The following is a 72089-nucleotide window of genomic DNA, read 5'->3' on the forward strand; positions in this document are numbered from 1 at the left end:
TTTGAATACTAATATTCATCTTTATGTGTGAAAGACTTGATGACTAAACCTCCTGAAAGCTGTCAGTCACTGTGATGATGCTTCGGGCTGGAACAAATACCAAAGGGTTACAGTGACTTACAGGGATTCTCTCATTTCACATATCCTCGCCTGTGGCTTTAAAGACATGAATGTGTGACACACTGTGTGTTTGTGCAGATGTTCCTGTTGCAGGTCGGGTTGAGCTGCTGCATGTCTCTCCCCATACTGCACTGCAACACTCTGATTCAAGGCGGGTTGCTGAGATATAACTGGAGGAGTCTCACTGTTCTATAGCTGAAATGAAACCCCAAAAAGAGTGTCTTCCATTCTGAATAAAACATCTGTTAAATCTGTGAGGACGCCGGGCGCGGGGGGGGGGGGGGGGGGGGGGGCTTTAATATTGCAGCTGCTGCAGGTGTGAGACGCAGCTATCGGGTTTTTTTTTAGAGAAGAAGCTATTTTCTCGTTCTGTTTTCTGATTCTAAGAAAACATGAAATAACGCAATACATTTGTGATGCGCTTTGCTTTGATGGGATTTCTGTTCTTCCTGAAGTATTTTCTCTTTCTGTGCAGAAAGGACAGTGCAGCATCTTTAATGTAGTAGCTGGAGATCAGTGGAATAATATATTGTATTATAAGAGAGCACATTATTACAGTCAGTCTGACCAACAGAATTAAGGTAATAACACTTTATAAACATTCAGAAAATCACGGTTACATACTGATTATTTTGGGGACTTTGTCTGTCTCTGTGAATCTCAGTGTAATAAGCTTGTTTTTTGTTAGCTTAAGTTCTTCTTCATCAAATTTATTTAACTTAAATTACCTGATGACATAAAACACAACATGTTTAACTTATAGCTCAAGAAGCACAGCTGTGGCCCATCTTAAGTTTGATGGCGTTTTGTTTTGTTAATGCTACAGTTTCATTTCCCTGCACTTCAGCATCTTGAACCGTAGAAGATTTTTCTAAAAATGTCCTGAAAGCCACGACAGTTTTCTGCAAGCTGGTAAATTTATACCTTGGACTGATAATGCAGAAATATTTGCTGTTCATTTGCTATTTTAGTCAGACAAGGTTTGCATTGACGCTTTCAGCATATCAGAAGTGGTGCAAGTGTATCGCAAGCTGTATTTGCAGAATTTTAAACTTGTTAACTTTGGTGAACCGAGTCAGTGACGGCCTGTGGTTATAATGAGGGACTGTTGAGGATGCTGATGAGGCAGATTCCCCCCCCCCCCCCTCAGCGATGCACACGCTGATTATCTTCTTTGCAGTTTGAACTGAATTTGCTTATTGAGATTGTTTCCATTTTAAGCACAAAAACTGTTAAAACACTTGTGTGTTGATTCTGAATACAAGTACCCAGGTCAGTAGCGGTACAAACCTGCAACACGACATATGTAGCATAAAACTGCCCTCAATTCGTGGAGGTTAGTGGTTTGTAGGAGGATGCTTAAACATCCCACACAGCCAAGACGGTTAAAGTGCACCAGATGTCTCAATATTTAAACTCACACAAGCTGCAGACTTTGAATCTTTATGTGACGATATCTGCTGTAAGAGGAAAGGACAAGATTCAAACTCACGTCTCCTGCATCTGGGCTTTTAGCGTCTTTTCCTATATTGCATCATAGCTAGTTATGAATTTCTCACATGGCTGCCTTCTTGTTACAGTTTAGATTCCATAGACTCAACGAACAATGGGCCTCAGGCAGAAGCCGTTCTTAAATAATCCATACGATCGATTTAGGAGAACTTTGCATTCAACAAGTGTTTCTGGCCTGTTGAGGGAGTCACGTCCGCTGCTACTCAGGTTTTTCAATATTCAGTAATTCAAATTATGACATAATTCTACATTTATTCATCCATCTCCTGCTTAGTGCTGCAAAATATGCATTTGGTATTCGTCTTGAGCAAATTCCCCTTTTTACTCTTTGATGCAATTTTCATGAATGTACAGGAGCAGAAGGAAGATAAGCGTTATATGATATTATATATGTGGCATTCATCAGGGATTTGCACGCCATATACACGCCTTTCTGAAGTTAGAAGCGTTTGTGGAATCTGACGTTTCATGATCGTACGAATGGCTCTTGCATGAGGCTCATTGTTAAACCATGAGGTCCTCGTTACCTCCGTTAGACCCCAGTTAAAGACTCTGTTCTGCTGTATAACTCATACATCACGTGCACCATGGATATGCCTATGGAATTACACAAGACCCCTGAGGGGAGAACACGTTTCAGCTCTACCCAGGACCTCATCCTTGGTGTTAAATGATGGCGTAGGAGGCTTTACAGGCTGCTGCACACACCGAGCAGTGATGGACTCCGAGCTCCCTATTTGGTGTTTTCTTGTGGTGAAGGGTGCAGAGAAGAGACTGAGTCCAGGGTGTGTGGCATCACTGCAACATCAGTGTCTGCCGAGCGAGGAGAGAGAGCAGCAGCAGCAGCAGTGGGAGGCAGTGGGCGGATATCAAAAGGTGAAATGCGGCCTCTGCTGCAAAGCAACTGCATGTGATTTTGTCTCAGTTGCGAGGTCTAACACTTATATAATGCTCGCTGCTGTCCCCGTGAGCATGAGCAAAACGATTCTACCCATTATGAGCCGTCTACACCTTTATTAACAGTCAGATGCTCTAGTTATTTCCTGCCAGTAAACATTCATTTGCTATTCAGCGTTACCTTTTTTCTTTTAAGAATATCAATTCAATTGTTGCCAGGAAATGTCAAATGTTACAGAGAGAAGCTGGGCAGGTGCAACGACACACTTTGACACCTTTTCCTGTCCAAGTGGATTAAGGTGTTTTAAGCCAAAGTATTTGTGAGAATACTAAAAAAAGAGTGTGGCCCAGAGGTGTCTCCATGTCACAGGTTTGGACTGAGGAAATGCATCTAGTACATCCAGGACACTGGGTCTCTGCTGTGCATACCCAGACTATTCCATTAAACTGCACCATAGCCAGGATACTCTACGGATGGGACATGGTTTTTCTGTTTTGAGCTAGACTCATCGAAGAGGCTTCATCAGCTCAGTCAGCTTTCTCACAAATTGTCTCTAAACTGTCTTTTGAGGTTTGGATATCACTGAGAAAGAGTATCAGTGTTGGAAGCCCGTCCAAAATCCTCCACCTGCCTCCCATCAAGAGCTGGGACCGGCTCCAGACTCCTGTGACCCTCACTCGCAATTAGCAGGCAATGAAAAATGAATGAACGCTGATTTTGTTTGAAAAAAAGAATAAAAAGAAACGGGGCGCTGAATGCAACCGACACTTTTCTCTTTTGGCAGGTAGCTGGAGACGTGGGTAGGACACCTCAGGTCGACAGGAATATACACTGCTCATTTTTATTTTGAGGCAACAAGGAAACAAAATCACAGGCGACGAAAAGCACATGTGATATCACGGGGAAGTGTCTCCGCTCAGCAGCCAAACCTGCCGACTCCCAGGGGGCGTTTATTTCAGGCTAAGAAGACTGGACCCCGGTGTGAATGAACCAGGAGCCAAAACTGCACTTCTAATGGTCACCTGGAAAAAGAGAGACGGCCTGTATAGAACTTTGCTCGAGTGCAAAAACACGACAATATCATACAACCAGGATCTTTGGTTCTGGTTTGTGGTTTTTCACAAAGTTGGTTTATTGCCTGTTTGGCATTTTCCTATTAAGTCATCACTCGGAAACACAGGCAGAGACGTTGACCTGTACTGAGCGAGACATCGAGTTCCCTTCTCGTCTCCGTATCGTCTCCAACCTTTCGAGAGATGTAATGTCATGACCGGCGTGTCTGATCATTTTGTAACTGACCTGATTGGATTTGTTTGGTCTGTGGCTCGACGCTGTTTCCGAGGTCAGTCTCCGAATGTCGAGGTCGGGCCCGAGGAACAATCAGCGAAAGTAATAAGGATTGATTAAGAGCGGATGTTTTTTCTTTTTGCTCGACGCCGATCGATAAATCATTTCAGGGGTGTTATATTTTTTTTTCTTCCGGCCAGTGTGATTCATGCTCTACAGTTTGGCTGCCTGTTGCTTCGGCGCTCCCCTGTGGCATCAGCTCGCTGTGCACTGGTGTGGAGGAGGAAGGTCTCATTTATTCCAAGTTATGCAACCATCTTGGGAAATGCTGGCCAGGCGCTGACTGTAGCACAGAGCTTAAACTTAGCTCACTGGTTTCCCAGAGAGCAGAGCGAGCAGAGAGGCTTCCCCCCCCCAGCCCCCCCCCCCTCCCCTCCCTCGCTTCCGCCTCTCTTCTTCCTTTTTTATATTTCCTCTTCCGCACAGGGCTCCAAATCCCCCCCCCCCCCCCCCCCCTTTCCCAGAGTGGCATCTTCTTCAGGAGAAGATGTGTTTTACAGGCGGCATCAAGTGCTGACAGAGGCACATTTAAGGAGAGGGAGGAAATCGTCTGTTGCTCATGCACCAGAATAGCTGTTGCATAAGCTGTGAAAGAGGAAAGCTCTCATCAATGTTTCATGGAGCTGCATTGTAAGCTCTTAAAGAGACAAGGGGGGGGGGGAGTATTTTAATTTTTTTTACAACCTATTGTCCTATTGAGGAGAAATCCCTTTCAGTCCCGACAGCTGAAGACATTTTATTCCAGCATTTATTGTCACCTTAATTCGATATATATTTGAAAAATCCTTTATTTTTTAGCCAGTGGTATATTGACTTGCAGAGTTTGATTTTACATTTTCCTCCATGGCTGCATGTAATCTCCTGAAATCTCCCCCTTCCTCCGAAAGTCGACACAAGGTTGCTTGCTTTTCTCAAAGAACCTTTCAGGAGCTTAATTCTCCTCCTTCTGACGTCTGTCAATCATCATCACAGGTTCTTCTTTCCTCTTTACTCCTGGTTCTTTCTCTCCTCTCATACCACGAGCTTGGGATCTGTTGCCAGTTAACTCTACACCACTTCTTCTGAGGCGCTCTAAAACCAGTACTTTCCAGTAGCAGTGTGGCACACTACTCTTTAGAGAGGTGCAGTTTAATGTGGGTGAAACTAAGGACGTGGTATCAGATCGGTTCATCCGGCAGTGTCAGAGTTATTTCAGATGCTGGTATTAATGGAATCGAAGCATCTCTTGTGCAGATCCGACCAGTTCAGTTCATTTCATTGAGCTTTTTCCAGGGATCTAAAGCTGGTGCTACTATATAAACACATGAGTGGTGCTGTCAAATGGAAGTCTGTTCCAGTAAGCACTTCTTGAAACAATTCAAGGTTCACCTCAGGCGAATGAGCTGCAGGCTAAAGGGGCTCTGTCCTTGCTCATGGTATGGAGAGTGGGAGGTAATGTCCAGGCAGAGCTGAGAACTCATCCTTTCTCTCTGCTTCTGGCTGCAGGCTATCCAGACTCGGCCCTATGACACAGGGAGCTCCTTTTTTCTTTTTTTTTTACGAGTTTGTTGAGCCTGCCGGCATCCCTGTCTTGATGTCACCTCCCCCACACACGGAGAACAGTGCACCGGCCACTATGTATTAGAGGAAGTTGCAGAGCAGTCTGCTGCAAAGGCTGGATGACACGAGCCGAGTCCGGCAGACAGTCAGTGTTTGTTGGTGCTGTCAGACCACACCAAGGTGTTACGTGATATTTGATATGAACTGCCATAACTTGACTACACCGCCTTTCACATCCTCGCCAGGGATCGGTGGCAGGTGTCACTGGACTCTTGCTCTGTTGGGAAATATGCTACAGGCCACGTCAGGTCAGGTCTTTGAGTTTAACCACAGCATTTTTATCCTTTTGGTTCTACACTTTGGAGACTTGGAACTACAGAGGAGTATTTCACCTCAACTCAGCCTCATTCACATTCACCTGAGGGACAGACACGCCCCCAGAGGAGAAAGTGATCCAGGTGCTGGGGAGGTTCTCATTCAGTCTGAAAGAGGTTGATTGAATATTTTAATATATTTAAACAATACAAAGCAACCCCCCCTAAAGGATAAGTGATAAAGATAATGCATGGAATGGAGAATTCTTTCAATTTAAGCGAATCAAAAAGTGGTCCCAATATGTGATATTAAAGATAAGCTATGCTACATTTGCGTTGTAGTGCTCCTGGAATAACTGTGTGTACTCATGGATCTAAGGGGAACTGGTAATTGTGGATAATTACACTGCATTCATAATCTAACTCTGCTTAATGATTGATTGATGAAGCAAAAAAAAACTTTCAGCACCTTCTTGGTACTTTATTTTTTAAATGAATTGTTTGATAGCTGGAGACTCGAATCTGGGTTAAAAGATTATACTTTAAAAAGCTGATTACAGAGCTAATCAAAGCACCTCACGAGAGTTCACATAATCACATCGGAGCCGTGACTGAGAGTTACACTGAAACTCTGTGAGTGTGAACAGATGCTTCCTGTTCTCTGAGTACTTTCATCGTTTCCTATCGCAGAGAGATGGAGGATTAGTTATTTTAAAGACTAGGAACATTTGCTGGACTATCTGCATTGTGTCTGAGTGGATACAATGCAGATATTGTGACTAATTAAACAGCTATGTACTGTGTCTTCTCTTTCCTTGTAGAGGATGACATGAAGGATAACATCCAAGTGCCATCAGGTCAGAGAACAGTGTAACTATTGGCTGTTTAGTTTAGAGGAGATAAGTAAACACAGAAGGAGGGACGGCAGCTGGACGACGGGGCGGGGCCACACCTTCTGAAGAACACTGTGTATCTCAAGCCACCTTTAACTTAATAAAGTGATTCAATCTAGAGACATGAACATTGATTATTGGGTTTGGGAAGGGGTATACTTTAAAAATCAGGGTTCCTACGGTCATGGAAAACCTGGAAAAGTCATGGAATTTTTAAAATGTGTTTACCCAGGCCTGGTCAAAGTTTTGGAAAAGTCATGGGAATTTGTTATATTCATATTTTCATGTCGTTCATTTACTTTTTTAAATAATTCATATGCTTTTAAAGAAATACGCTCAAAATATAAGCAGGCATACTTGGGTTTGTGTCATTTAAGGTATACTGTATGCCTTGGAATTCTCATTGTTAGTTTTAATACTACCCTAACCCTTGGTTTAAAGTTATTGAAAAGTCATGGAAATCCATTGGTCAAAATGTGTATAAACCCTGTAAAATACATGATTGGATCACATGACACTGTACATAACGGAGCCTAACACAACCCTGTACACACACACCATCTCTCCGGGTGCTTCTATTACCGTTCTAGGCTCTAATTTGACACATTTAGTTTCCTTAGCAACTGGTCGATGTCCTCTACCTCAGTGTGGTGGATGTGAGAGCTACTCAGGCTGAGGGGAGACAACACAGAGCTGTGATGGATGAAATGAGATAAAGAGAGGACCACACCGAACAGATTATTACAGTGATTACGACACGACATCAAACTGCTTCCCACAGTCACACACAGCATTTTAACCCCAAGATGTACAACCTCTGCCAAGATAAAGCAGAAACACGTGAAGAAGAAGAATCACAATAAGGGTTATTACACCTCCTAGTGAATAGTCCTGTGTCTTAATGTATTTTACTGTTGTTAATAGGGGCGGTGTGGCCTATGGGGGTAGAGTGGTCGTTCTCCAACAAGAAGGTTGCCGGTTCAATCCCTACTTTTCCCCATCTGCATGCCGAAGTGTCCTTGGCAAGATACTGAACCCCTAATGGCCCCTCATAAATGTTGAGTGTACTTATTGTAGGTCGCTTTGGACAAAAAGCGTCCAAATGACATGTAATGTAATGTAATACAAAATGGAAAGCAGGGCAAGGACAAGTTATTAAATGAAAACAATAATTACATCTGCTCAGCGATGGTGTAAGAAGTCTGTTGGTAAAAAAAAACCTGCACCAAAACACATCATAGATTTTAAATGTTAGTGATTCAACCTGTGTAGATTTCAGAGGGAGGGACTTTGTGGCACCGGGTGAGACACCTTTAAATTCAGATTTTGATTCTTTTTTTTTATTTTAATAAGACACAGTTATTAGTCGAGTTCCATCGTGTGTCCTCCATCTGCTGCTGCTTGAATCCATCATTCATTTAAAGTGTGCAAAATGTGGTGCAGTCGGTAACGGGGCATCGAACACAGTTTAGACCATATGTGGCTCAAGTCAAGCTCGAGTGTCTGTAACACATCACACACTGTATGTGTCTCTTCCCCCCCCACCGCCCCCCCGCTGGTGAGATCAGGATCGACCCCGAACAACCTTGAAAAAAATCCCATTACAGTTCCTGTTTTTTTTTTTTTTTTTTTTTCAGCAGTGGTTGCCATGACAACTGTGCATTTTTATTTCTGGCTCTTTTGAAATAGAGATCACAGCTCCTCCGCGTTATGTAAGAGCATGTGCAGCATTCCAGAGGCCGGGGGTTTCCTGCAGGAGAGAACTTCAAGAAATTAATTCAGGGGGGGGGAGTGTGTGCGTGTGTGTGTGTGCATGTGTGTGTCTGTGTGTGTGCGTGTGTGTATGGGAGGAAGAGAGAGGGAAAAATAATAATGTATAATATAAACAGGACTGGGAAATTATGGATTAGCCTCAATCGGATTAGTAATCAAGTTGGGATTTAGATAAGGAATCACTTGCTGGATAAGTCGATTTCACTTTTCAGGTAAATTCTCACATAATGTAAACATGACAGTTTATTCGCAGAGTGAAAATGTGAAAAGTGTGAATAGTTTCAGATTGATTGCAGAAAGTTAAGATGGCATTAAACTATAACAACTTGGGCCCTTTTGATAACACTGCTCATTTTGCTGCATTTTGTTGTTCTGCCTGGTTTAGACGTTGTCTTGGGCAAGACATACAGTAAATGATGATCAAGGTGTGTGTGTGTGTGTGTGTGTGTGTGTGTGTGTGTGTGTGTGTGTGTGTGTGTTTGTGTGTGTGTGTGTGTGTGTATGGGAGGAAGAGAGAGGGAAGAAAAAGGAAAATAATATTGTATAATATAAACAGGACTGGGAAATTATGGATTAGCCTCAATCGGATTAGTAATCAAGTTGGGATTTAGATAAGGAATCACTTGCTGGATAAGTCAATTTAACTTTCAGGTAAACATGATTACAGATTTTACTGTGATCCAACACAGCCAAATAAAAGAACATGGCTCAGTTTATTTGCAGAGTGAAAATTTGAAAAGTTTAAAATTGATTGCAGAAAGTTAAAATGGCATTAGACTATTAAAGCTTGAAATAGTTTACCAGGCCTGTCGCATTGCTCGCAGTCTTTGCCTCCGACTACATAATGTTCGAACGAGGACACTCAGATTCAAACTGGTTTCAAGTACCTCGCCTGAAGGTGGTGGTTATACCTTAATGGTATTAGAGTGGCAAAGAAATTGACTAAATGAAGTGGTTTATTGATTGTCTTTAAATGGAAAGACTGCTACCTGTAGAACTGACAACACGGCATCTTCAGACGCACACACATCTAACAACCAATCAATATCAAGTAGATGTATATGCAGCCCACGTACGTGATGACGATGGGAAATACACAAGTCATATAAAATGACTGTGCTCCCTAAACTACAAAGCATAACAAGACATGAACCTTGGTCCAGACTTCAGTAACTCTAAAAACTTAAACTTGAGAGAAACTGGATATTTTTGCCTGAATTCTCGTGAAGTTTTATCTTATTCCTTTTCAGAAAAGTACAGAGAGGTTATTACCAGCAGTGACAATGAACTATACAAACCTTTGTTGTTTCAGCACAGTATTTGGAGCCTGAGCAGCTTTCTCCATTAAACACCTTGCAGAGATTGGCAGTGCAAAAGGTTTTTTACAAGTTTGATCACTCACACACACACGTACACACTCTTTGTGATGTCTGCAGCTCGGCGTAGAATAATTAGGCATAGGGCTAATAACAACTGGTGCACCGCAGGGCTCCACGCAGAACTTTTATATAACAACTCCTTTCATCACAGAGTCAATTTGTTGAGGGAATCAATCACATGATTACTGTGATGTGTTCAGGAGCATGGTCTTCCAATGAAGGGATGTATCGGAGGAATTCAAGCAAAGTGGAGCTCTGCTTTTAAAGAGATGGTCTAATGGTTGTAGTCCAACACAGCTGGTTTCTGGTGATACAATGTTCTGTAATGATTATTAAAGGATAGGTAGGAGAATTTCGATTTTTGCAAATTCCTGTTTCACTTTCTTAATAACAGTCTTATCATTCCCCTTCTGTATGTCTCTCCTTGTGAAATGCTGACATCTACACTTGAATGAATGAATGGCTGATGCGTGTGAAAAAATATTACCCCCCGACAGATTATTCAAGTCATCGTTGCTTGAAGGAGATAATCAGTAAAAAACCTCCGAGCGTCTTTGGGGGCTGAAGTGGATCGACTTTTCAGAAGAGATTTGGTAAATAGTGTCTCAGGAAATCCAAATACAAACCCTTTCGTTTTAGAGGAGAAATAATTTATAAATGACGTCAAAGAGAAATATTTATTGAGAAATCCACCACAACGTTAAATTTGGAAACTGATTTTAACGATATGTCAGAGCTGTGTACATCTTTGACTTCCTACTATAGTAAAAGTATTGTTAATAACTTGGTGTGTTGGCCAAATATAACATTTTAATTCTTACTTAAATAGATCTCCTGACTATTCACTCACATTACAGGTTCCTTGTTGTTCTGTACACTTCAGTATACTGTGCTGTAGATAGAGGGATGATAATATTAATATACACTAACTTGAACAGGCACAAAAACTGTTAGTATCTCCGAGATTAAGTGATTTTCGTGAGAATTGAATGAATGGAGGAATGCAGAGAGAATCCCACTTGAGTATTTATCTATCATGTTGTTACTTTTAAGGAGAACCACAAGAGCAATTTTAAATTACGGGCCTATGGGCTATAAACATAATTACTCTTCATGGTTGTTCGGAGCCACTATCTCTCCGACTTCAAGCATCTCTTCTTATGTCTTTATTTTCTTCTGTCTTTCCCTTTCTCTGAAACAGACCAGAAGTTCTCACCTTGGTCTCCGTCTCGAAAGTTCAATGAAGGCAGACGCCTCCCTCCGGCCAGGAACATGAAGGGCTTATCGGGCAGCCGCTCCCAGCACCAGATCCCTTTACCCCATGGCTTGGACTACGACCCCCACATCCACGACCTCCATGCTCACCATGGCGCTGACTCCCGCCACCAGTCCTACCTGCTCAGCCCCACGGAGAGCTGCCCCATGGACTTCCACCACCGCTACTCACCGCGCAGCTCCATCCACTCTGACTGCATGATCATGGGGCCGGTCATGATGCCTCCAGCTGCCGTGTCCGAGCACATCTCCAGCAGCACCTTCCCCAGAATGCACTACAGCTCACAGTATTACGACTCGGCCACACGGGACGACTGCGCTGCCATCACAGCCTCTGCCACCTCCCCAGCCGTCGCTGCTGCTGCGGCCGCGGCGGCTGCCTCCGCCCACCACGCCGGCAACAAGAGCAACCGCCTTCCTGCTAACCTTATGGACCAGTTTGAAAAACAAATGCCACTACACCGTGACGGCTTCCACACATTACAGTACCAGCGCACCTCCACCACCACCGAGCAACGCAGCGAGAGTCCCGGCCGCATCAGGCACCTCGTTCATTCTGTCCAGAAGCTCTTCACAAAGTCTCACTCCCTGGAGGGCTCGTCCAAGATGAACGGCACAAAAGGTGACAATGTAGGAGGTGGAGGAGGAGCGGGAGGGTACCACCATCACGGCCACCACTCCACCAAACACGGTAGCAAGAGGAGCAAGAGCAAAGAACGCAAGCACCGCTCCGGCGGCTGGTGGAGCTCCGACGACAATCTGGATAGTGACAGCACCTACCGCACGCCCAGTGTCATGTCGCGGCACCACGGGGAGCACGTCAGCCACTGTTACCCGGATTCCATGCACAGCCACCACTTTGGAGACCTGTCTCTAAAGACCTCTAAGAGTAACAATGATGTCAAGTGCTCGGCCTGTGAGAGCATGGCCATGGCGCCTGAGGGCAAATTCATGAAGAGGAGCTCCTGGTCGACACTGACAGTCAGCCAGGCGAAGGAGGCCTACAGGAAGTCATCGCTCAACTTAGAGAAACCCATCATGCATATGGACCTCAAGCCTTCACGGACATGTCACTACCTACAGGTGGGTGTTCGTTAACTTTATTTAATGTATATAGTTTGCTTCTTAACAATCTGTCCATCGTATTGGCTAGCAATAGGGACATCAGTGAAGTTTCAGTTCAAGAAATGAAAGACCTATTTTATGTTTATTGTTTTATGACCTTAACTGTCAATGCAAATTTAACTTATATGAATGGAGCTGCTGTTTTCTTTAAAGATTAAAAACATGTCGGCTCCTTCAAAGCGTCTCCCTGCACAAAGACTCTGACCTCGGCTGAATGATTCTTAAGAAAGTGTCTGAGACAGTATTTCAAGGCTAAGTTTATTTTTGTGCTGGATTGAAAAGGGCAGAAATCCTGAGCATCACCGATCTGAAAATATGACAAACAATAATTGAGATCAATATTCCCCCCCACCCCGTGGAGGGTCATTCTGAATAAGATGGAGCGATCGATGATTGATTGGATTTCCTGCTGGGGGAAGCCTTTTGAATTCCACTTTTCTTTCTGTTACTCTCTTGAGGGCAATTGCAGTGTCTGTGAGTGTGAGTGTGAGAAGCCAATGTATTTATCCAGGATTACCTTTTGTGTAGTCACCTCAGGGGGCTATTGTCTATTAAGGGGCAGAGATCAATTGAGTGAATTGATGTCAGGGTGGAAGACACTGAGTATAAAGGGTTACCGGCTGCTAGACTGCAATGGAGAAAAATAGATTGGTTTTGAGCAATTTTTTTTTACCGATGAGTCAGAACTGCTGCAGGCAATAATTAAAACATTTTTATACAGTTTCTATGCCTCTGCCATAACGTTCAGGGACTGATATCGCCACTAGTAACACTTTAAAAAACATGGTATAGGACAAGTGTTTGTAATTTCAAATAATTAGCAGGGCTTTCCAAAGTGACTCACATGGTTCAGCATTAGAATAATGTAAATATTGTCGGGTTGTCCCGAGCACATGAATAAACATTGTGGTTTAAAGGCTTCAGTGAAAGTGGAAGGATTCTCTCGAGGTATTTTTAGGATTATACGTTTAAGAGTCGAAAAAAGGGTTAGTGAGATCGTTGTGACCTTGACCTTTGACCTTTGACCGCTAAAATGTGATAAGCTCATCCTTGAGTCTGGCGAGTAAAACCCGATGACTTAATGCGTCATGCCACAGGCTGGCGTCTCTGTGGAGGCAGGGATTTCAGTGACTTGTGAATAGATTTAAAAAGAGGCATCATGAGCCCTCAGTAACATAAAGACTTTTTTTTCTAAGGAGAACTGTCTCAGCGTCTTTTGAAAAGGTCTCCTGCTTGTAATGGGAATGGAAGGGGTGCAGGAATTGGTCATTATTAAAGTTGCCCCCACTGCCTGCCTGAAGAAGATGTATGCCTTCTACTAGCACTGCATTCATCCTGCTCTAGCCTCCCCCCCACTATGCCCTGTTTAGATTGTGCTCTAAGTTGTATGCGTGCAACGTCATCAATTCTTGGTCTCTGGCCTGTTTTTTGTTTTTTTGTTTGTAATGACAGTGGATTTAAATGGTGCCACACTTACACAAACCCATAAATAGTTCATCTTGGTCTCTGGATGCATTCCCGTCCGTGCTTGGAGAGGGAGAAGAGGCTGAGTCTTTGCCTAGCGCACGCACTTTGATGCTATGTGGAGTGCACCGCTTCACACAGCTACACACAGCTACACACACAGCTACACACACACACACACAGCTACACACACACAAACACTGTGGTTGTTTGTAAGCCGTGGGGACAGACAGACCCTGTCAGTACGGAGACTCTTTCACTGACATTCGACAAGCCTCCGCCTGCCCTACAGCTGCCACAGGAACACATTCAGCGTGTCCTCACTGAGGGCTTCATTCAGTGGAAGAAGTGAAGGCAGATCTGCACACGGACATCGGGTCAACACAGTGTGGTTAGCAGATTTTCTCTGCTTGATGCCTCAGGTCTGTGTTCACTGGTGACGAGGACAGGTCTGTCTTGGACAAGCTGTTGAATTGACCTCGTTCTAGCAAGTGTCACGTCTAGACTCTAGAGGCTAGAGTATTTGAAATGTAACGACTGATGAGGTGAATCTTAACGGTCGGGTTGATAAGTTTATATCCTCTTCACGACCTGATCAACCATCAGTAAATAAAGTTGTTGCTGGTGCCTGTGGCCTCTCGCTGGATCGTAGTAAACACCACCAGTCACATCAACATGTTATGATTTGGTCCCTCACCATCCTGCCTGGTTGCTCGCACCTTTCTCCTGCTCCCACTGCACATGACTGGAGTTACGCTGGGAGACATACATGGAGTCATGGACAAGTCATCTTCTACCAGTTGTCAGTCAGTGCACGTTCATGTGTTTTGTGGCTGCAGTAGTGGAGGAATACGAATGAAGGATAATAAATGCTGGAAAAGCTTCAGTTGTAAACTCAGAATGAGAAATCAATGTCAATTCAGGCGTATTGGCATTTCCAATAATATATTATTGCATAGAGATTTTTACAAATTACTAACTGAACAGTTGTTTCTGATACATGATCATTTACATTATATATATACGACTGAGTAAATGAATGAAATCTGCATATCTGCTGTCAATCACTTTTACTCAATGTTTCTTTAACTGAATTAAATACAGGTATTATATCATCCATCACTTGCTTGGCCTAGTCCCTTGTGTAAGAGGAATACATGAGAGTAAATAAAGTCTAAATAACTAATTGTTTGGCGTAGGCCCAAGATCTTGAAGCACGTTTTGAAGGTGAGCTACAGTCTCGACTGTGGAGTGAAGCCAAACTGTTTCTCCAATATTCCATAAACCACATAGCTTCAATCAATCATATCTCTGTGCCTGTCCTTGTTTGAAATGGAGCCAGTGTGGTGCTTTACCTTAAGTGTAATAATAAAAAAAATAATCTCTCAGGCGATAGCAGGGAATTTGAAAAGATTATCTCGGGAGGAACTCAGTCTCCCCTGTGACGTCTCCATCCTCTGCAATGACCCTAAAGATTGAGCTTGTGTCCTCCCGATGATATACAGCCACCATTACAACACGTTACGTCTCTCAGGGCGCTCTGCACTCACAGTGTGGTACTCTACGCCCAAATCCACCAACAGAGAATTTACTGTACGTAGAAGTACACGCTCCATATAAAATGATGGAGGCATATTTGGGTTATAGTCTGTACTCCTGTCAAACGGGGCTTAACTTCCTGCTGATTTGTAAACACCCGTTTATTGTAGTTACTGTACATAGTAGGAGACTTGCTGGGCGGCTGTGGCTGAGGGGTAGAGTGGTCGTCCTCCATCCTGAAGGTCGGCAGTTCGATCCCCAGTCTGACCCATCTGCATGCCGAAGTGTCCTTGGGCAAGATGCTGAACCCTGAATGGCCCCCCCCATAGAATAGATGCACTGTATGAATGTGTGTGTGAATGTAAAACTGTACTGTAAAGCGCTTTGAGTGGTCATCAAGACTAGAAAAGCGCTATATACATACAAAACCATTTACCATTAACCATTTAAACTGGGGTCACAGTACAGGAATTTTGGGTCGGTATAATCCTTATTCACCCCCCCCCCCCCCCGCCCCTCCCGAAAATTGAAGGGTAAATCTGATATTAAGTAATAATATTAATTAATTATTTTCTAATCTTGTTGTGTTGGCGTGTTTAAGATTGCAGAGAATACCAGTTTTTAAAACTCCTGCTTCAGATTTCAGTACATTCAGCGACACACATTCCACCACTTCATCGCTTAACAACTGTGTGGAAGTGGGGGAGAGAAATTACTCGACTAATTCACCACAAATTGTCCCACCAGTTTTTACAGGTCAGCGATTTTCTGTGCTGGAACGTCTGCTACGCGCTCTCTTACAAAATCCCCGTCTGCAACCTGCAGCGTGAGGATGCTTTGGTCCCGGGGTTATCTCTGTGCACGGTGTTTGTTCGTAACTAATGATGGTGGAGAGCTGCTCGTCTGTCTGGCTGCCTCAGAGGCACAGCTGAACGTGCTCTTTCAGGTGTAGCATCAAATGAGCGCAGAGATGAGGTAATGCTAATGAGCTAGCGCGACGCCTCCGTGAGTGATGGCTGCCTCGTTAAACCACAGCCCCAGACGATCCCACGCTCGAGCGTTAGCGGGAAAATCCTTCTTAAAGTTTATTGCTGTATTTAAACCTGATTAACTTGTTTCCAGATAATTGTTATTCTACTGAAGTGGAAGAAAATAAACTGGAAGATTAACATGTATGATAGTTTTTCTTATACAACTTTATAAGTGATATAAGCGATGTAACCTTCCCAAGTAGGGCAGCCTTGGAAACTACTCCCTTATCTTCTTTTTTTTTAAGAGGATGACTCATAGAGGAAGCTTCATATCACAACGTTTGAAAAGAGGATAATTTATTTCCCTACTTTGCTGTTGCATGATGAAAAAGTGTATCCTGCACAAAAGTTCATTGGTTTTTAGATTCAAAGGAGAGAAGCATCTGGTCCAAAGCTTCAGAAAACCCTTTCAACTCCACTACAAAAACGTTTGGGGAGAACTTGCTCGTAGAATGAATTCAATTAATGACGGTGGAAAGCAGTGGCTGTAAATCTTCCTCTACCTTCTCCCTGTTTTCTTATTCTTGCCTCAGGCTGTCAGGTCCCTGCTGAAGTGGGCTGTCAGGTCAAAGAGGATAATGGACGTTGAAAGAGACATATGATACTCGTTCTTTCCTCGAGTGTGTTACATGTTTTTTTGGTTGTGTGTGTGTGTAAAAGGTCAAAAGTTAAAAAGTTGAAAAGCACAAATTCAAGTAAGTGGAACTGAAGCTCCTGAGAGGCCCTGTCAGTCGTCTGCACCATTGTGACATCACAATGACCCACATATTCATCAGGCTCACCTAGCAGCTGGTTTGATTGGCCAACTGACAAAGAGAAAGCAAGGGCAGAGACAAATATTTCCTATACACATGCTGGAAGTGGTTGACCAATCACAACAGAGAGTGGGCCAGCGGGCCAATCAGAGCAGACTTGGCTTAAACAAGAGGGAGCCTTAAAGAGACCGGATCTAAAACTAAGAATGTTCAAATTACTGCATCGGAAAAAGCTCAGATACTTTCGATTAATAAAGAGTCAGAAAAGCAGCGAGGATGTGAATCTACTTATCTCTAAGTACATTATTTTTACCAAGTTAAAACAGGGAATCACAGATACTTGATATCGTAATCAACATTGTGAAGATGAAAAGATATTAGAACATCTCCAGCTGAAACCAAGAGGTGCTGCAGCGATGGAGAGGATAAGGAAAGTGATATTTTTGTGGTACTTTACCTTAAGGCTAAAAAGGAGGTATATATCAGCCACTCTAAAACCAGTATCTGTAAAAGCCGTTCAGCAATTGTGGCAGAACGCAGCCGAGCTCCAGTATATGATCGGATAAAGTGAGTAACTGGCAGAGCATTACGGACAGCCCTGCGCCCGAGGCTGCTGTTTCAAGAGCTCAGGCTGCCCCCCCCCCCCCCGTCCGCTGGGACCAGTACTGCTGCTGAACCACACACTGACACTGTGTTGTACTTACTATACACCTGATCAATACGGTGGCAGACCGTGTAGCGTGTGACACATAGCCCCTGAAAATCGTTCCTCTTCAGAGTGAGGAAAGCACAGAGCCTGTGAATAACAGGACTTGTCAATATTAGTCAGTTTAATCACAGTTAAAAGAAACCGGTCAAGTTAAACCTGCAGCGTGTCCAATATGACGCCCAGAGAGATCGAGGGTACTTGCTTCTGCAGAGTTACACAGGAAGTACTCTGCACTGATTTATACAACGTGAAAATCTAATTAAATCTTATGCTGGTATTTGTACATGAGCAATGTGTGTACAATTACTCGCTCATGTTCACGTCATCCTGATGCTGGTACACTAAGAACAGTCATTGATTGAGCAGTGGACTGTGACTTTTCAACCCCATTTTACTTGGTCGATTATTTCTGTAGTTTTTGATTACACGAAATTTTAAGCTACAATACGTCTGAAATATTGGTCCTTATTTCTTTTATAGCTAATTTAAGAGCTCATAATGTTTTTTGTAGCAGCTGTGACACTGTGCCATTCACTGTGCTGATTTAAAAGGCCTGAGCCTCAGTGATGGGACTGGCAACCTTTGCTGTGCAAGCGTAAAAAAAAAAAAAAAAATACATCACTGCCAGAAGTGCAGGAAATTGAATTAACAGTTTTATACAAAATTCTCTCACCTAAGTGCTATCCTCAAACATCGTCTAACCGTTCTCATTCAACTGGTTTGATGATCCTTTAGATGTGAGGCAGCCTTTGAGTTACTTCTAAAAATGTGCTGATAAATCTTACCCCAGATCAATTTACTTTCAAACCACTGAAATGGACCCATTGATAAGTGGAAGGGTGGATTGTGGAATCAACAGAAGGAATCACCTTGTACGGCTGTTGCTCAGTAAAAGTGACTGTTGCTTAAATGTTGAAATAATCTTTTGTTCCATCAATCTACTGTTTAAATTACCAAGGGAAACCACATATGAGGAAGCAACCTGTCAAAATGAAACCATCCTTACACTCCATATGCACGGTTCTGGTTATAACCCAGAGACATATCAGTTTCTCTCTCTGTATATATTGAATCCTTTGTACACGACCGATTTCCTCCCAGGATGCAGGGCTCTGTGTTATCACCACGCACTTTGTCAAAAGATTACACACAGGAAACAGCCTTCACTCACCGGCCCACACACACTTCCCACCAGCTTCAGGTTAATAAACAGTGGTTGCCCTGTTTTTGTGTTTATTCCAGACAAACTGCTGCGGCTGCTGTCGGAAGCGTAACGCCTGGTTCTCTCAGAGCAGGAGGGGAGTTTACAGAGAAAAGACAAAAAATGTTCTTTACACTTTGAGAAGGTTTTGATCTGCCTGACTTCCTTCAGCACGAGAGCCAGAGAATACTCAGAAGTATTTAATTGGGCAATGAATAACTAGCAAGTGACCCCAGAGTGCACGTCTCCAGGGACAAAAGAAAACAAATCTTATAGTTCACAGTATTTCAGACATGACACCTAAACTGTTTCATAGTTGTTTTATCTCTGGCTCTCATATTTCAGTTGCTGGATTATTTTTTTCAGCTATGCAAACTCAATATAACACACTACAAATACAGAGTAGTAACACAAAGTAACACAAATTTATGCTCTGGTAAAATGATTTATGTTCTGCACTGGGTAGAAATACACAAGCAAAGTGATACAGCTTCTAAAATGTTTAAAAAACTAAATAATCAGACTTAAATTATTAGAGTTTGATTAATTTTAAATCAACTTGTGTAAATATTTCTATTATGTTTCTACTTTAAGATTAATGTAACCACAAAAGAAGTTTGTGTGTTTCACCCAGGTGTGTTTATAAAGACGGACGACAAAAAATAAGTTTAACGTGAACTTTGTGTAACAATAACCTTTAACTAGAGGAAACCTCTGGATCTGATTCTCCTGGCTGGTGTGAGGTTCACCACTGAGTTTAATTTGAGAATCCGGGGCTCTGAGATGATTGGAGTAAGAGGGGGAGCTTGAAACCAGGGAAGTGAATCAGCTTAATTTTCTGTTTAGTGAAAACGCAGCCAGAGCTTATCCCACCACTTGTCTGATACATTTCCCAAACTCGTTTGGCTAATTGGGCCCCATTGTACTTGCAAACACTTTCTCTTGTGTGCACTGTACAAGCCTGATATTCTGTCTCCTAGCAGAACGGCCCTGTTACATCTGTACTCCACCACCATTTCACAAGTCACCACAGATACTGGCTCAAAAACAAACAATATCTTAGAGTATTATAACCTGACATTTATAAAGTGTCTGACACGGCACTTAGGACATTATAGCCCTGTTCATGACTGGTCCCCAAAAAGACAAATAGTATGTGACCTAATGACGACGCTGCTGTGAGCTTGGCCATGCGCTTCACAGAACAGCGTTTAGACAGCTCAGGGACCCGTGCACTAGCCATGGACACCGAATTACCAGAGCTCCAGTAGGAGAAAGTGTCCCAGTTATCTATGCACGACTAAACATGTCAACAGAGTTTTTCCCCAGAGCCGTGGCACTTAAAAAACAAAATATCACCCAGCGCTCTTCCTGTGGCCAAACTTTCATGCACCAAGTGCATCTGTGCTCAACTCCATTTAAATCTGCATCCGGTAAATAATAGATTCTCTCAGACTCTGCTCACAGGGACAGATTCAGTCATTTAACACTCTTTGCTTTGAGCTTTATTCTATATATTGTATTCTTATTTTATCTTTCCCTTGATATAACATTGTATTTCTCTTTACTGTATAAATCTAAATAGTCTGTGTTTGACACGTGTGCAAGACAAAGACACACTTGGTGAAATGAAGCTTTTCTGGAACTGAATCGGATCAGAGATGATGAATTACATATCGGGATTGGCCAATGAGAATATACATGCATGCAGTATACTCAAGCATACCCCGAACAATATGAATGGTTAAAACTTTATGGATTTTTTTGATGGTCCTCTCGATGGCCGGTCCGACTATGACAGATAGGTCAATTTTCGAGTTGTTTGTCTGTTTGTGTGTGTGTGTGTGTGTGTGTGTGTGTGTCTTTGTGTGGGTGTGTAGAGTAGGAGTGAATCAATGTTCTGTGCAGCTGTACGATAAAATAAGATTTTACCCATTTGACATAGTAAAACATATATATATTTTTTTTTAAATGAGTACTCTACGTGGCAGTCAATGTTCATTTTGTGTTTTGCTGCCACAAATAAATCAAACGAATGTGAAATCCTTGACAACCATAAATCATCCTGCAGCAGCTTGACCAATGAACATTTGAATCAGTGTCTCCATGTGGAAATAAACCTCTTGTATCTACACTCAAGCAACTGAAAGCAGGCAAACAATACAAGCAAATAACTCCCACTAAGGTCAAATATGATTTTAATACTTTGACTTGAAGTTGATTAAATGTTATCACCGATCATTCCCGACCTTTGCCCTTGGAATAGGTTCAATAACTGATGTGTCTGTAGTATTGAACGCAGCGTGTTATCTCCCACAGGTGCCCCAGGACGAGTGGAGTGGATACCCCGGCGACAAAGACGAGGAGATCCCGTGTCGGCGGATGCGCAGCAGCAGCTACGTCAAAGCTATGGGAGAGGTGGAGGATGAAAGTGGCGACTCTGACTCCAGCCCGAAGACCTCCCCCCAGAAGGCCGTGCGGCCTGACGCTCTCGTCCTCAAATCAGCCATGCAGAGAGCCCACTTCGACTCCCACAGGTAGGCCCGGTGCCGAGCTCAGTACCTCCACGCCAAATCTATGTGTGAAGTCAACCTCCATCTTTATTATTAATAGGAATAGCTCGGGAATTGATGGAGGGTTTAGGAGCAATAAAAATGTTAATTACTACATGCTTCAATTTTTATTGCAGTGTGCATCTTCTCAATGCTGAGGACAGGAGGTAGATTGTGGTGTCTGGAACTGACACAAATACTTGTAAATGGGACATAGACTGTACAATGGGGTCAGTACGGGTTCACTTCAGTGTTCGCACAATTACAGAGGCGCACACACACACACACATAGACACACACACACAAATATGATGGCAGGGAGGTCAGGTGTGTTGTTGGCTGAGTGGTTTTTGTTTTCTCAAGGTTCAGGACTGTTAAAAGCCGGTGAGTCACATCGCCACTGCCTCGCCAATAACTTTGATCAGCAGCTTAATTTCAGTGACCAATGAAAGAGCATGGCTTTACAGTAGAAAGACCTTTATCCAGCACTGGACTCAAACTACTACACAACTGTTGTTTTAAGGAATAAGACATAACTTATGGGGAATGAATGGAATGCAAATAAGTCACTGCACTTTATCAGCCGACGACACGCTACTGTAAGTTTTTCTGGAAAATATTTAATCAGTGTTTTAGGTGTGTGGGGGGGGGGGGGGGGGGTACATGCAAAGTATTTTCTACAAATTCTAAAACCTTGCATTCAATAAATAATAAATCAATTCAGAGCTTCAACCTTATTGTTTCCATTTAACATCAACTCACTGATTTGTCTACGCGCTGTCACAGAAATACAGATTTTTAACTCAGCTGCCGTCCACAAGAGATGGAAGAATGTATTTTTACAAATACCTGGACAACTACATTTGGCTGATATTTTGCGTGAGGCTTCTCTTACTCGTTTCTTCTTAATACCAACATTACTAACCTGCTCCTGAGCACTGCTGGCTAACCTTTCGATCCATGACCGCTTCATGAGATCAGTCAAAGCACCGCTCTGCTGAGCGTTTCAGCACGAAATGGGCTTTTTGTTTGTGACCTTTTTTTTTGTTGTCTGCTGGTTTAATATTTGCTCAACATCTTACACGGGCAACGTGCTTCTGTTCTATCACAGTGTTGTTGACAAGTCTGTGGAGAAACTGTCCCATTTATACAATGTAAGACTCCAGAGAGCAGGTTTAAATGGGCTCAGTCTAAAGGGGAATTAATTATGGTGGAAGTGTTGCAACTTTTAATTAATTGTATATTTAGTCTGATTGCTAATAATATGTTTAAATACACAGCTCATTTGCTGCAAAAGGTCTCAGCAGTGGTCAAGGTGAAATAACATAAAAAAGGAAGTAGGTGGCAAACAAATTGTAGATTCAAAGGATCCTTCAAAAGCAAATTAGACGTCGTGGAGTTCTCCATCTTTACCTAATCATTTCTTAATCGTCACCGTATGAAGCCTGCTCCCTGGTGCTGGTTTATTTCCAGGCAGTGTGGCTTTTCAGCTAAAACCAAATTCTCTGAACCTGGGGAGGCGTCATGCATCCGTCATCCCCTCTGCCACTCGGTGCTATTTCGGTTCCCGTCGTCTCAGCGGGGGTCTGATCACTTCTGCTTTTTTGTCCACAAACAATCCAACCCCCTTGTTTTTTTTTAGCCTCTGGCAAAGACCGGGATAATGTCTTATTATTGCAGCTGCGAGCGTCTCAGTGTTTCTCACACAGGCTCTGATGTAGCTCTGGGATGAGAGCTGCTGTGTTTTTCTCTCAGAGGAAACTCGGAGCGAGACTAGAAGCTGTAACAACTGTAGTCATTAAAACTAGTGCAGTGTTGATCCCAGTGGTTCAGACGCTACCACGAAGGAGATGAGTCATTCAAATGCTCAGAATCACTTAGGAAAAAACCCAATCATGAATTCCACAAAAGAAGAAGACACACCACACACAACAATATATTCTAACCACCAGATTTCTTTTTAATACAGTTTTATATTTGGCTTATTAGGGCCCGAGCACTGGGAGGCCCTATTGAAATTGTAAGGATTATTATTATTATTATTATTATTCAGGCAAATGAATTGGCTTTTTGAGGGCTTTAACATGCTCAGATTCTTACCAAAATTTGTGGTGAAAATTTACGTATTCTGGAGGAATTTTCAATGGGCGTCGCAAATATGGCTCAATGGCTCAATGGTGCCCCACGAGACCCCCGGAACCTGTTCACATTGACCGATCTTCACAAAAATCGATACACAGGTGTATCATGACCAGACAAAGTAAAAAGTCTGCAGGTGCCAATGGAAAAATGCAACAGGAAGCCTGCTATTTTGCATTTAGTGGCCATTTTGGCCATATTCCACATTTTTACTTTGAGGTACTTGTACCAGGGCTTTCATCAGATCAACTTCAAATTGAGTGTCATCACAGCAAGATGGAGATAAAAAAGTTATTAAAAGATCGATTTTTTATTCTGAAACCCTCTTTCCTCCCCCTTGCTCTTGTTCAGCCAGGGCTACCACTTGCAAACCACAAGAGAAATGCGGCCCCACCCCAGTGTCACGCTGGACCCCGCCTCCTTCCATCCGCCGCCCTTCCGATCTCGCAACCAGAGCTACATGCGCGCAGTCAGCACCCTCAGTCAGGCTAGCTGCGTCAGCCAGGTGAGTCCCCAACACACGCATGGCACCGCGACACGTGACCAGACGGCGAGAGCAAATGTGTCGTGGATAGAAGCTTTGTGTTGAGGCTATCCCGGTAAAACAGTCAAACATCCCCCAGCTGTCCATACTGAAGGTCCACAGCTGATTGTTGAGTAGTCATAGCCTTTCCTGTCTTAACTGAAGTCAAAGGAAACAAGTGATTTGTGTTGTTTTGGACAGATTTGTTGCATTAGCCCACATCTGAGTCCCAGTCTAATGTTGTTCACAGTTTGTATTTCTAGCGTTCAGGGCTACGAGGAAATGTTTATCTGGAGAGCCTGTGTCCTGATCCCCCCCCCCCGAGGATTGCTGGAAACCAATTATCACTGTTCCTGTTGTTGTGACGTGCCGGTTAGGTGGCTTATCTTTATCTTTATCTTCTCGGACAACAGCTAATGTTTCAAAGTAGAGAGACTTAACATTGTCTAACCTCACATCACACATCAACCATTTTAGGTACCTCCCTCCCCCTTTTTTCAAACCCTGCTAAGAAACTATACAGTTGGATGAATTGTGCGGGTCTGTTGTCGATCGCCCTGGTGGCAAAAGACGTGGCTGCTACAGTAAGAAGATCTGTGACACAACCAGTGAATGGGTCTCTGTACGGATGAGTAACAGAAGCTATGCTAACACTAATTGTATCATTAATAACGCTGATGTTTAACGATGGTAATAATAGAAAAAGGTTCTTGAGTAATATTGAAACTCGTCCCTTCATTGCAACAGAATTTAGAAAGTTAAACACTGAAGTCATAAGAAACAGATGATGTTTATATAAGTGTGTAACTGTGACAGGGTTTTAAAGCAACTGTTACATAGAATATGACACAACTGAGTAGATTGCACCTTTTGAATAATACACAACCAACAAATGTTTTCATCTTGTATAGAATTTACAATATTGTTACTTGCTAAAGTTACAAAAATACACAACTGAATCTGTTTTTGCTAGTTTGTTAAATGAAATGCTTTTGAAACACAAACTAAATACTTTTTTCTGATTGTGTTTATGTTGTCATCTGCCCCTTTCTCTAATTTGATCTTGACATTTATTCAGTTTAAGGTCCGAAGTGACAGTGGCATTTCCTAATGCTAACACTCCTTCATATTTGCTGTGCAAAGGGGAAGAATCAAAGTGAGAAAGAGAAAGGAAGAGGAAAAATTAAGGACTGCTATTCCTGTTTTTGTCTCTCAGGTGAGTGAGACTGAGGTCAATGGCCAGTTTGAGTCAGTTTGCGAGTCCGTTTTTAGTGAAGTAGAATCCCAGGCCATGGAGGCCTTGGACCTGCCTGGTTCGTTCCGCACTCGAAGCCACAGTTACCTCCGTGCAATTCAGGCTGGTTATTCCCAAGATGACGACTGCTTGCCTTCAATGACATCCTCCACTGTCACTTCAACTCTCAGATCCACAACAGGTAAAAAAAAATCCCCCCCCTAATTGAGAGAGGGCTTAGACCACATATCCTCATACATCCTATACATGCGCACAGACCTGACATACCTACATATGTACAGTGGGGAACCCTTGAGCTTCAGAGATGCCGGGCTGAATGATCCCAGTTCCTTTTCTTTGGAAGCTCTGGTGTGCGTGTGTTTGTTTTTGCCTCTGCATACCCCCCCCTCCCTGATTGTTCAGATGGATTTGCTTGTATGTTAGTTTGCACGATTCATGCACCAATAGCCAAGCTTCTGGTCGGTGACTTGTGGTGTTGCCGAGCTGCAGACTGGGCTACGAGCGGGAGGGGATGCATTCTAAACACTCAGATGGCAGCACACGCACACAGCACACAATGTCACAACACAGCCACGACACATGGCATGCCTATGAGGAGTAGGCCCTACCCTGAGCATGTTAAACTGTGGTGTTATATATATGTGTTGTGCGAGTTACTTAGGCCAGGGGTAGAGGAGCGGCAGGTTATTGGACACAGTTGTGTTGCGAGGACACGCCGGACAAGCCTTCTGCCTGTCCTCCCCCCTGCTCTGCTCCACCAACACACAAACACATGCTTTGCAACTCACCTCGCAATTGAACTCATTAAATAAAATTAAAAAAACGAAAATCTTGTAACCAATTTAAGGTAAGTCGACAATCTCCAAAGACTAGAACACTTACACATACACACACACTGGTTGCACAAAGGATCTGCCCACTGATGGTTTACTCCCACAGTTCGACTTGGCCTTTGTTTACTTGCAGTATTGTGTTGTGTTGCATGAAACTCAACCTTGTGAACAAAACTTATTTGGTCTCAATCATTGTGGTCTTCAACGGCAAGTTTCAATAGAAGTTCATTTTGTTTGGGATATTTCTTCATTGGTAATAATTACACATGAACTCACAGTTGTTTTTTCTGAAACCAGAGAATTTTGTGTACACCTTAATTTAAACTACCTGGTACTTTTTTAATGCGACATTCAAGGACTTCAAGGTTTTGTGCAACACAACACGTGCAATAAAATCCCTAATGTGACACGTTTCAGGTTCTTTGTGCAAGCAGTCTCTGCAGTAACTCCCTCACTAAGTGCATTTGGTGTTTGCCTGCAAGAGTAAAGCTATGAACCCTATTGAAACTTTTTTCTTTAATTACGTGCATTTTTATATACTATGACCTGGATTTTGAATTGTTTTTGTACACTCTTCTGTCAATTGAATATTGGAGACATTTGCACTTTTAACTCATTCTGTGGGCTTTGTTTTCTGGTTCAATCTGGACTTTTGTTTTTTCGGGAATTCCTCTCATCTTCAATTTGGGTTTTTTCCATCTGCAATTTCTTCGCTGTGACAGAAGGATAAAGAAGTGTTCTCCAATCCCACCGTCTTATTTGCTGAACTCTATTCATTTAGGGCTCTGCTCCAAATCTGTCCGCTCTAAAAGGGCCAAACGACTGTAGAATGTGTTGTGAAGTTGTATTTCAAAGATCGGCAGGATGCTTTATCCACAACATGTCAGATAAGGTTAAAGTAAACCAGAGGAAGGGTTCAGTGGATGGTGATTAGTCTCACACGGCACCGTCACCTCCCAGTTTACTGTAAATAATATTTCTCATTTGGTTTTCACTCCTCTGAGGGAGTAGTTGCCTTAAAATTGATAAAGTATTGATTCCCTGGAATCGCGTTGGTTAAGTTAGTATTTAATACTAGTTTATAATTGAATTGTAAGCGTTATGAACCAAACCCCGTGTGAGGCTAGTGGGCCCTTGAGTGGGGCGAGGATCCCGAGCAGCGAACCCCTCTCCATTTGACCATCCATCTCTTGAAGGATAACCAGGGGGAAAGAACAACTGGAGGCATCAGTGATGATTGTTGCAGGTATTTTAATGTTGACACGCATACATATATTTATGTATATGTGTGTTTTTGCACTGCCTTCTCAGTAAAAAAACCATAGCCACTTAGAGTTTATAAAATAGAGTTGGTAGAAAATACCTCGTTTTGTTTCCTCGTAGCAAACACGGTTTCAAACAACTCACAAAACCTCAGACACTGATTTTTATCTGAAAACCTTTGCATCTTAATATTGATGACATTGATGATGTGATACTGGATTTTGTGAGTTGTTTAACATGTCTCTATTTAAGTGTTCTTAAACCACATTATAAGTGTATATGTACTTCTCAAACTTGTGCCTGCTGCACACTAGAGGATAATCGGCCGGACTTTGGTTTGACATCAGCGAGACTCAATTAGTAAGAAAAACATGCAATAGCCAATTAAGGCGAGAACAAGGCTGCCTAGAAGACTTCTGTTTGTTTTGAGGACAAACTTGTGGAACAGTTTAAGTACTTGTTTAATGTTTCTTGTCCTGTTTGTGCAAAACATTACACAAACAAATTCAACAAGCTGCAGTCCGCCTCAATGTTTATTTTTATTCTAACTCGATAATGCAAGTTTCTGGAATCGCATTTGTCGCCCTTTGTTTCTACTAGATCGTCAAGTTTGTGCGTTATCTCGATTAAAAGATTAAACATAGGTGATCAGTCGTTATGTCTGCTTAAAATCCTTTAAATGTGAAAATCCTCTAGTGTGCAGCAGTCACAATGTCTTCATAACCCAAACCATAAAATAGCTCTGAATGTTATCGCATTGCCACTGTCTCCAATCATGTGTGAGAGCAGCATCTGTCTGCTGTACATGTGTAAACTCTATTCTTTCTTTCCATGGAAATTTGACATCTTAAAAAAAAAACGCTTGCATCGAGTCTGTCAGCTGTGTTTGACTGTGGGATTGCAGCCTCTTCCTGGTTGCAGCCCTGAAGGGGGGGGAGCCCCTCCCCTCGCCGGGTTACTTTCTTCATACGGTCTAATCTGCCACCGTGGACCTGATATGTTCAATAGGGTTCATATCTGCTTCTTGGCCCAGTGGGTTGTGATTCCTCTGCTCCCTTTACATCTTTTCTTTTGCACAAAATGGCACAAATTTGTTTTTTCCAGTCACATTTTGATATCTCTTGAGAAATAGGGGTTCTCGGGGAAAAATGGGATTCATCATTTGATAAGCATCGATGCATTTGGTGTGTTTAATTCCACTCTTTGCTGTGCTGTGCAGTGAAAAGATGGAAAGAAGCCTTGAGATGACTGAGAAGGCAGTGTTAAAAACATCGTGAAAAGTCTACAGTATGTGAGTCTCATGACAACAGTTAGGTGAATCCTCCTCTACTCACTCAGCAAGGAGCCGCTGACCCTCAAAGACATTTTGTTAATAGTTAAACTTGAACACCACATGATTAGAAACTTTAAAACACATGCTATCAACTCCACCAACATTCCTCTTACATGTTAGTCATAGTGGGCTAGAACCAAACAGGAAATGATGTCATTGGAACTACTTGCCACTCACATACTGTATGTTTTCCATAGATATGTGTTGACTTTCTGATTGAGAATCCAGATCAAATCACACTCCAGCTGTTCCTTTCACGTTGAATGTCCTTCTGTTTGCATATTCATATTTTTCTTCCAGAGGGATATGATATTGTGGATGGGACCTCTTTACTAAATGAAGACATGATAGACGATGATGACGGTGCTAGCTCCTCTGCCTATGCGGAGCTGGAGAGGCTGGAGAGAGAGACTATGGCCTGTCGCAGCCAGCACAGTACTAGCTCCACCATAACAGCCATCTCCGTCCCTCCGGCTTCCCCGCCTTCATACCGGATCCCCTCCGCCTCGCCGGTCTCCGCCTCCGAGGCCCCGGTCCCTCAGGCCCTTCAGGCCTTTAAGGAGTCGGCGAACATGGTCGCTGCCTTCAACCTGCAGTGGAAGGATGAAATCTCGGCAATGCGCTATGAGCTGGCAGAGCTGCGTAGGGACGTCTGTGGGGAACTGAAAACTTTCAACAGCAACTTCTTCAACTTTACTCAGTGCTACAATATGTGGACTCTGTGCCGGGAGCCGTGCAGCGACAGCACCACGCAAACAGACGACAGGGTGTCCATAGGAATCCAAGCAGGCTCCAGTTGGTCCATTAGACAGAATAAGGAGGACAAGTCGGTGATGTGCCAGCCAGAGCCGGCGCCGTTCAGCATAATGGATTTCATGGACCCGCCCCGGATTGAGATCATAGAGGGAACCCCTGAAAGCACGCCAGACGGGTCGGGCAGCCCTGCCAGCCCTATTCCAATAGAGGACTTCCCCTGGGAGATCATAAAAAAAAAGCCCCATAAGCAGCAGGACTCAGGTGCCCACACGGGTGGCCACAGAAGCGCCAGTCTAGAACTATGGAGCAGAAAGTACACCAGTGGGCCCATGTCATATCTGTCTATGTCATTCTAACCATTCCCATACGCATTCTGTGAAACGAGACGAGGAAGCCAGGGTACAAACCACGAGAGGCAGGGAGGTGCTGTTGTTAGATGTCCCTTTACTCTATGCAGACACAGAGTCTGTCATCTCTTGAACAGGTCACAATGTTGTTCAAGCAATCTTTAAAGAAACAAGTGTCTTGCTCAGCCATGGAATAAATGAGAATGATTATGTCTCACACCGGAATGAGGTGACATGAGAATGTGAGAGAGAATGTGGCTGATGTTCAGATCCTCAAGTGCCAACGAGTGCAGCATTATCTATTGGAGATCTGAGGGTCACTGACTGACCTAGAATCAGCCACGTGGTCAGCTGAGGAATGAGGAATAATAATGAGGGCCTGTTTCTGCACATGAATTTGAAAAGCTCAAGCTCATGTTCATTCCAGTTTCTCCTATAGTGTAGAAACGTTCTTTTAAGCACCTCCTGAGAATACTGAATAAAAACTGTGAATAACTTTATAAAACCCTAGTTTTTTTTAAAACGAGTGCTTTAAAGATGAACAAATTTATTTATGAATATATTGATCTATATAATTTCCTTTTTGGTTGTTCTAATCAAAGCGTTCCTCTGCCATGGCCTTCATCCATTTTGCAGCCAGTTCCAGTTGAAATGGGCTTTTTCTGAAAAAGGTCTCGCTTACAAAAACAGGAAGTTACTGTAAGAAATTAAGAAATATTAGATAGTGCTAACAATAACTCATTATAGCCCTAATAGCAACGTTTAAAAGCCCAATTCTCTGGAATATTAGATGGATGACACTGTTCTCGAGGCTCTGTCGACTGGCTCTGTGGCCCCCGGCTGAAAAATAGTTTACAGTGATTTCAAAGTCTAACAACATGTGGAAGGGAACGGGGGATTCACAGTGATCACGAAGTATGAATGTATCGGCTTCAGTTCATTCTTGCACAAAACTGCATTTCGTGTTCCTAACTCCTGTACATGTATATAAATGTACCATTTTGTATATAGAGAAACTTATATTCAATACTTGTACTGTTTGCAGTTATAGACATACTGTGTTGCCGGCGCTGAGAGGGGTAAAAGCAGGAGTTGTGGTTCTAAACCAAACGCAGCACTTTTCTTTTTCCGAGTCTTTGAGGTTTGCCGCCATTTCCTTCATCACGTCCGCCATCCAGCCGCCGTTGAGCCTCATTAGGAGGTTGGTGGTTCATACCGGTGTTTCGCCTTTGGTTTTTGGTGCAGTGGTGACTGCGCTGTGAATGTAAAGTGTTCAACCGATCCCATGAGTAATCTCTATAAACAGGGGCTGGAAGCCTCCATTTCTACTTTGAGCAGACTTTGGTTTTTAATGTTTTTAATGTTCATAGATGTTAATAGAGATTAGACGTAAAACACAAATCGCCAGTTGGACTGTGAACAGTGAACGGAAGATGGAGACTTGACCCAGATATCTGCCGTCTACTCTACAAGCTCCAAAATATTGTCAAACTGCCCTAGAGGCTAATTCGCTATCAGATAATAACCAAATGCCTCCGACTTTGTTTTTAGAGGTTTAACAAGTACTAATTTGAATTCACAGTTTCGGTTAAGTGTCCTTAGAGATATGGACTGAACTCTACTAAAATGCACATTTTCTTAAATGCCACATTTCTCTGGTAAAGACTGGATTTTGTTTCATGCTGGGCCGGTTCATCACTGCAGGAAGACGACAGAGAAACATCGGTCCCTATAAGTAGACAATCAGAGCCACTGAGGGGCCTCTACCGTGTCCCCAGAGGTGCAGTGCAGTACCACTGAATGTACTAACACCGCCTCACTAGTGATGGCTTAGCTGGGCTCCTGTGGGAGGGGGGGGGGAGCCCTCAATCACCTGCTATATTTGGCCAATTGCTCATTTTGTCTGTTACTCATAAAGCGTTCACTAGCCATCGGCATCTCCCTCCACCACTCATCCATTCGTCCCGTTGCACCAACATGGCGTACCAAAGTTAATCTGGAGGCCCGTGGAACTGAGGCCGAGGACAAACGTCTCCCAAGTTGTGACATCACTCATCTGTGGATGATCACTGCAGCACAGGAGCATGGAAAGCCTGTATGTATCAGACCCCTGACTGAAATGTGAACCTTGCGACAAGGACTTGTGATAAAGGAGAAGCGAGAGCTTTCACTTTATAAAGAGAGAGAGAGCGTGGATCCACTTCGCTCCTTTTGCACGACCAAAAGACAGTTCTTGCAGAAAAAAGTGGCATTTTTTGAAAAAGATGATATTTATAAAAAAGGTTGTACCAGAGGTAAGGAATCAAATTTAAAGCCACAAAATAAAAAAAAAGAATAAAGGCAGATATTTTCATTTTTTGGGTTTTTGCAGTAGCTCCACTGCACACATCTGTCACAGTGTCTCATCCAACCTGAGCTAAAAGTCCGAGCCAACGATTTCATTTGCCTTGATAATCTAATACCGGTGTTACAGAGGAACACCGAATCAAGGCAAGTTCGTGCTGCTCATTTTAGCAGCAACTCCATAACTCTGATGTTTCGGTACAAAGAGTAAAAAAAGTATAAAGGATAAACTCAACTGTATTGTTGCCATTCTTCACTCTTTGCAATACAGAATAAGCATTTTTTTTTAAAAGCTTATAACCTATTTATAATTGTTATAAACCCAAATAAAAGAATTTTGCGTTTTTTTCCATCGCAGACCAGCCAAAGGTCGGGTTAGAATAAATCATGACTAATATCAGTGAAAGGCATATGACTGTGACAACATTTAGCCTATAAACGTTTTAATATATAAATTCATATATATATATACAGTATATATTAAAAAAAGAGAAAAAACTTTGAAAAGGCTTGTCTTCATATTTTTGCTTTTCGAATGACTAAGAGGGGAATGCAGTGGCGTTCCTTACTTTCCATCTATTCCCATTGTTTGGGGAATGCAAAGTAACTTAAAGGTGCTGAGGACCGGCCAATCACATTGTCTCAAATCTACTTTCATTCATTCTATGCAAGTCGTATGTTATTTGTCGTATTTTTAGGTCATCTGAATATTTACAGTTATGGATATTAGGTGTTTTACGTTAAGCCTTCACGCAAGTCGTCAATGCCAGGAATGGATTTTTGATGTTGACAGAAAAATATCAGCGGCTCTTTTTACGAAAAATGGAATATCTCTTTCCTTTTGTTTTTGATTTTATTTTCTTGCATGAGCCCCGGGTGACACTAGCGGCAGTTTCAGTGTTTTCCTGCAAAGCAGCCGAGTCATTATCACTGCTCCCATCTTAGCTTCAAGGTGTACGAGCGTCCGAGGGGTTGTTGGTGAGATTCCTGAGATTTCCGCCATGTTGTAGCATACGTGTGCTTCGTTTTAACATTATACACAGAAGAAATGAACAATCATAAGTGCGTCACACATAAAAAATAAATGTTAATAACTTGTACAGACAATATAATTGGAAATGCTTTGCAAATACATCCTAATGAATTTCCATCAAATGGAACCAGTGACTGATTGACGCCAGGGAACTCACCCAACACTATAAATACATTTAAACCCAATGTTTCGTCATCATTCCGTCATTTAGCCCAAAGAAAATAATGACTCTTCCCTCAAAACAAGTTGAGATGTAGCAGAATTACAGATATTGATCTAAATATTAAAATCAAAGAATGCTATTACCCTAAAAAAAATACTTAAGAAACAGACAAAGGGTAATTTAAAGATATTTTTGGACAAGGCAACCATATTTTTGTGCAATGAAATATATAACTGTTTGTGAGAGAAATTCTGAACAGAACAAAGTCAACTTCCCAATTTGAGTTTTTGTCGACATTTTAAATGTTTTTTCATTCAGAGATCTGATGCAACAACTGTGCCCCCCCCCCCATGGAATCTGATCTCGCCTGAACCTGTTAACACTGCTTCAGTAGAACTTCCTTTTCTCACCCATGTGCTATTTTCCCGGTTCCACAGAGATCCACGTGTTCCTCTGTCCGACGTCACTCACATTGCAACTTTCAGGGATCTCAGACTGCATTGTTCAGTGAATCAGAATTTTGTCAAAAAGTTCTAAAGCATTCTTTTGAGAACCACAGTTTAGCCGGCATTTGTTAGCGTACGCTTAATTTGTTCAACGAATGAAATGTGACATGTGATATTTATTACATTTTTTGGATTTGTTTTTTTTTCAGCTTATCGTGGTGTTTCTTGTGAAATTTCCTTTTCATTTGACAACTTTTATTGGCCTTATGTATTTTTCATAAATTGATATAAAACAATGGATTAAAATGTTTATGATGCTTATGTTTATGGCAATTTTAATGACAAAAAAATGGGGGTCATAGCTTTACGATGGCGTCCAAAGATGAAACTGACTTGTAGCATGTCCGTAGTGAGTCGTCTACACACCCTGACGCACAACAAGTACACAGCATGGGTCTGGCTTACTGTCTTTTTACTTTGACTCCTCTCTATTATGCCTTGCTTCTTTTTCTTTCTTTTTTTTACTGAGTTATCATATTTTTATTTTGGTTTTTCTTTTTTCCTTTTTCTATTTTTCCCCCCCATTGTAGGCGTCCGTAGCTTAGCTGGGGGGCGTAGAGAGTACGGTAGGTCTGGTAGGGAACCGCTTTATTCTGTATTCTTTTATATCTGTTGTTAATACAGTTTTTCATACATTTTGTCCGACTCATCCACATTTTCCACCCGTTAGAAGAATAAGATGCATCATGAAGTGGCAGCTACTGTCCCCACTCACTGAGTACGTTGAATACATTTAAATGTTTTCATCTGTTCCCCACATTGACTCAAGTAGATTTTATAAGATGATGCTTGTGCAGAAGTTGCATATTGAGTTTAACAAACCAAAAAGAACACAAGTAACAGAACTGTCCCACATGTTTGCCTTGTGTAACGTTAACACTAGAAACACTGTGGCATTGGCAACGAGACACAATATTCAAATGTTCCACTTAAGATCTCTACGAACTGGAATATACTTCAATTGAAAACATGCATAGAAGTTTTTTTTTATTGTTTATTTGGTTTGTTTTTATTGGTTATGTTTTAATATTACAGTTTTGTTCAGATTCATTGGTACTAGTAGTGATTCACCCTCTTGCTTTAACCATTGTATCCGTTTTCTTTGAGCGGAGGGCGAGGAGTACACGGCACACGGCCGGGCGTCTTTATTTAGAAATGTCCCGGCATGCAGCAAGGCAGGTCACGACCAACGTGACGGCTTTGTTCTTCAAACCACCGCAAATCAATGCTGCTTCTAGCTGATATCATGAATCTGGGATTAATACTCGTGAAAAATACCCTTTTAGAGCAATATTATTCAATAATATTCATACAATACTCTTAATTCTAAGGAGGTGGGTTATGGATACTGAAAAGTATTCTCTCTCTCTCTCTATATATATATAGTTGGGAATCACCCAATCTGCACAAAATCCTGCATATACTATTTTACTTGTAGATATATTGGGTTCTACTACTTTAATGACCTCATTAGCAGCAGAGCAACATATTGAAGATATGGATATTCACTTCCCCATAAAGGTTTTAGTGAACCCCTGACGTTTCCTCTACCACACCACCATCAGGCCAAAGTAGACACTCCCCGACCCTAATGAACTTTAAGTTTTGAGAGATTTATTCAAACTAGTGATACATTCAATAAAAAGGTTATTTTAAACCCAGCTACTTGTAAGTAGCATCATCAAAAAGACCAATATGTCCGTTTGTTTTATTAGACGAGCTGTGAATACAGGGTACTAGGAAATACTCGAGGGGTTCTTTTAAAAATACTGTATAACAATCTCGTGACGGTTGCAGAAGGTAAATCTTTCTTATTTATTCGGGACGCTGACCTCTACCTCATGATTGGTGCAGGCCATTGATTTGTATTGGTTTGTTGTGAATTACCATACATAACAAGTTAACCCACCTTGCATCCATGGGGGCATCACCACTGTATGTATATATGTATGTGGCTATGAACAACATGCTCGTGTAATGTACAGCTCTTGGAACAAAAATAAGAGCTACACAAACCTAGTTTAAATTTCGTATATATCCAGCGGAATTAGCTGGGATTCTCGACGTATACACACTCGAGTCCTGCTAATTGTCCTATGTCAAATCATCCATGCATTCATGAGCCCATTGATCAACCCATCCACTCATCATGCAAACCACCAGCACCATAATCAAGCTGAAGCCTGAGGAGGTACACAGTGGTCAGGTCAGGTGTAGTTACACTGAAACAAGGATAAAGTCCCCAAAGTCAGTTCTCTACAGCAGTGTTCCTTTTACTAGTAATTTATTCTGCCTGTGGCAAAACGCACACACACTAAAGAGATGTAATTCAGTCGGGCACATGCATTATTCAACAAAGTACAGGTTTATAAGAGGGATTCCTTTAACAGGAGAAAAGGCCATTTCAGACCATTTCAGTAGAAGTAGGATTTCATTTGGATTGAATCCAGGAGTCATCACTGAGGAGACGTTTAACTGAGGCCAATCAAGATCTGCAGGAGTAGAGACTTTTTTTATTCTCAATTATTTTTACATTAAAGATTGTTGTAAAGTGCCCGGTGAAGAGGGCCGGCCAATAAAGCAATATCAGAAATTATTGCAGTTTAATTTTCATCAAAAGCAAGATAACAAAAGATAAATGTATATCAATATGATGCTTTATGCATTGTGGGAACACAGTGAGGAGGAGAAACAGATAATGGATCGACCTAGTAATTGATAAGTAAAGTGTTCTGCTGTTGATCATTGATATCAATCATAAAAGTTCAAAATAATGATAATCTGAAACTAGATAAAGTTGTAGGATGAGATTTGTAGGCTTTAAATTAAATAGATTTAGCAACATATGGATTCAAATACAATAAAGAAGACATTTATCCAATTATGTCCATGGTTAACATGTTATATAAAGTATATGTCTGACAAAACCAGTGAAGCCTTCAGACATGTTACATCCACTCGGTCACATCCTCGGCCCCCATGCTCATGTGCACAGCTTGTCAGTCATTGCACGTCATTACACCACCATCCACCCCCCCGAGCTGAGTAAGAGACGCATTTCACCAGTGCCTCTCCCAGTCTGAGTCCGACACTCTGGCAAGAACAGAAACGGAGGGAGTCGGCCCGGAGACGAGACGCGGTCAGAACTATTGCATCAAGTTTTCTGAAAATTTTAAGTCTTGACCGCAGAGGAGAACAAAAGGTTTGAGGGGGTGTTGTTGAAAACAAGTGAAAGTCTGTTACTTATTCTCTGCACCAAAACTATTTGACTTTTGATCTCAGGTCAAACTTTACATGAAGTCCATGCAAGTACAGTGGTTATAGTTACTACTTTCTTAAGTACATATATCACACGTGGAAGAAGGGATTTTAATTCAATATTGCACTTCACGTAAAGTAAGAGTTTTCAAAGTACAATATGCAACACTACTCTTAATGCATGATCAGACAGTCCAGACATGAAGAATTCTCTTAGGACATTTTGTCGATTTTTTATGTTTCCCGACGTCTTATCTTAATTTCTGTTTACACGACAAAAAGCCGACTTAAATTTTCCAATTTAAGGTCAAGTTTTTGTTATTTTGCCACAGTGGTGGAGTGGCTAATTTACCACTTGATTATAATTACTTGCCATTGTCTCTTCTTCTTAGTCTAAATTAGAGTTAGAGTTGGCTTTAGTCTTCTACACTTTCTCAGAAGAGACACTGTACTGCTTGAACAAAAGTATTTGACAATATCCACGTATCAGAAAATAATAAACCATCCTACCCTTTAAATTTGTTATCATAATAACTCTAATGGCTTCATTAAACCCTGAAGTTAAAAAACAAGTTGATCACGACTTGATTTTCATATGAATGTCTTAATAACTTCTACTCTGTGTTTTATATGTTTCTATATAACATGATAAGGTGAAGCTGTGTTTTCAGATTCAGATGTACTGTATGTTTAGATACACTATCCAGGATTGACCATTGTCTAATAAGTAACTGATAAGTATGGATTGAAGTAGATAATATGTATAATAAGTTTAATTAGGGCAATGCAGATGGGCAAAATTTGTGATTATTCAAAAGTTAAAGCTTTGGATTGTGATTCTGTTGATTGCTTTATGAAGTAATAAGATGGCAACAAATGGCAACAAGTACAAAATCTAAAAATATTCATATTCAAATGTCTCTGGCAACAAAAACCTTGATATTAAACATGTAAACAAGGTTGAGGAGCCTCCTGAGAAATTGTTGCGGATGAGTTTTGCCCATCAAGTTGCAAATTGTGTCGGTGCCATTAGAATATAAATCTGCGTTTTGAGACAGAAACACGACAAATGCTGAATTATGAGTGTGATCAAAAACAATCTGCAATAATTCCGTATGCAGAGAAGCAGGAAACTAATTTATGCTATATGAAATCATTATAGGGCAAGATGCATTTCCTCCAAGTGCATCCAGAAAAAAAACTATAATCTGACCCATTTTTAAAACTCTACATTCAGCCTGTGTGTTTCTCTCTCCCTCTGCCTGTTACTTACTTAGCACCTGGATAAACAAGCAGAAAACATCCTGTGTTTAATGAGCTTTAGACCTATAGTGCATCTGTGTGAGTGATGAAGATACCTATACTGGTCCGTTAGTAACTGGTGCTGCTTGCTCCTTGCAGGGATTCAGTTTCGTCTCCCTACTTCCTGCAGCGTGGACCGCGCTCAGCCTCCTCCAGGTAACCAGTCTGTCTCCATCTCTTCTCCTCTCCGCCTCACTGGCTCTTATCTCCGCTAAAAAAAACTACATTTCAGCCGCAGCCATACATCCATGGGTTGGTAGAAAGATAAGCACAGAGACAAAAGTACATAAATGTGGACGTCTACTTAGGAGATAGGGAGACACATCAGTATGACTTTAGTATTTCTTTGGGTATCAAATGTTTGCTCATATTCCTGAAAATGATACTCTGCCAAACAGCATCTGGTTTTAAAATGAAAAAGTCCATTAGAGCATCCGTAAAACTTTTTTTATATATTTCAGACTCATTGTTTCTCCTGTTTTATGTTAAAATGCTCCTAAAATATCCGATAAGCTAATACTGTAATATTTTATCTAACAATAGCTCTTTTGGATTTTGTAGTAGTAAAGTAAAAATCTATCTCACAGGTTTGTGCGTTCTCTCAAAAACTTTTTTGATGTATTTGACGAAGGCTTTTATTTTCTCACCCTCACCGTGCAGTTTGAGCTCCATGATATTTATGAGGATTTTGATATATACACACGATACTCCTCACTATCAGTACTTGAGAAGTTCAGTCCTGATATGATCCAGTAAAGTGCAGGGTAAACAATATAGAGTCTACATCGAAGGACATCTGCTGTCCAGTCAATGTTATTGCAATATATATTATAATGTCCTTTTCTTTTTTTAAAGTAGGACGCTTCTCTCAGCAGAGGAGTCAGCAAATTAAAGGTCTTCACTGAACAGGAAACAGCTTAAGCAAATAATTGTGTGATTATTCCCGGCATATTAACGAAGGCGTGCGAGGCAACAAATCTGCCCCCGAATGTCAGCTCGTTTAGTCGAGCACAAAAGAGTGTGAGTGAAGAGCAGGGCAGCCGTGTAGTGCTGAGTCATCCTCCAGTCTGATGACAGGCTCATTTAGAGTATTTACCATTATCCTGCGGTGGGAGTACACTCATTCACTGCTTTCTACAGAGGAGCTTATGTGACTGGGCGTGTTCGCACGTTCAAAACCACTTTGGAAAACTCGGTGACCTTTCCTCCGCAGCGCCACCTTCAGCCCACATTGTTGCATCGGTTGAGTCACCAAGCTCGATTGAAAACAATTGGAAGGAGGGAGATAATATCTCTGAGGGACGAGACAGTGGAGGAGAGATGAGGAGAGGTTTAAACCCATTTGAGGAAATGATAATGCTCCGAGTTCCTATCGGCAATAAAACTGTTAACTTGTGTTTACTGGATTCCCCGATGCATCTGGAACGGGGAACAACTAATCCAGTTTTTAAATTGTCATCCATCTCCATCAAGGATTTCCTTCTTGCACATTTGCAGTCTGGAAACAATTAAAAGTCACTTTGCATGTGTCAGCAGAAGAGAAGCTGTTAAGTTATTCTAATTGGATGAGGTCACATCAACAGTGTTTCATTCAGCTGAGAAACTAAATTCCAAATAAAAGGCCAAGCGCAGCGACTCAGTCAAAGAGAATGGACGTCTGAGGGTAATGTCAGTTTTCAGGAGTCAAATAAGTTAGGGACTATCATTTATTACACTGTATATAAGGATCTATACAGGGTTTTTATCTATTTTTTATATACAGTGTTTTAAATAACTAAAAATACACATCATAATCACACTAAATGGGTAAAACTAACTCAAATGGAGGTACAGCACATAAACTAATCCAGTCTAAATAAAACCGTCCTGCACTAAATCACCTTCATCAAGGTTAGAATGTTTTTTGTTCTATTCAACGATGATCAATTTGGAGGAAGTGGTTAATGACCCCGTTGAACTCTTTTGTATTTTTACTGTGCAGAGAGGTGTTTGTGATATTTTTCACATGAACAGCAGCAACCTCTCTAAAAACAGTTTGGACCGAAACCTGAATTGTAACCTGCGTGAACAGTGTGGGTGAATCTGATAAACAAGATACTTCACATGTTGTGTAAAAATATGATGTGGAAGGTACTTTAACCTCACGTTGGAACCGTTTCATATACTCCTAAAGTTTTATGATCTGATTTGCCTGATTCAAAAAGGAAAAATCGTTTTTAATCCAAATCAATTACGTGGGTGCAAAGCTACAGATATATTAACATTATAATTAAGGCTAAATTAGAATTCAATGCAAGAAATACAGATACTAGAGTATTTATATATATATGTGGATGTTGATCAGTTTTCGTCTGGGACCAAGCAGCCTGTTACGTGTTTCCTTTAGGAAGTAAGTCAACGTATATAAATAGAATGTATGGTGTTATGTTCCAGCTGAGTCACTGCTCTTTTCAGTTCGGTCTCCACCCACCGCGTCTTGCAGAACTGCAGCCCCTTCGAGTTGGAAGCAAGTCAAGTCTCTGACTGGATTTAGCTTCACAGACTTCACTGGGATTTCTTCTATGCATTTAATTACCTGTATGGTTCAAAGTGGCGTGCGTGCACGAGTATATGTATCTGTGAGGTGTGTGGGCTCTATGTTAGGGGCTGTGTCTGCACCTACTTGTAAACAGTAAGACTTTGAAGCACAGATTCTTGCTGCATTAGGTAACACATTTAAATAATGGATGGGGATAAAGGACCAGAGGACTGAGAGAATCTGGGAGAAGCTTCAGGTTCATAACGGCCGTTAAAAGTGTCACAAAAGAAAGTTTGAGTCGTGATTCACAGACGACTTCTACTCTGTGATTCATGAAGATTCTTCTAACCTTAAGTGCAGAATATAATTCTTTATTCAGTGTAAAAAAGATAATTTTATTCAGGGTAAAAAAATCATTCAGTCAATCAAAGGATAAAAAGCAATTGTGTTGTTTTTTCTAAGGTTGTTAGAAATAAGTTTTCAAACTTATTTTCTCAACACAGAATTATTTTCATTTATTTTGGAATCATGTTTCGTGTAAGTGTTGCTTTTATTCCTCAAATAATTAGGTTTAATAATTTAATGGTAGAAATGGTTGATAATCAGCCCAGTTACTTTGTCACTTTTTGCTCTAGAAAACAAAGACACACTTGAAATCTAAATTTCAGTGTATTTTCTGTAAAACAAATCCTTTTCCATTATTTTAAACATTTTCTCCCCTGAACAATTACACGTTACGTCAGAGTTTTATCATCCAAGCAAGTGAAGTTGGCACAGTTCTGCTGTGAGGTCCATCTGGATGGATTACCATCAAGTTCTCATTGGCACTCGAGAGCTAATCTTTCCCATAATCCTTCATTTCACTTCCTGCAGTAAACACACAGACATGTTCCAGAGCTGCTGTTGCTTTTCACCTTAGTGACATTCCCCTCGCTTTGAAAGCTCTAACTCTAATCTGTCATCTCGTCACACACGGTGGGACACAGGTGACGGCAGCACTTGTCCGCTTCTGGCCACATTTTTCATTCTCATGTTTTATTTGATCCTCTACCCCTGTCTTGCCTTGTCCTCGTCCTCTCATCCTGCTTGTGCTATCCAGCGGTATCATATCCTCCTAGTTACAAGAAGACTCCACCTCCCGTGCCCCCGCGCTCCACCACCAAGCCTCTTATCTCTGTGACAGCCCAGAGCAGCACAGAGTCCACCCAAGATGCCTACCAGGAGGGCAGGCATCCCCGGGGCGGTCTGTGGACCACGGACAGCCTCGGCCGTCCCATCTACAGCTCCACGGACAGCCTGGACAGCACCAAGGCGGTCACCATGGCCATGGAGTCAGCAGCAGGCAAGAGGCACGTATCCTCGGGCAGCCACACCTCCGTCCAGACGTGCGACAAAGCGGTGCTGGTGTCCAAGGCCGAGGAGTACCTCAAAACCCCACGTTCCTCCATTGGGATACAGGTAACAAACTGACTCACCACTCAGCCTTCATACCAATTACACCTGTCTCCCTCAGTTTGATATTCACAACGTTCACATGTAGGAGAGCTGTGCAACTGTAAAAACACCTCTGGGCTCTCAGTCATTCATTTTAAATAAAAACATTGTTTTTTCTCTCCAAAGAAGAAAATTACAATGGATTTTTTGTAGATGTCACAATGAATCACTCTGGATGGAAAAAAATACAATAACAGAGATGACAGCAGAGGTTGATCTTTCATGAATAACTTACAGTACGTCCACATCTACAACTACATGTGTGCAAATGAGCTAATCTTCGTTATTTAAGAGATGTGATCAATTCCCAAATATACCAGTCAGTGTGAACTTCATGGTCTCAAAGTCCTGTTTAACTTTATGCATGTGTAACCTGGAGGAGTAGTAAAGAGTGATATCCACCAGCTGAAGGTAAACGAGAGCTCAAGCTCGAGTCAAAGAGTCACTCTGACAAACTTAGGCTATTCTGAAGGCGAATAGCAGTGGTTGGACCTAGGTGCCCGTCTGAACTATGCTGCTCCCGCGGACAAAGTAGAGCAGTGTCCAAGAAAATGTGTCCGGTTGTTTAAAATGGATGCCGTGTCGATAACGAAACAGACGTCCAACTAAAGGATTGTGTCGTACAGCTTCACCTTGTACCAGAATCCTGAAAGACTCTCGACCAACCAAGAACCACGGAGCTGCTCATTCAGTCTCTGGAGACGACGATCTGAAACCTGGGAAAGCACCAAACATTCCCCAGGGACCAGGCAGCTCTTGTCTCTTGATCCTTACATAAAAGTGCTGGTTCTCTTACAGTGGCGCTGACTGTTGGTTTAGCAGCTACGCTCTGCAGAGCAGGAAGGATGAGCGGGGGGGTGTCACTTCACTCCTGACTGCCAGTTGCCCTTGTGGTCCTTGTTTAGCACTTGGAAGTTTGAGAATGATTATGAAAGGCAGAGCTGTTTGATGTATGTATGAAACAATCTGTGCAATGCTTTTCAAAGAGTTGATTGTGGGAGATGATAAGAGACCTTCTCCAAACCAGCACACCTGCCTTTGCTGTAAAGGAAACAATCGAGCTACACAACATGTTTGTACTGTCGAGCGGTCGCGATGTGTGTTGACTTGAATCGTCTTCTGCTGTGCCTCTTCTCCAGGTGGAAAGTGTGACCGACTCTGAGACAGAAAGTAAAGCCCTTCCTCAGTTCCATTCCATAGGGATCCAGGTGGAGGATCACAAACGGTGAGTAACACGGACAAAACACTTTCTTCCATATTCTCAAGTGGGCTTATTAACATTTCATCTCTGTCCTTGTCAGGCATGGGCGGTTCAAGCGCTCGAATAGCGTGACCACTGCGGTGCAAGCAGACATGGAGCTGGAGGGCTTCCCCTCCATGGAGGACAAGGGCCTGCAGTTCGGAGGCGGCTTCGGTCGCCACTCGGAGCCCAGCACGCCGACCCAGTACGGGGCGATCCGCACGGTGCGCACCCAGGGCCTGTTCAGCTACAGGGAGGACTACCGGCCGTCCAGTGGGCCTTCCAGCCCGCAGCCCGAGCCCTGGCTGGTGGGGCCTGGCATGGAGGGCACCGAGGCCGGCCGCGCGTCCCCCCTCCGCAGGGACGGCAGCTGGTTCATGCAGCTCCTCCACAATGAAACCAAGCGGCTGGAGGGATGGTGCAAAGAGATGGAGAGAGAGGCCGAGGAACACGACATGTCGGAGGAGAGTGAGTGTCCCAAAGGGAAACCATCTTTGTCTTTATGATATTTAACGCAGGATGTCCGCTGTAATTAAAGATGGTGCTTCCTCGCACTATCCAGCTAAAATATCCTGAATTCAAAACCTGCCATCTTATGTGTTTGGAGCAAAAGTCTGCAAAGAGGGGTGGAGCCACTGTAGTGAGGTCTCAACCAATCATAAATCAGTCTCAGCTGTCAATCTTGACTCAAATAACTAATTAAAGCCAAACTTAGCGGAAACATAAACACTTCAACATCCTTAAACTAACTGAGATGACAGAAACCATCTTTGTGAACTTGTTGACATGAATTTTGAGATTTTAGTTACAGTCTAAAACGTAAACCAGTATAGCCACAGTGGACACTGACACAATAAGCTGTCATGTTACCCATGAAAACCCTGAATCTTGATGGGATCCTTCTGAATGAAAGATGTTTCTAATCATGTTGCGTCAGTTGTCAAATCAAATTCTGTCCCTTCCTCTCTCTCTCTCTCTCTACATGTGTTCGTCCACCAGTCCTTGGAAAAATCCGGAGCGCAGTGGGAAGTGCTCAGCTGCTAATGTCTCAAAAGTTCCAGCAGTTTTACTGGTTATGTCAGCAGAATCTGGTGAGTATTCCATGTGTGTGTGTCTGTGTGTGTGTGTGTAAGCATGAAATCGACCGACATGGTGTTAATATGTCACACAAAGGATCAGAGGTAAACTCATCCTCTTCCTCTTCCTCTTGTGCTCGCTCTGACGCTGCACTTGTGCACCTTCCAGAAATAGAGCTCAGGGATCGATAGTGAAGCCGTCCCGCTGCCACTCGTGACCCACTGTGGACGAAAGGGGAATTCCAATAGGAAGCAGCACCTGTGTTTCGAGGGCCATCCATTAATGCACAGTGGCAGCGGCGTGGACGGGACCTTTAGAGTTTGAGTAATGGACCGACACGCCGCCTCACTGTTTAGCCCTCACTTCACGTAGACGGGGATATTGCACCTTTCTCTTTCCACAAAATGTCGTCAATGAGAAAGTTTCTGCAGATACAGAAAAGAGACGGGTGCTTAATCACCTCTGTCTAAAGGGCAACTAATATTTTTAATGAAATGCAAAACCTTGAGGAGGCGGTTGAAATCTGCCTTACGTTGGGTTTTGTGTGTGTGTGTGTGTGTGTGTGTGTGTGTGTGTGTGTGTGTGTGTGTGTGTGTGTGTGTGTGTGTGTGTGTGTGTGTGTGTGTGTGTGTGTGTGTGTGTGTGTGTGTGTCTGAGCTCAGTTTGTTGCTCTCTTTAAGATGGATTCATGCTGCGGTTTCTCTCTCTGTAGACAATGGGATGATGAATTAAGTCTAACATTGTTAGTGACAAGCCTTGAGATAGCCCCCCCCCCCAGCCCTCAGACAGGTCAAAGAGACAGGTTTCCCCTGCTGGGCGGAGGAAGAACTGCATGACGTTTGGGTTGATAGAATGTTCTTGGGTCTGATTTGGCACTGGTGTGTTTGCTGTCTGTGGTAACGGTTGTGTGGAGCCGCCTGATTGTGCAAGTTGTCATCTGCACTGTCATTTAGACAATTGTGCGTTTGCTGTATCGAAGCTTTGGAGCAGCTAAGTGTTCCCCCAACAGCTGACCAATTTAATTTAAGAATTATATTTCCTCTGGCTTTTGGGTATCCACAAGTTGTTGTTATTTACTTTTTAGCCCTTTATTCCTATTGTATTCCATTTCATTATTTTATTGTACACAGCTTGGTTAAATGTGATATGTACATAAACATGACTTGAATACTAAATTTAATAACATTTTAAAATTACAACAATATAGAATTATAACATATACAAACACAGACAGTAATTTGTGCACACTGAAAATAAATGTATGATTTGAAGTAACAACCTCTCTTACACTCAAATAAATTTGATTATTGATAATCATTGTTGTTGCTATATGACATAAAATAAATTAAATCTGCCGCTATATATATAAAACGTTGTGATATTATGACGTTTTAAGAATGTGACCACAAAATGTCAGTTGAGGTTATGAACCAATTTTGAAGCTATGCTGCCACCCAGTGGTGAGGAGGGGGAGGTTCAGGTGTAGATGTGGTTATGAATGACCAGAAAGTAAATTGTGCTTTCAAACACAAAGTGGATATGATGGTTTCAGTGACATGGTTTCAGAAAATGTCAAACACTCACCACATCTCGTCCTCCACCGTCTCCCCAGGACCCCAGTGCCATGCCCAGACCCACATCTCAGGACCTGGCTGGATTCTGGGACCTGTTGCAGCTTTCCATCGACGACGTCACTGCCAAGTTCGATGAGCTGCAGCAGATCAAGAGCAACCAGTGGCAGCTGGTGGAGAGTCCGGAGAAGAAGGTAGAGACGGTGATACTTTTATTTAACTTCTCACAGATCCACACTCTCAAAACACTGAGGACTAACCCACTGAACTACACAGACATCAGTGATCCTGTTTGTCACATTGGAATCATCAGCTGTAGCTCTACGATAATCGTCTCATCTCAGGATCACGTGTGAGAAGCACATTTAGGTGGCTATGTGTTTCTAGATGGACTAAAGCCTTCGGGGCTCTTGGATAATTATCTTCATGCTACAGCTGTAGTAGCGAGGGCTGTTATTTACCTCCAGCAGTTAACGGGCACATCTCAGGCTCCTTGAAGTCGAGTGCTCACAGTCCCACAGATGCTCTTTATTGAGCTGATCTCCTTCAAGCAAGCGAGGCACCGATTTACTCCCGACAGCAGATTATCAAGCAATTAGAAAAAGCTTCTATTCAAAAAGCATCAGTCTGTTTTTGGTGTTGGAGGTTTTATAGGTGAAATGTTAATGGTGTCATATGTAAGGTAAGTGATGTTCTAACTATATAACCAGTCAAGAACTTAATAGATTAAAGTTATTCGAAGTAATTTCTGTTCTCAGGGAATCAGGGGCTGTGATACCGACTAGAGCCAAACCCATTCACCAGTTATTCAGCCGATATGAGCCTTTCACTAAACATCATCATCATCAACATCCCACTCCACAGCACAGCAGCCATCCAATAATGTCTGATTCGATCCACTGTTCTATTTGTAATCCATTCAATTTAAGGTCCATATAATTGATATCCTCATCAACACCCTTTTCAACTTTAGACCTTTAATAGAGATACGTGTTCTAATCACATTTCTCCCTTCAAATCCACATGTTCTGTGGAGTTTATTGCTTAAATAATCGAGACATTGTTTTAGTTTAATCACGTCGATCTATCTCCCAAGGAGCGGAAGTGGCCCCCACCCCTGCCCAAGCGGCCAGCCAAGGGCCACGGTGTTATAACGCGGGAGCGCTCTCTGGACCTTCAGGACCGCCAGCGGCACGAAGCCCGCCGACGCCTCCTGGCTGCCAAACGAGCAGCTTCTTTCAGACAGAACTCAGCCACCGAGAGGGCGGACAGTATCGAGATCTACATCCCCGAAGCCCAGACGCGGCTTTGAGGTCCACACACTCATCGTCCACTTTCTTCCTCCTGCTGATGTCCTCATTCTGTCCCCCCAGCTCGTCCACTGTGTTGCCATCTGTTGTTGCCATTCTCTGGGTTGTCCCCACTGAAGCTACACTAGGCAAAGAGTTCAGAGGAAACCATTCTTTTCAGCCTAAATGACCACGTGGCACTGCCATGGGGGAGAACGCCCCGAGTGAGGAGTCAGGTGAGTCAGGTGTGTGCGATGCTCGTCCCCCAGGAGGAGATAAAACAAATCAGAAATTTTGATTGAAACCCGAAACAGTAAAACCTGGACACACCAGCATTAGACCCTTTTTCCTCTCGTCCCTCTGGTCTGATTAAAGTTGGTTAACAGGGATCTCAGGCCAGCTGGATTAGTGAGCGTCAGTATTCTCATGGATATTCAATGTCATAAAAAAAAGGTCTACATGTCTTCGTCACCTGAAGCTGCTAATGTGAAGTTGCCTCGTGTAGCTTTCAGCCCTCAGGGGACTCGACACATTCTGCACCATGAGAATGAGCTGCTATATCCAGAAAGATAACATTTCACTTCACATGAATTTCAGCTATAACTTCAAAACTTCCTTCATCGCTATCAGCCCCACGGAGGGAATGAGAGTAATGTGATATTTGCTTCGTTCAAAGGGAAACACAAAGTGCAACTTTATCTCATCAGCAACAATGGTCCTGGGTTAAAGCAGCCGGATGTCAACACAGCAGCAGAGAGTTATTGTTTTCATTAGACACCTGGTACAACTTTATTGTTGTCGAGATTTCCTGCCACTTTTGTGGTTATAGAGTCGGAATGGACGGGCCGTATAAACAATACACTCGTTTCTACCATTATTGCATCACTCCATCTTGAACTAGATTGGCATATACCAGATTTTTCCCCTTATTAATCATGAATTATTTACTGGAGAAATAGTGATAATGTTGACGAAAGCTTTATGTTGCTATGTCAAAGAAAGATAATACAAATTCCTGATCTGCACCAAAATGTAAAGGTTCAGTGTGTAAGATTTAGATGAAATGGGTCTATGAGCAGAAATAGAATATAAATGAATCCTAGTGATGTTTTCACGAGTGTGTTTCATCTAAATCATAAGAATTGTGGTTTTCTTTCACCTAGAATGGGCCCTTTATATTTAAATACTATATATTTACACCAGGAGCGGGTCCCAGACGGGAGGGGAGGTGACAGGAATTCAGCTGCAACGTGCAACTTCACCACTAGATGTCACTAAACTCCACACACTGAACCTTTAATTGGTTCTTCCTATATAAACACCTCAGTTGTTTTTTTGTGTGTAATATTGCTCACGAACAATCAAACCAAACAAACAGACATGACCTCCGTGGCCGAGGTGACCAGGCGAGCTGCAGCCGTGGAACAGTGTTGCTGAATGAGATCTGAAAATGAGGCTAAAAACTCCATCATTTCCCTTCATGGATTCACTTTAATCCATATTTAAAAAACCACCGCATCTTAGAACGTTTTTTAAAGATATGTACGTTATTTGCTGCTGGATGCATTTCCATTGCAGAACAAATATGAATTATTAACAGAAAAAAAAAGAAGTTTTACGAAGCCTGGAAGAGGTGACTGTATCCAACAATGCATTTTGCACCTTATAATATTCATGTTTGTATTTCCAAGGGAAATGTAGTTTATGAAGCTCATGTGATATTGTTGCAGTTGAATTGCAAGGACAGAAATGGAGGATTTACAACAGAATTTCATGTTGTTCTATAGGATCATGTAAACTGCACCTTCTGTTTATTTATTTCCGAAGCCGCTCAGGCCTCGTAATCGTAAATCAAACATGTTTAATCACACGTACAGTATCTATCACACCCCCGACATCACAGTATACATCCAGTATCTCTAGCTAAAGCAGTTGTGTGTTGATTTTAGTGAGTTCGACCTGCTGACTGGGGGGGGGGGGGCCTCGGCTAACAGCTCATTTCTCATGACATACTGCATCAGACCTTTTTTTCCAAGAGGCGCATATTTAAAAAAGAATATACTGTTGTTATTTTGATCTGCTCATGTAGTCTATGAAAGACAGGTGCAAATGACACTTTAACAATATTCAGTTACTATAGTAAATGGTGCTGCTTTTTACTCTGAAACTGTTGTCCTTTACCAAGTCCTATGTGCACACACAAACACACACACACACACTCACACAGACACACTCAAGGACTTTTTAAAACTGAGATTTATTAACATGGTGCCCGGTGTCTCTCCAACGACGTGTGGGACATTGTGACTTTAGGAAAGATCATCTTTGCAATGCTCTCGCCCTCAGCGGTGAAAATCAGGAGAAGGTTTCATGGTGTAACTTCCTGTCTGGCTTGAGAAGAGGTCGGGTTTATTTATCAGACGGGAGAGATTACAGGATTTCGACATTCCACCGACCTTAAAGTAGAATCTACTACAGTGTACCTGTCCATATTTTATACGACACAGACGAAGAATCCCCGACATTTTGCTCACACACGCCCATTCATTCAATCCAGTCCCAGGTGATTAAGACTATTACAGGGCTACCAGGTTTCCCATGTTACTGTAATAAGACCAGTGCCCAGTAGGGGGCAGCAGTCTGTGTACTGTAAATACTTTGGTGAAGTAGTGAGAGCTGCTTGCCAGGAGGGAGAGTCTTTTACTTTGTGACACGTATACATCACTGCTGGATTGGAAACCCTCACCCTACCAGACGGCCTTAAGCAAAAAATAAATAAACGAATGTAGAGCCCCGAACAATGCAAAAAAAAACAAGAGAATCAGAAGATGCTAAAAGATCCAGGCAGGTCCACTCACGAGATGTTTCAGGAGTGTTTTGACTTTACAGACACACGCAAAAAACGAAACAATAAAATTCATTAAATGGAAAACTGAGCAAATTTAATCAGACATTTAAATTTGAAGTCTAATTAAGTCTGCTTCGGTCTGCGAGAGAGAGAATTGACCGTTTTAAATATTCCTCCTTGTTTATTTCAACTTTTGTTCTCAAAGAAACAAACGACAGCTTCACTGAATTACGAGACAACAGCTGATGACTTCAACAACTCAACTGCTCTTCCACCTGATTGAAGGTCAAGCAAATCAAGTCCACTTCCCACAGACTGCATACTGTGACTCCATCTTGTGTGGTACTTGATCAAGTCCTCATCATCCATCTAGGCTTTCCTTTAGGAGCTACCTTTTCAAACGGGGGGGGGGGGGGGGGGGGGGGGGTTCTGTGGTTTTGTAGCTTCAAGCCCGTCACTTAGAATTTCTCTGCAGGTTGTTTCCACTTTCAAACCAGTAAACATGAGTGAAATCTACAAAATTCGAATTAGTGGTAATAATCCATAGATTAGCTTCTCTGCCACCTGTAGGAGACGAGGCAGCAAAGAGCAACTGGGAGAGTAAAGAGCTGAGGATCGACTGGGAAGACCTACTGGTCTCTGGCTTAAAATGGAAAACGATGTCACTTTAGCTGTTTTTGCACCAGTCCCCAGTGGGCGGGGGGGGGGGGCTGATTTCAGACACAAAGATGTCCTCGAAAGTCACAGGGACACCGGCGGCTGCGAGCTGTCACAGTACGTATGAGACACACACACACACAGACACACACACACATGTGCTGACATAGATATTTAGACAAGTGTTTTGTGACCTCACGCGGGGCTCGTCTGTGATCGTGACACATCAACACGACATCTTCAGTGAAAACACAGAATATTTCTCTTCCTTGTCTGGGTCACGTTCTATCTCACCAAGCCACAAGGGGCTTAGACGTTTGGCAACTATGTACATGACAAACCCTCAGGTGCCTTACGGTTTGATCCTCATCGGACTCTGTGAGTGAATGTGCTGGCTTGAGATCTGTTGAAGGACTGCAACACCTGCTAAGAGTGAGAGTTTGTCTGTGATACCATTACAAAGGGCTGGAAACTGGGATGGGTCGGACTGCAGAATTTAAAAACTTTATATTTGACTACTTTAAACTTCGGACTGTAATAAACTTCAGCACAATAACAGTAAGAGGGCAGCGAAGGAGGATTCTGTAACACCTGTTATCCTCTTCTTTTTGGGGTTTGGACTCAGATCTCATAGAAGTTCTGCTGCGTGTCACCACGATGCAGTGAGATCCACTTCACGAGTCACGACTGTGGACACAGGTCCGTTCAAATTACGATCAATTGTAGAAAATCTGTGGATTTGACAATTGATACACATTTCGTGCCTCGTTTCCAAACAGTTTTGTTTTCGTGTCTGTAATTCCGTGTCATATTCGGACTCCGCTCCCCTAGTGTTCAACGACTGGAACTGCATTTATCTACGGCTGGATAGAGACGCCGCCAGTAGAGAAATTGTGGGATTATGTACCCGGAGCAATATTTGGAAGAAAGAACGTGCTTGATGATTGTTGTTTAAAGCACATTATTTATGTTGATTATATTATGGTCATTAAATCTATCGATTGTACACAAATCATGTTCAGCAAAAAACTTTTTGTAATTTATAGTGTTCAACTGGCAGAACAGGTATATATTTAATTATACAATTATACAGTTTGAGTAACAATAGTGTCAAACAATTGAATTCAAATAGTCTCTTAGCTAATTGGTGTTTATGGTAAAACTTCAAGTGGCACAAAGTGTGTAAAGTCTGTCCGAACCTATAAACACACTTCTGTCACCGACACAGAGCTTGGTGGAAACAAGGCATCGAGGTCACATCCATTTCTGCAAATCTATATTTTAAAAGGTCTATATATTTTCCTCCTTGCTGTGATATTGTAATCTTGTGATGTTTTTAGCCTTTTCCTCGGCATCAACATCGGCAGAATCTGGAGACTGACAAAACTTGACCAGCCAAAAAGTGCAATAGTGTTTTCATACAATGGCAGGCAGGCTCCCCTACAGCTATTTACCTCATAGATAAGCATTTTAGTGAAACATGGTATATTAGGAGTAGTTGTAATCTCCAGAGTAAGTATTTGTCCTGCCTGTGTACTATGCAGCAGTACTTCTGTGGGGCTGCAGAGCCGTGCAGGCCCTGGTGCACATCACCTTTCATTCACCGAGCTCTGAAAAGCACCGTGTTCACCGTGCTTTACACTGCAGGAGCAAACATGTGCTGTCATTGTCATCCAATTCCAAATCCTATAGAGTTATCCTATTTGCTTTACGCTGATTTGAAAAATACGTACTGTAAAGAAAAAGGTCAGCTAACTTTCAGTACTACTCGAAAATGAGTCACGTTCATAGTCGTCCTGAAGATCGACCTCAGAGAAGTCTGTATAGGTGCTGAATCAAACTACTTCTCTCATTGTACTTTTACATTTTCTTCTTCTTTTGGCTTTATTCTGACAATCAGCACACATCAAACACACACACACACACAAACACACACACACACACTGCAGCAGTGGTGTGATGTCCTCAAGATGGCGCCCTGAGTTTCCCTCATATTCACATCTTGAGGATTCTTTTACACCGAGTCTCCGTTCGATTTTCATTGAAAGCTTTTCTCCTGGATTCTGATACAGTTGCGCTGCAAAGATGTCTTTCTACTGTTTGCTCTCTCTTCTCATAAATCACCTGAGTTCTGACTACGTGCTGTGGATCCATCACCACTGGGCTGTACGAGTGTATTTGCTCCTCAAGCAATAAACCTGATTTAGATATTTTAGTTGGTGTTTCGAACTGATCTTACCTTAAACTGCTTTATCGTTTAAAAGCTGCTTAGAAAGTGGTTTGAAATTTGGGGAATTACCACAGACTGTATAAAATAGATGAGGAGACAGTGAAACCAAATCATCTGGATCGCCCCCTAGTGGGTAGCTGCTGTAATTGGCTATAGGTCAAAGCTAAAAAGCAAAAAATGATTGGCAGCTGAGACTGATGGAGATGAGTCGAGTGTGAGAATCAATGACACCACAGCTCCACCCCCCAAATCACTACAGACCTGGCTCCAAATGACGTCAAAAGTGCAACGTTTTGGAAGTCCATCTTTATATACAGTCTTTGGGAAATATACATAAGGACCCTTGAGATGGAATAGCCTAGCATTAAGCATGAAAACGGGGGATGGCTCCAGCTTGCCTCAATTCACATGTAACAAAATCTGTGTAAAAAGCTGAGTAAATCTCAATCAACATGTTACGTATGAAAAATTGACATAAAAGGAAAAAAACTAACATTTGACAGTGGTCATATACTGGTTTACTTCTTAGCTAGGAACAGAGAAGCTACTCCACAAAACCAGCATAAAACCACAAAATCCAAATTTTCACACTTGAAACCGGTTCATTTGTGCTGGTCGGTGGATTTGTTGCATTTGGGCAGAGCCACGCCCCCAGTCTCTATGCTAAGCCACACCCCTAGTCGCTATGCTAAGCTAAGCTAACGTCTCACAGGATTAGCAACTATTTCCCCAAATTACAAATTATTTATTGAAGCAGTCAAATATTTCTCTTTAGCTTATGTTAGATGAGATTATATTTAAAGGCATTTCACACGCTCACATGTAATATTTTTTCCTCACGCTTGTTTTATTATTAATATTCTCAAGTGATTTTAGTTACGAGCCTGACCAGTGTAATAAACAACAGAACGCAGGGCGGTTACACTATTTTACACCACAAACTCGTCTCTTGCACCAATTTCCGGACACACAATCCAAGTGGAACCACAATATACAGACGTACGTTGTCCACATATTGTTTTTGGATTGTGTGTTTCTATTCAAAATAACAGGGAGGAGCAGTGTTTGTGTGCTGTTTGTGTGTCTGTGCTTTATGAGGGGAGAGAGCAGTCACAATTTAGTTTGCCTCTGGTGGAGAAACGTCTTGTGTTGTGGCTGTGGGTAGAAATAACAAGAGGCCTCCTCTGGGCTCTGGAATGTGACACGAGAAACATTTGATAGCATAAAAGGTTTGTGGTTAGCTTAAGACTATTTTCAATTGTTAGATATCTCAATAATGAGGATAAATATAATGCCAAATATTCAGTATTTGTACAGAAATATACATATATAAATATATAATATATGCCTAATTTAAATGGAACTATTTTCCGCTCTTGACCATGTTTTTGTTGTTTACCGTTCTTTTGTCAACATTATTTTATAAGATCTTCAGATAGCATGCGGGATAGTGAAAATGAATGTATTCTTTAGTGTTTCATTGCTGGTCAGTATTGCAGCATTCTACGAATCAGTTTGTGTTTGTAAGATTTATTTAAGCTGAATATTTCATTTCTAGATTTTTTCTTTGATCTGGTTGTGAAACTTTCTTTTGTTTTCTAAATGCAGGATTCTGACAAATTTAAATCATTCTATTATTTCCCTGCTTTATCAGCGTGGTTCAGTATATTTTGCCTCTTCTGAAGTTCTGCTATCTACCATGTTGTAAATAATTATGCAAATTAAACTTTTTGAAGAAAACTGCACGGTTGTGAGAGAGAATTTCATTTTGACTTTATAAGCACCAGGACTTGTTTTCAGGAATGAGCTGTTGCATGAAGCACAACAAAATAACTTTATAATATTGTTTTTTTTTTTTTATAGGGGAACAATAAAATGCAGTTTGTAAATAAAAGGCTTTGGGATTCTACAAACTAAAGTTTCTCTGAACTGTGTTGTTCACCAAACCACAGACATTCAGTCTGTATATCCTGTAGATATTTAACCTGTATACACATGTGACAAAGAACAAGATGGAGGCCAATCACTGGAGACACACTTACAGGTACGTCTTCTTCTGCTTCCTGTTCTTGTTCTTGTTCCTCTTCTCTTCCTTCTTCCTGTTTTTCTTCTTCTACTCCCCTGTCTCCTTCTTCCTCTTCTCTTCCTTCTTCCTGTTTTTCTTCTTCTACTCCCGTCTCCTTCTTCCTCTTCTCTTCCTTCTTCCTGTATTTCTTCTTCTCCTCCTCTATCTCCGTCTTCTGGTTCTTCTTCTTCTTCTCCTCCTTCGTTTTTCTTCTTCTCCTCCGCCTTCTTCCTGTTTTCTCTTCCTCCTCCTCCTGTTTCTCCTCTTTCCTGTTCTTCTTCCTGTACTCCTCCTCCTTCTTCTTCTTCTTCTTCTTCTTCTTCTTCTCTTCCTTCTACCTGTATTTATTTTTCTCCTCCTTTATCTCTGTCTTCCTGTTCTTCTTCTTCTTCTCTTCCTTCTTCCCGTTTTTCTTCTTCTCCTCCTCCTCCTCCTCCTTCTTCCTGTTTTTCTTCTTCTCTTACTCTTTCCTGTTCTTCTCCTCCTCCTCCTTCTTTTCGCCCCTTCCTGTTTTACTTATTTTCTTACTCTTTCCTGTTCTTCTCCTCCTCCACCTCCTTCTTTTCGCCCCTTCCTGTTTTTCTTCTTCTCTTACTCTTTCCTGTTCTTCTTCCTGTACTCCTCCTCCTTCTTCTTCTTCTCTTCCTTCTACCTGTATTTATTTTTCTCCTCCTTTATCTCTGTCTTCCTGTTCTTCTTCTTCTTCTCTTCTCTTCCTTCTTCCTGTTTTTCTTCTTCTCCTCCTCCTCCTTCTTCCTGTTTTCTCCTCCTCCTTCTCCTCCTTCCTGTTCTTCTCCTCCTCTACCTCCTCCTTGTTCTTCTTAGTTTAACAGCAGCTTGTGTCCATGGTGATGCAGTGCCATCTTATTTAACTCACAATTTATACGTTTGAAAATAACAATTGAAATAACATTGAGTTGATATTGTGATTAATCAAAATGCTAAAATCAAAATAGTTATATATATATAAACATGTTGTCATTAATAGAGTGTTGCTGTGGAATCTAAGGTTTCAATATCAGGAGATATCAAGAGTATGAAGAAGAAATCGACCTCTAACCTCTTCATGATCCTCGATGATGTGAATGTTTCTTGTAACAACAGACGAGTCCCGACAGTTTCTTTTAATTAAAGAAGTGGTCTTTATTACAGCAAAGAAGCCAAACATTACAGACAAGAATAATTATGAACCATGAATATCACTTTTACACTCAGACTGGCCTCTGATCCAGTGACGTCTCCTCCCGGGGCCATGACCTCATGTTTCACTGAGGAGGAATCGTCTGTTCTCACTTTTCACTTTTCCCTTTTAACTGTTTAATTTCTTGTCACTGACGGCGGCTTCGCTTTTCTCTCTGCATGCGATAAAGACGGACCTCAGCTTCGTGTCCACACGGCTCAACCACTGAAGGCAAAGTACGACTGCAGCAACGTTATGTTATGGCCTCTACATTTTTCTTTCCCTTCTTTGGGTCAGATCAGAAATCTGGAGGAAATTAAAAAAAACAAAACCAAACAGAAAGTGGATGTTCTACCGACAGGATCAAGTTTTAAACATCTGTCAAAGTTAGTTTTTTCTTTTTTAAGCTGAATCCTCCAGGAGTACAATCTCTGACGTTTTTCTTTTTTTATCTACAACAGAACAAAAGTCCTGACATTGATCCATCGTCTACATCTCTAAACAATGGAGCCTCTTTAGAGTCCTCGTGATTCTCTATTTACAATAACATCCGTGCGAGCAGAGCTTCTCTGGTTCCAACCGAGCGGAACGTCTAACATTTGTTATTTACAATAAAGTTCTTATTTTTTTTCTTCTGTATCATGTCGCAAAACAAAACAGAAACACATCTGGTATTCAGTGAGCCTCACAAAGAATCAAATCGGATGAATCAAACACACTGAGGAAAAAGGTCAAACAATGATCGTCCATGACGCTGGTAAAATGCTTGTTTCAACAAGGAAATTCAAATGATCAGGCACAATAATGTCTTTTTCTTTTAACTCTCTTTTTGTGTCACAGTCCTTCACGTTCTGCTCACTAAGCCTGTGTTGCATCACGGAGTCAGTGTGAATCCAGGGAGAATGACGGTGAAGATAAACAGCTCAGCCCGACTCACACGTTAAGAAGGGATCTCAGCTGTTATTAAAAATACTCTTGATGTTCTACTGACCACGAACAGAGCAATGGGCTTTTTACACAAAGAAACCACGTTAACGTCACAGAGATTCAATAAGTGAAAACAAGACAATACTACTGAGCTCCACCTAAATACTGAAAAACTATTTCTATGCTTGAATATACAGCTTCGATCAGCGGCTCTTAAACTCTACTTCACGGACACAAATTGAGCGGAAGTCGCCTCGAACCTCGGGGAACCGTTAAATCCCATTAAGGCGCCGGAGGAGAGAGACTCGCGGCCCAGTTTGGGTCGTGACCCTCGGGTTTAAGAAACGCTGCTGGTAGAGTAAACATGGAATGAAGAATGATTGTTCTTACAAGCAATGCAAGTAAACAAACAATAAATACAAACAATGTGCTTTATCCATATAGACATATTTACACAAAGTCTTTGGCTTATGAATAAACATCAGCTGCAAAGTAAAACATAACCACAAAAAAAAATACTAAGTGTTGGCCACCAGTGCACAAAACGAATGAAGCCTGGGGTCACTTCTAATTCTCTTCAAATCATGAATGGAAAATGAATCCTCAGTCTCACGTTTCTCATCTTTATGTTTCTGAAAAAATGATCCCATTTGTGAATTGGCTGAATTGAAAGTGCATTGGGCCCAGCCCTGAAACAAACATGATCAAAACAATCTCAAGTTTTCTGATTCGGACATTTTAGGGGAACAAAGACGACTTGGACGCTTCCTAATGTAGATCCATAAATGATAATATAAAAAAAGCAATGAACAGAAACCAATGATACATAGCACACTTTCTTTTTTATACATTTTAGTGAAGATCCTACATTTTTCAAGTTGCCACTTCATGATATTGTAAAATAAAATAAAAAAATCCAACAGCCTAATACTCATGTAAACCTGTGTTTTTTTGATCTGTCGTCAGTCTCGTTTCTTCTTTATTGAAAAGGCAAAAGTATATAATATTTGTCTCTTTTTCTGTGTATCTATGTGTAACCAAAGTAAAACGGGTACATAGTGGCTGTTAAATACTCAAACACATAATAATATTCGGAGCAGAAACGTAACGCGAGGTGACGATGAAGCTGCGGCTGAATGGAGCAGAAAACAAAAACTTAAATTTGGCCGTTGTTTTACAAAACGTCATCGTGACGAGACGCCAGGAAATCAGCCGCTGGAAAGATGCAGTTATTTAAAAAAAGCTGTGGAGGCCTCTTGCATGGGGGGGAAGGGGGGGGACGTCTACAGGACAAAAGGAGTACTGCAGCTGAAACGGCATGAGGCATCGAGTCCATGCGAGGAGGGGTGGGGGTGGGGGGGCTGGGGTTGGGGGGGCAGTCGTGGTGAAACGCTTAACATTTAAATGGAGCCCCAAACATACAGGGGCCCCGCTGGCACTCAAAAAAGCTGTACAATAAGCATGAAGGAGTAAAAAGGAGGGAGGTCGCCTCCTCCTCCTCCGCTGCTGCTGCTGCTGCTCCTCCTGTTTCCCTTTGTTTACCAACACTGGACAAGGAGCCGGTTTCTGTTCTGCCGAGTGTAGGATGGATGTAACAGAACGGCCACCACACACACAGAGAGAGAGAGAGGGAGGGAGGGAGAAGGGGGGGATCAAAGACGATGGAGGTGAAGGGATGTTCTCCCGATCTTCTCCTCCTCCTCCTCCTCCTCCTCCTCATCTCTCTCTTGTTTAGGACGACTCCATGAACTCCAGCGCCAGGTCGTAGCTGAACCGATACTGTTCCTGGAAATCAACACAGACGCACTGGACTCAATGTTTGAATGGTCACATGATCACAGACAGTTTGACAACTTCCTCCTGAAACATAAACTATAAACTTAATAATGAAGATAAAAATAAAGTAGACATAAATCATCATATATTGTTTCCAGGGTGTAAATATGATGGAGGTACAAACTGAAATGGTTCCAGGAATTTATCGTTCAGATATTATCAATAATCAAATCAGTAATTTAGGGGTTTCTTTCTCTCTATCCGTGTCTTCAACTCACCGGCGTGTCCACCATGTTGGGCTTGCTGTTCCTCAGCGTCTTCACGGCGTGGAAGACGTCCACCACGCTCTGCCTCTTGGCCATCTCACACACGATGCTGCTGGCACAGAACACGCCGCTGCGCCCGCCTCCGTTTCTACACACAGAGAAAAACGCCTTTTTAGAAATACAGCCCTTGCTACGTGGAGAAAGAAGGTGTGTGTATGAATATATCTGGAGTTTACTCACAGGCAGTGCACGATGGTTCTTCCCTCGCCCTCCTCCCCCTCGCGCTGCCACTGGTCCACCTGCAGGATCAGCTTCAGGAAGGAGCGCTTGGAGGCGGGGACTTCTCTGTGCCCCGCCCACCCCAGGTACTGGAACTGACGCACCATCAGGTAGCCTTCCTGAGGCTGGAGAGCAAAAAATCACAATCAGAGGAGCTGACACATCTCAACCTCATTCACATCCAGACTAAGAAGCATAATAACTTTACATATCGACCACATGAGAGCAGGAAAATGGCGACAGAGTAAATCCACGAACCCTGGTGAGGTTGCAGACTCTGAAGAGGCGACTGATGATGTCACAGTCCATGGAGCAGGACATACACTCCACCTGGACGGGGCCGTAGCGCAGCATGCCCTCCTCAGGCCAGTACTGAGGACAACCCTGGGAACAAAGAAACTCAAACGTCAGCTTCAGAGAAAATAAGAATAAACAGCAACATGTCTTTTATTAAAAATGATAATAAGACATTAGTGTGGTGGGTTACCTGAGCCAGGTCGATCTCGTTCAGCATCACCAGACTGGTACATCCATAGTCGTACACCAGACGCCAGAAGTCTTTGACGGTGTTGGGCAGAGGATGCTGGGTAACGATGAACGCAGCCGGCTGCCGGTAGCTCTGCAGGAATCAGAGAAACTCAAATCAGCTCCTTAATTCTTCTCTTAAATCAAGAAGTAGTTAGTTTAACAATATTCTTTAAATGCCTTTACTTGTTACATCTCTCATACACTCACACAAACACCAGGGAGGAGTGACACAGTTTGTGGAACACGACACAACGAGCACTCTTCTAAAACAGGGGGGATGTTTTGGTCACATGATCATGCAGTGGGCCTATCGGAGGTGAGGGGGAGGAGCATGCATTACAAATACATCTACTACATCTACTGGGGTCAGTTACCTTCTCGTCCCGTCAGTTCAAGTCGGTCAAAGTCAAAAAGTAAAATAGGTTTTTAAAGTTTCTGTCGACGTGATGAACTGACTGAACTGAAGGTCCGACTCCTCCTGGATGAACATGTGCAGCCAGATATGTGACATGGGTGTGAATGACGGGGGGGCGGTGGTGGGGGGTGTACAGTAACATGAACCTGGTGGCGGAACGACACTGAAGCCATGAAACAAATCCAGTATATTGGAGATTTGACACATAATCTTATTACCTGGAACTCTTCTGACAGCTTGGTTAGAGAGAGGCCAAAGGTAAGTTTGACTTCGCGAGACTCAAAACGTTTTGCAGCATTTTGTTTGTATTTTCGTCCTCCAACGTCTTTGTTGGAGAGAAGCCAGGTCTCATTTTTCACAACATGCATTTATTAAACGTCTTATTTCAAACATTAGTATGAAACTGCCCCCCCCCCCCCACCCCCCCGTACTGACTTCTCCTCCCTCTCCAATGCATATTTCTCAATAACTTGTGATTATCACTGACGATAACCTGCCAATCCGATGTTAAAGGTGGGATAGCAGGTCCCTGTCAGTGATAATCACAAGTGGATGTTTCTCCCCACGGTTCAGAGGCAACACGTCGAGACAGAACCAGCTGGTTCAAATGTTTGGGTGGCGGCCAGAGAAGCTACTGGTCTTTTTCAGAACCTGGATTTGTCTCTAGCCTTCTGCTGCAAAAAACCACAAACACAGCATCACACAAACAGGGAGGGGAGTCTGTGTGTGTGTGTGAGTGTGTGTGTTACATGAACATGTGTTTTTCTTCATCAGTTTAACCTCTTTGAAGTCTGTATCATTTTCAACAAATGTGTGACTGTAGTTTGGGACCACAGACATTAAACGTTCATTTTTTTTATAATTTCTTCCATAATGTCCCAAACCACTCTTCCTCTAAGTGTTGAAAATAACACGACCTTGCTTTGTGTGTGCACGTGAGCGCGCGGGAGACTCACATCCATGAGCGCGGCGTTGATGTAGTTGCTGCTCTCCCCGTCTATCGTGATGAGGAAGGGGAGGCACCGGTCGGGGGGGAGGCCGTCCATGAAGCGGTTCTTGTCCTGGTTCCTAGGCAGCAACGCGATGCTGCAGTCCTCGGGCTGCGGCTGCGGAGTCACCGAGTTCAACGTCTGGACAAAAGAGACGTGATCACATGAGTGGGGGGGACGTGAGGAAGTACATTTACATCTGTACTTGACTTAAGTAGATTTATGTTCGAGTACTTTTCTCTTATACTGCTTATATCAGCAAATATCTACATTTTTACAATGCATTGCGTTAAATGTGCACGTTGCTTTTTTTATATTTTCAATGAGTACATTTTTATGAACATATATGTACTTTTACCGGAGTAAAATATTTGAATGCTTTCTCCACCACAGCTGAGTTAGAAAATATGTACAGATATATCCACGTGTGTGTTTGGATTCAAAGGTGAGTCCCAAGAAGACGAGCACATGTTCTTAGATCATTTCAGAGAATTAGTGTTGATATAACTTCTGAGCTGCGGCTGCACAGATGAGCCTTCATGAAGCGTCCGAGTAGTTTTGACTGATGCTTGTGGGATGAAGCTGGAGGATAAACACACTGAACTCTGGATTCAGACGTTCTGAAGATATGATTGTTTGCAGAAGACACTGAGCTCAGAGACGAGCAGCAGAGACGTGGATTATGCTTCAGGAGCAGCTCCAGAAGTTTCTATTGACATTTTGATGTTTGTTTTGTGCTGTGAAATTCATCTCTACTGACAAACTCACCTGTTTTTACACTTTTACTGCTTCAAAACACACAGCAGCTGAATGTGCAATACCCAGAAAAATAGATTTGTGTCACTTAAATGTCTGAGAACAGAGATTAGGATCCGATCTTACCTGGAACTCGTCCTTTATGTGGGACGAGTTGGTCTGGGAGTCGATTCGGATCAGCTCGTAAAAAGCAGCTTTGAACTCGCACACTGGGATGGCTGTTTCTCCACATAGACACGCCTCTAGTATGGCGTCATGGATGAATATGTACTGCTCCTGGAGACAGGTAATTCAAAACACAATGTCAAATCATCCACACACACAGTACACTTAGATATTGGCAAACAATTGAAACACACACACACATCCTGTGACAAGGTGGAAAACCACATGTAAGTGAGCAGGCAGACGCTGTGAGTGAGAGGTGGCTGATGGGAGATGGAGTCATGAGGTGAGATGATGACTGTGAGTTTGAGTTAATTCACTTATGAGTTAGTCTGTGTGGGAAAGTGTCATTTTGAGGTTTTTCCAAACTGTGGGTGTGAATATTCTTGGGGTATTAATCCATTCTTAAAATGTATTGATAATATGATATGAATATAATAATTCATTATTTAATAAGCTTCTCATTAAATTGTTCTTTATAAGGTGTTGCCGCCATAGAAACTTTTTATACAGAGTTTAAACCACAACCGTAGCAAAAATCTAAAAGTCTTTAAACTAAAGAAATAATAATTTATCATAAAAATCCCTTTATATGAAAATGTTTATTATCTAACATGCTAAAACCCTAAAGTCATATTTGCTTAAACTATAGAAAATGGAGGCGCCCCAGTGTAATTCTTGATCCAACCACTGGATGCTGCCAAAGTACCACATTTTCAAATCCCTGTAAAAAGCGACTTGATGAGTGACGATGATTTTTTTTCACCTCTGTCCGGGTCAGAACAACATTGTGTGGTTTCTGTGGAGGGATGGTGTGTGTTTGTGAAATGGGCGCGGTGTCACCTCAGCCTGCACCATGCAGAGGGCCGGGCCTCACAGTGAGAATACTCTTAAGATGGACATGTGGATGGAGGATGGGTAATGCAGTCACCTCAGTCTGTACCATGTTGATCCTCCTGGAGCGGAGAGCCTTCACACAGTTGTAGATGTCGACCACGCCCTCTCTCTCCGCCATGTCCAACATGATGTCAATGACTATGAAGCAGCCGGTCCGCCCTGCTCCAGCACTGCGGACAGAGGGAGAGGGAAGATTTTAAATGATCTGTGTGTGTGTGTTTATAAAGCTAATGGTAATATTAATCATACAGAATGTGTTCATACCTGCAGTGGACCACAATGGGCCCAGCAGACGGTGGGTTGGAGATTTTAACCCTGCGGATGAAGGAAAGTAGTCCCGTGGCGTGATATGGAACTCCGTGATCAGGCCAGCCTGTGAAGTGGAACTGCTTGACCTCACGGACCTCATTGAACCCACGCTGAATAAACACAAAATACGATTTAAACGTTAAATTACACTCGAAGACAGTTTATCACATGATGCAAAAAACGTAAAGTAGCAGAAAACCACTCACCCTCTCCAGTGTAAAGGTGCGAACCACATACTCAGCGAGAGGCTCCACCTCCACAAACGTCACCTTGAAGTCTCCGAACACCTCGGCATCATCGGGCCAATACTTATAGCACTTGACCTGTTAAAGAGAGAGAATGTAGGATTAAATATTTAAACAAATTCAGTGTAATTATCATAATAAAACATATTCTTCTCTGGGAGTGTGCACAACTTACCCTTCCCACCTCCACCAGATTGGTCACCATTACGATGCAGGCGGACTGCTCCTGCCACACCATCCTCCAGAAGTCGTACACGGTCTCGTGAACAGGACCTGCACACAGACACACACACACACATATATCTTCAGCACTTTCTATGACTCACACCCTGTGTGTGGCAGCATGGGTTGGAGTGTGTTGTGGTGTTTCACCTTGAGTAGCGATGTAGTGACTTGGCCTCTGGTAGCCCTGAAAACACAGCACAACCAAAAACAACTCAATATGCATCAAAAATAGATATTTAACATCTGCAGTGCAAGATGTTATCTGTTAAAAACGAGTCTTGCTTTCACTTCAGACGAGAGAGAGACATTACGAAGCTTCTCCAAGATGTTTGATGTATAGATAAGAGTATATAGTTTCATTTAAAAACTGCATTTGGAGAGTTGGTCATTTCGTGGTCGTGCGATTTGACTTTTCCACTTTTACTTGACATTTCTGAACTTTCAAAAACCAAGCTGTAAAAATAATTATGATCCAGAATCTACCGATGACTCTGCATCGCTGCCTGTCACCTTCCTAAGAGCAACGAGCGATGACAACCACCGAGCGGGTTCTCCTGAGGGTAATAAGGCAAAAAATGGCGACTAAGCAAAAGCAACTTTTACGGCTCACAGTGAGGAGTGAGAAACGCTGGTGAGAGGTCGAGATGTGGAGGAACAGCTCATGCAGCCGAGGCTCCAGCAACTCAAAACGTACATTCACCGTGACTCGATGCACGTGAAGGTGAGGGTGCATGGAGGGATGTGTCAAAAAAAAGAAGAAGAGCGGCATGAATGCAAAGAATCCTCAGTGATACTTACATCCCTGTACAGCCAAATCTACAGCCCAAGCCACAGGCAGAAAGAACGAGAGGAGGAAAGAAAGGAGGAAAGGAAGGAAGGAAGGAAGGAAGGAGGAAAGAAAGAAAGCACAACAATGTCAGTGAGTGTCAATCAGAAAAAAGAAAAGCTGCATTGATGAAATGGGAGTTTGAACAGGCCATGCAGAAAATAAAACATGATCTCTGGAATCAGAATGAATATAAAGGGCACATCTGGACGTCAGGTCACCACCTCACTAAACACTACTGGTGCAGATTAGATCTATTACCAGTACAGTTCCAGTTTAGTCCTAGTCAATATTGACTGGATACATCGTGGTGCCCTGTCTATTCATTCTGATTCTAGCTCAATGTGAGCAGCACCATGCCTGCACCAGCTACAATGGAAGTTGATGATGTCATAGAAGAGCATGCGATAAGCATAACAGCATGACAAAAAAAAGCACAACGTGAAAGACCAACATGCAGATGATTGTTGTGAAGGTGACAGTCAAGTGGAGGATATGGAAGATGAAAGATGGAAGATGAAAGATGAAAGTTGAAGGATGAAGAGATGAAAGATGGAGAGACCGGTGTTGATGATAAGTGAACACATGATGAATTAAAAAAGGATAATAACCGGTGTTTAGACAAAAATTAATAGATGGACAGTCCAGTTAAAAGATGGAAGCACTAAAATGTGCTTTAATGCTGAGAGTTAGATGAGAAGATTTCCACTTGCATGCTTATAGGTGAATTATGAAGCTACAGCGGTTAGCCATTTATCTTAGCTTAGCTAAATTTAGTAAACTCTTAAGGAATCATTTAATGAAAAATCTGGCACCTTTAGAGGACTGCTATCTATAAATGTCTATAAAACTGTGCTTAATCCAAAATCATGATTTACTACAAATCTACTGTTCATTTAATGTAAATCACATATGAAGTGGTTCAAATCATCTGGATGGGTAAGAACCTATAACTTCAGGATGAAAGGGTGAATGAATGGACTTGGGAGGAAGACGAGAAGGACACGTGCTGCATGTGCGATGAGTAAATGGTGACGATGGGATGACTAGAAGACGCAATAAAGGTATAGAGGCCTGACATACGAGCGAGGGGGTGTGGTTTCGTTGGTTTCGTTGGGAGCCAATAGTAGCATTCGATGCGTTTCCACTTACATCGATGTAGTTGGCGTTGATGTAGTCGGAGGAGGGGTCGTCTTCGATGGGCTGAAGAATAACCCTCGAGTGGTCATCTACAGAAACACACAGAGGGGGGGGGGGGACAGTGAGAGAGGTGACAGAGCAACAAATGAGTGGTTCCCTTTTCTTTTTATCTTCCCATAAAGCCCCTCTGTTCTGGTTTGATTTGCTTACATGCTATTATGTTCCCGTAGCGGTTCTTGGTGCGGTTCTGCTCCTTCTTGGCGACGTCCCAGGAGGCCGACTGGCCCTCGAAGAAGCTCTGTATCACCAACAACACACAAGAACATGGGAAGGAAAATTACACGTCATGGATCCTTAAACATACCCCCCCGCGCTGAGGGGGATAGAGGGTCGTATATCAGCTGCTCTGATTCCCTGAAACAATCCGTGTCAGGGTTTGTACTTGAGATAAATAACCAACCAGCCAATCACCCTTCTGTCAGGGCTCCAGGCTCTGGTGTAAAGAAAAGCCCTGATCATAATAATCTTACTTCATACTCCTCCTTAAAGCCGTAGCTGTCGGAGGTCTTCATCAGGTTGATGTGCTGCAGGAGGTCGGCCACTCTGATGGCCGGGTGGAGCTGACCCGTCTGGTAAGGAGACTCGGTGCCTTCACAGTGATACCGAGGAACATCCAGGAGCCGACTGTTCTCCGCTGCCGAGGCGCTGTGGTTCTCATCTACGAGAGGAAACCAGTTCAGGTTAAATTATGATTTATCAAAAGCTGATTTTCTCTCTTCCCCACATCAGTTAAAAACTTGTGTCTCTGACCTAAAACCATCAGAATATTCTGCATATCCCAACAAATCAAACCAACGCTTTGTCAGTTTCATTCCCTTTGTACTCACCTGTGATCGGAACTACAAGTCAAAGCAGCAGAAAAAGAAAAGAGGAAAAAGGGGTTTGTGAGGATTTAGTTACAGCTCCAGGTTCAGTTTGACCACTTTACTCCATCCACACAGAGTGCAAAGGTACATTGATGATGGAAAAAGATGGAAAACAATGGAAAATGTGCAAACACATGTAACAACAAACACAAAATGTGTTGGACCACTGAAAAGACATCTCTAACAACATAAGAGATGATTTACACCAGGACCAGGGGCTTCACTACAGGACAGGAAAAGCCAGGGGGGGTCCCAAACTGAAAGGGGCCCCCAAGAACAGCTGATTATCTATGAAACCTTGAATGGGTCAGAAACTTGGTCAGAAACCATCTCGCCACGTCGCTGACTTTCTGCCCAAAGCTTCATAGTCATAGTTGGTTTCGTTGAATTCAAACCACAGCTAATAGAACTATTTCTTATATTGAGCAGAAAGTTACATATTTAATTCTGAGTTCAGAGTTGGGTCATAATTAACTCAGAGAAATGAGAAACACTTTGAGAATTAGAGGTAATTCAAGGGTCACATTTCTTGCGGCACTTCCAGTATCTCCGTGCGGTGGGAGGTAATGGGAGGTGACAGTGGCAATGTAAAGACTGACAGGTTGTATAATGGAGTAGCTCGGGGGGGGGGGGGGTTCCAGCACAAGCGACTGATTCCATCAACACCACAGTTCATTAACTGACACTGTTTATTTAATCCAGCTGATGCTTCCCTCCGCTCCAAGGACACGGCAGCTCATTACGGATTGTTAAAGGTTTGTTAAGCCCTCATCAGGCCAATTAACGGTAAACTTGACCCGACACCGCCTCTTAATTCACTACTTCCTGCTAGTCCCCCCCCCCCACCACCCCACCCCCAGTGTGACGTGATTGGCCGGGACAGATTGTAACTGCAGCCTTCATTTTGTATCAGAAGCTATGAAACAGTTAATTAACACAGTTTGGTGGCGTGGTGGATTGCAGATGCCTCGAAGACACGTTGGAACTCCAGAGTGAGCGACAGATAAACACATTGCAGCCGAGCCGGAGAAGTATCCCAACTTGGCAAAAAAACGACAGGTTTCACGGTTCAGATATTCAGACTGGGCCAACACAACCAGCCTGGGGACTGACGCAGATGGCTCACGCTCAGGCAGACGTCTCGATCCAGCACATTGGAAATTTTAAAAAAAACTAAGACGCAGAGCGGCAGGCCCGAAGTTGATCGCCGTCACTTGATGTCACAGATTTTAATCGGTGGCGCCAACGTGAAAATTTGTCCTCCGCCTTTCAAGCGTCAGTCGCTGTCGTTATTTGGGACAGGAGATGATGGCGTGCCTTGAAACGACGCAGCGCTGTGGAGATAATGAGGTCTCTGAGGGAGGACGGTGGTGATTACTGTGAATATCAATAACGCTCGGTAGGAGACAGAATTCATGGATGGAGTTGGGAGTGATTGAACCCCGGCAAACCACAGGGCGACAGATGAAGTGCTTGGCTGCTGGAGGTTTTGTACTGGCCATGTTTTACACAGACAAGTTGGCAGTGGGAGGCAGAGAAGAACTAGATAAAAGACGAACACACAGTTTAGCTTCCCCTTAGATATCCTAATCCATCGCACTTATTTCCTTTGAGACAACTCTTAGAAAGTTGCTGTTTCTCATTTGTGGTAATACTGCGGTGAATTTACTTAAACACTTAGTACTTTTAATTGTAGATTAAATACAACGTACAGATACTTCTAACGAACCAAACTATCCACCTGCACAGGAATGAATGTTGAAGCACGAGTCACAGCAGGATGTAATGGAGGCTTAGACCAGGTCCGACAGCCACAGTGGGACTTATGGAATGACGCACAGGGACACACAGGACAGGGGCTACAAGCGCGGGGGGGGGGGGCTTCATGACACTGATGGGTGATCGCTACAGGGCGTTTCTGGTGATGAATGGGATTTGTCCAACCATGCTAGAGGTCTCACCTAACACAGCGGTAGGAACCAGAGGGTCGTTGGGCACTGTAGAAGGAAACATGGTGAGGAGACGCTTTCAATTTCAGCAGAACTCAAACACAGAGGAGGACCAGAAAGGGGGGCGGCGATTTAGATGCTTCCCAAAGAACCAGGGGAGTATTGTACAGCCCCTGGTGCACTAGATATTCTCCAATACAACATCTTATACCTTTATTGGCAAAACCAATCTACAATCTTCTCTGTGTGGTCCGGTAAAGCCGTGACTTCTTATGCATTCATTTAATTTCTTTGCAGATGATGCACTCTTCTCTCGTTCACATATCACACCAGAATATTAACCCTTTCTACAATTCAGATGCCAAAGGGCCCACTTTAAAAGGTCAAAGGTTAATAACAGCATTGCTTATGAACCTACATCTGTTGTTGTAGTTGTGCGAGTCCATGAACGTGACGGCCATCGGGTCTTCTCCGTGCAGAGTGCTCTGGTCGGCGTAGCTGCGATCCATGGCGTTCACCATGTGCGTCATTTCCTGCCGTGTGGTTCCGATGGCGTCCTTACGTTTTTTGGCCAGTTTCCTGTCGGGGGGAGGGGGGGGGGGGGGGGGGGGGCAGAGACGGACACAGTCAGGCATCTCACAGATAGAAACACAAACATCAGCCAGCCTGCAGAACACAGCTTTACTGGGTGTAAATGTTCAGATCTTCATGTATTGTGTGATTTCGAATCTTTATGTCTTTGTTTTTGGTAACAGTAGCTTAGCTGGGGGCTGCAGGCTTCTGATTCAAGATGCAGAGTTTAGAGAAGAAGAGGGTAAGGGAGAAGAGAAGAAGAGAGGAAGAGATCGAGCAAGGAAAGTAGAGGAGAGTCTTGTTTATAAATGGCAGCATTAAACAGGTTATAGGAACAAAAGGAAAACAGCATCTAGGGAAATGACTTAAAACCTACGGTCAAGAAGCAAAGGGAAAACCTGTCATCAACCTCGGTGCTAGAGACGAGCTGTCAGAGGAATTCAACCATCACACTAATTTTATAATGAAATCAATTTCTGGTCGTTCGAAACTCATAATTTTTTAAATTTCACAAGGTGTCTGTGTTATCTGAATCTAAACTTCATAACAAAGCAAATATAAAATATAAGAGAGACACAAAAATAGGAAAATATAAATTTGGTTTTCATCTGACAGCAAAGATGGAAGATAAATCCCATTAATACAACAGCAAGGGGGGGGGGGGGACTAATGCTCTATTAAAGCAAAGGTAATCTCTACTGGTGAACTGATGTTTTTCATGTTGTGCTCGAGAAAAACTAGAGTCTCGCTTGAATTACAATTTGAGTCCAAACGCAAATTTTGAAAGAATGTCTCGACAGCTGGGAGACAAAATGGCGGCAGCTAATGAACAGAAGGATGGATAAAAAAATATTAAATTTCGGTCGTTGCCAAACTGACTTCTTCCCACACAGAATGCATGCTGTGTGGGTTTGTTGTGTCTTTTTTTACCTCTTGACCCCAAAATACACCAACTCCACCTCCAAGACCGCACACACACACAAACACACACTCAGCAGAAAACATAGATTTAACCGCTGGCCACGTGAAGCAGTTTGTGTTATTGGTCGTTTCACAAAAAAACATGAAAAGCGTTGAGAAGGAGAGTTTGAATTATGCACCACCATTTTCTGTCAACTGTACAAACTGTAGAGGACAGAGACAAAGAAACAGATATAAAGAAATGGATGTGACCAGAGCTGGGGGGGGAAATGTCATTAATAATTCATTATTAATGATTAAACTACCAGTAATAGTAACTGAAATTAACTTAAGGGGGTTTCAAACTAACTACAAGATTTAAAAAGGGGATAAATGCATCAGTAATAATGACTTTATATGTGTGGCAGTGCTGCTTTTGCTTCATTAATCTCTATTTCCATGTTGATGGTGAACAGTTCTCCACCTCTTTTTAAAGTCAGTGCAGGTTTTGTGGATCTATTTTGGTCACAGAGAGACAGAGAAGAGCAGGATGTCCCCAAAACACAAGAAGAACCTCAGAGCTACCAACACAACACCAGACCCCGTGAGTCCCAACATGGAGGAGCCGCCTGGTTTCCACCGACAGTGAAGAGACCCACTGTGCACGTGCAGCAGAGTTTTACCATGATACCTGTGACTTGATGGGCGGATGGATGATCACATGACTACATGCACACAAAGAGCTACAAGTCACAAGTGCAGCATTCTTTTTTCAAATAACACGCAAAAGGCCCGTGTCGGGTTTGTGGCCAACTTTGGCCTTGATGAGCCTGCTTCAGAGCAACTTTGGAGCATGTAGAGGACACCGGGCCTGAGGCCAATTCACTGTCAGTTCAGTCCCTTTGGTGAAAGACGACATTTCATCAGCTACTGATTCAACTTTGGTTTGTTTCATGGGATTTTTATGACGGTAAAAACATCATCATTCGCATTCCAAAAACATTCTGGATGTTTTAAGGGTATCGTATAAAATGTGATTATATTAGAGTGTAGAACTGACTGACATGAGAGTGAATTGACCCCCACCCTGGCGAGGCATCAATGAGGATGGCTTTGGCTGGTTGGTTGGTTGGTCAGAGCTGAAAATGTGTTTTGTCTTGAAAAAAGTATACTGCATCTTTAAAAGAATAACAACAACTAGCCACTAAGAGTTCGCCCAATAAGGTACCAGCGGCTGGGTGAGCTGATTGTTTGTTTACTTACAGGTAATAAGAGTATGAATAGTAGGTCCTCCTGGGGGTTGTGAGCCAATCAGAAAGCAAAGAATGAGACACAAGGGTCATGAATAT

The 72089-nt window shown here is 42.5% G+C and overlaps 2 protein-coding genes and 1 long non-coding RNA gene across 5 annotated transcripts in view; 1 reads left to right on the forward strand and 2 right to left on the reverse strand.

Moving 5' to 3' along the window:
- Positions 1 to 10984: 10984 nt before the first annotated feature.
- LOC128460171 (disks large-associated protein 2-like) lies at positions 10985 to 47692 on the forward strand. The gene is made up of 10 exons (XM_053445238.1): positions 10985 to 12133; positions 21194 to 21411; positions 23917 to 24070; positions 25305 to 25524; positions 42098 to 42456; positions 43632 to 43717; positions 43794 to 44200; positions 44732 to 44823; positions 46422 to 46574; positions 47477 to 47692. The coding sequence occupies exons 1-10, from the start codon at positions 11048 to 11050 to the stop codon at positions 47690 to 47692; spliced, it is 2991 nt and encodes a 996-aa protein (XP_053301213.1). The 5' UTR covers positions 10985 to 11047.
- LOC128460172 (uncharacterized) lies at positions 38546 to 55540 on the reverse strand. The gene is made up of 3 exons (XR_008342184.1): positions 55447 to 55540; positions 46394 to 46550; positions 38546 to 38691 (listed from the first exon to the last, which is right to left on the reverse strand). It is a non-coding gene; the product is annotated as an uncharacterized LOC128460172 (long non-coding RNA).
- A 3398-nt stretch (positions 55541 to 58938) lies between these two features.
- The window catches only part of ptprk (protein tyrosine phosphatase receptor type K), a 91722-nt gene continuing 78571 nt past the window's right edge, over positions 58939 to 72089 (reverse strand). Inside the window, exons 21-37 of one of the 3 annotated variants that reach the window (XM_053445112.1) lie at positions 72004 to 72033; positions 69686 to 69846; positions 66923 to 67110; positions 66603 to 66690; positions 66405 to 66481; positions 64574 to 64610; positions 64377 to 64474; positions 64163 to 64279; positions 63912 to 64066; positions 63682 to 63817; positions 62712 to 62861; positions 61797 to 61970; positions 60385 to 60516; positions 60156 to 60281; positions 59859 to 60022; positions 59631 to 59766; positions 58939 to 59361 (exon numbers count right to left, since the gene is read on the reverse strand). In XM_053445112.1, the coding sequence (XP_053301087.1) occupies positions 59308 to 59361; positions 59631 to 59766; positions 59859 to 60022; positions 60156 to 60281; positions 60385 to 60516; positions 61797 to 61970; positions 62712 to 62861; positions 63682 to 63817; positions 63912 to 64066; positions 64163 to 64279; positions 64377 to 64474; positions 64574 to 64610; positions 66405 to 66481; positions 66603 to 66690; positions 66923 to 67110; positions 69686 to 69846; positions 72004 to 72033 (2023 nt within the window). In that variant the 3' untranslated portion in view covers positions 58939 to 59307. Of the gene's footprint in view, positions 59362 to 59630; positions 59767 to 59858; positions 60023 to 60155; positions 60282 to 60384; positions 60517 to 61796; positions 61971 to 62711; positions 62862 to 63681; positions 63818 to 63911; positions 64067 to 64162; positions 64280 to 64376; positions 64475 to 64573; positions 64611 to 66404; positions 66482 to 66602; positions 66703 to 66922; positions 67111 to 69685; positions 69847 to 72003; positions 72034 to 72089 lie in introns of all 3 variants that reach the window. The other 2 variants (XM_053445111.1, XM_053445113.1) reach the window with 2 other exon arrangements.

The sequence above is a fragment of the Pleuronectes platessa genome, chromosome 17 (genome assembly GCF_947347685.1).
Source record: "Pleuronectes platessa chromosome 17, fPlePla1.1, whole genome shotgun sequence".
In the NCBI taxonomy this organism is placed as follows: Eukaryota; Metazoa; Chordata; class Actinopteri; order Pleuronectiformes; family Pleuronectidae; genus Pleuronectes; species Pleuronectes platessa.

Excerpts from the sequence above, each read along its gene's own strand:
- LOC128460171 (XM_053445238.1), top strand. The coding sequence starts at position 11,048 with ATGAAGGGCTTATCGGGCAGCCGCTCCCAGCACCAGATCCCTTTACCC. Across the intron at positions 12,134-21,193 it reads GGACATGTCACTACCTACAG|GTGCCCCAGGACGAGTGGAG; the intron begins GTGGGTGTTCGT and ends TATCTCCCACAG. Across the intron at positions 44,824-46,421 it reads GGTTATGTCAGCAGAATCTG|GACCCCAGTGCCATGCCCAG; the intron begins GTGAGTATTCCA and ends CCGTCTCCCCAG.